The sequence below is a fragment of the Quercus robur genome, chromosome 7 (assembly GCF_932294415.1).
Source record: "Quercus robur chromosome 7, dhQueRobu3.1, whole genome shotgun sequence".
Taxonomy (NCBI): domain Eukaryota; kingdom Viridiplantae; phylum Streptophyta; class Magnoliopsida; order Fagales; family Fagaceae; genus Quercus; species Quercus robur.
In genome coordinates this window covers 44,787,922-44,848,917 of record NC_065540.1, presented here as the reverse complement: position 1 = coordinate 44,848,917, position 60,996 = coordinate 44,787,922, and the positions used below count along the sequence as shown (strand labels likewise).

Here is a 60,996-nt window from a genome sequence, read left to right as displayed (position 1 = left end):
GTACATTTGGTAGACTATAATGACGATTACATCGGAATAGAAATAGGTATTATAAGGAATACAAGATGTTGTAATGTAATACTTATTACTTCATTTGTTTGGTGACAACACAAGAATATGACCCTGAAGATAATGGAATGATTATTTATTTATTTATTATATAAAAATATGATTTTGTTTGTTCATTATTTGGATTTAAGTGGTTGGTGTTTAGGTTAGCCTTAAATAATAGTATAGAATAACTTTAGGGTACATTTGGTAGACTATAATGGCGATTACATCGGAATAGAAATAGGTATTATAAGGAATATAAGATGTTATAATGTAATACTTATTACTTCATTTGTTTGGTGACAACACAAGAATATAACCCTGAAGATAATGGAATGATTATTTATTTATTTATTATATAAAAATATGATTTTGTTTGTTCATTATTTGGATTTAAGTGGTTGGTGTTTAGGTCAGATGATAAAAGTAATTATCATGAGTGAACGTCATAGGTTCAAACTTTATAATTAAAAAAATATAACTTATATATATATATATATATATACATACAATCTTCATAATTACTCTCACTAAAACAAATTAATACTCATTTTTCATTTGTTTTGTTTAAATTAAAAATGGCAGTTTTGAAAAATAATGATATTTTATTTCAAAGATAATACATCAAAGATAAAATTGAATTTTTGAAGTAGATTAATAATTTGGAATGATAGAGAATTGATGTAGTTTCTGAATCTTTAGGATAGAGTATTATTTTTTATAAAGCCATTTTTGCATTTTTTTTATAAATGTTTTTATGCATAGTAACCATTGTACTAATTTTTTTTAAAGAAATGTTGTACTAATTTGTCCTTTTTTAATTAAATTATTGCTCATCAGATAATTTTCTTTTTTTTAATAATTATTTTTTAAACTAAACCTATATATTTTGATTCCTATAATAAAGAACATAACTTAAACTGAAAAATAAGGATTTCCATAATCATTTTGTTTTCAAATGGCTTTTTTAGCTTGAATCAGGGCGGCTTCACGTTGTGTCCAGGGTAGTCACAAGACCACTCTGACTTAGAAAAAAATTATTATTATATATAAATTTTATGATTTTTTTATTCTTAAAAAAAAAATTGTGGCAACCATAAATTTTTTTAGGCCCAACATAATTAAATTTTAGACAAAGTTTGACAACAAAGTTGATTGTACCCTTGTAGACTAAGGTTACAACTCCACTTAATATTTTTTTATTGGATGTGAATTTTAACAAATCTACTATTGAATTACATTTTTTTCTTATACTCTTCGTACTTGCAAAAAAGAAGATTAAAGATAAATGACTATGTCATCAATCTTAAATTTGGAGTTTTTGTAGTCTAAAATTATACATAAAAATAAGTTTATGGATTGAATAGTAAATAACATTAAAAAAACCTTTGATTTTACTGATATGAAATTTGACTTGTTTTTTAAGAACATAAATAACATATAATTTAATGGTTAGATTTTCAAAATATGTAGTCATATGAATTTGTTTAGTAAGAGTTGTAGTCTTATGCTATAACTAAATTTGTAGCTAAATTTTATCCTTAAACTTTGATCCCTTTAATAATATATTAGGCCTTCACAAACAAAGAGAAAAGGCCTAAGATTTTGAAAGGATGTAGCTTACAGCAGCAACGATTTCAAAATAAGAAAATTTGTAAAAAGAAATTATAAAATTTTATGTATTTGCATCTTTTTTTTTAGGTCAATATATGAAGTTAATTTTTTATTAGATTTTGAATAATTTAAGTTTTTTAATGATTACCCTAAAAAGATTTCCTAGAGTCACCACTACCCTGAATATCTTCTACAAATTACTTTAAATAAGTGTCTATATATATATATATATTATAATAACAAAATCGGGTTGTTCCTTAGTTTCTGGTTTTTGTGTGTAAATCAATTAAATTTTTTTAAAATAAGAACTTTCAACTATTGCATAAGAAGAAGTAATACATTGTTATAAGTATTAAATAAATAGTACTTGATTCTCTTTAGGTTGTTGTTATTAGGTTGCCTTTTCAGCACCAAATGAAGATGATTAACCACCATGATGTATGTCCCACTAAGATGGCCAATCATATCAAAATAAATCAAATGAAATAATAGTACTCTCTACCACATTTTACGAACAAGCTATAATATATAAATTCAATCTCAAAAAAATTGGAATTCTCTTTTTTCCTCGAAAGTGGCATGGAAGTGCAGACCAAACAGCACGAAAGAAAGAGAAGAAAGCTATTTATTGGTCAATAGAATTGGTCAATCCAATGTTTAATAATAATAATGTAATTATCATTTTATATATAATAATAAAAGAAAACATTGGAGAGTGTTACCTAGGGCTGGTAATGCTATTTATTTATTTATTTTATCTCAATTAGGATTTGTTTATTTAATTGCCCAATGGTTTTCTGACACAATTTATTGCTTTTAACGAAATTTGGTAATACAATAAGGCAACACGGTTTAATTGCCGTGAGATTTGTTCTTTATTCACATGCAACATGATGTTCAACTATGATTGGACCTTGTATCTGAGACCAAACGCTAATTAATAATTATTGTTGTACACATTAAATTATACATTGTTGTACATAATTATAATTGAAAGAATGAGTTTCTCAAAGAAAAATAAATAAATAAATAAAAGCACAATTTTAGTTGTGTCTTGTATACATAGTGTATCACCATTCTAGACCAAATAGGATAAATTTTTGTTTCTCCTAAATTCTATGAGTGAATTCCAATGTAATTATAGCTTGGCATTTGCTTCAGCATCCTAAATAAAATTACACGCACAAAATTGCAGCTCATCAAGTTACAAATACGTTCAACAAACGAGCTAAAAATTGAAGAACCTAAAGTCATGAAGCATTGACCAGTCCAGTCCTAGTCAAGGGTACTGACTTATAATTTGATCGTATACATAAGAAAACTTTAATTTGTGAGTGAAAAGCATTATATATATTGCCTATCAAATAAAAGGTATAAAGTTTCCAATTATTGGTTAAAAAGAATATGGGTTTGCATGTTGAGTTGTTTTCAGTGTTACTTTAGTTTAGCCTTTGTAGAAAAGAGTCTTCAATTTTTTATTAAGAAATAAGTGGCTTTTATGACCCTTAAAAGATAAGGTAACTACTAACTATGCATAATTGCATTACTCATATCTTATCTCTTATAGGATTTTTTTGTCTATCCTTAGTGGAATGCTCTTTTCCATTGATAATTATTTATATATATTAAAAATAAATATATAAATAAATAACCAGAATATCAGAAACATTTTTAGAGCTTAGAATCTCTCTCTTATCTTATCGTCTCTGCAATCATTTTAGGGGCAAATCTAGCCAAAGTTTGGTATCTTGTATTTTCCGCTGACTTGTTTGTTAAAAGATAGGATAAGAAGTGATTTTAAGCAACTAGTTTATTTGCTAAGTGGTAAGACAAAAACTAGAATTAAGCAAATAAGCTAGCTAAAAGCAGGGATGCCATCATCAAAAAATTATTTTTAGCATGATTCAAACTGTCAATTTTCCAGCCAAAAAACCAAGTTGTTAATCCATGCGATTAAATTCAATTCACTTTTTTTAATAAATAAGCTTGGTTCCTAAAGGAGATGGGGGTGATTGATGCTTTATAACTAACTGTGCTATGCTTTGGTTCTAATTAAGAAGCAGATTGGACTTAAAAATTCCACAGTATAATTACTTATGCTCTCTATGATGGCTGCAAATTACCACTAGGGCAAGATGATTATGATGCATATGACATAAAATTGAGGGATGGAATTTCAACTTAGTTGATAGGAAAAGGTAATAACTAACTCTAAAACGTTGATCTTTTTTATTGCTCCTAGCATTTTACCAGGAAAATCTAACTAAAAGATGAAGCTTATGGAAAATTGAATCTATAGACATGAAAAACAAAGGATCATTTTAGAGGTTTTCTAACCTTTAAAGGGCAGTAACCACTAAACATCATTTTTGGGGCCTTGGGTTCCATATTACTCAATGAGTTTATGTGTTCTATCCTAATGCATAAACACACTGAAATGACTACATTGGCAAGAAAGTCTAAATAAATTCTTACTGCATCAACTTATCAACTCAAAACCCAAATCAAAGTCTATTTCATAAAAGAAATTAAACTTTTCAGGTCTAACAATTAACAAATTATAAATCAATTTATTTTTTCTTAATGGTACATACATCAAGTACCTTATAACAAGCAATAATCATAATGTTACATACAAAAGAAGCATTAAGAACCTCAGCAGCTTTAACAATGTGGTATGAAAATGTAATGTTAGGCAAATGAGCAAAAGAATGTTTTGGATTATCTGTGTTGTTGGCACTTTGCACCGTCTTTAATTTATATCATCTTTTCAATAGTTTTAGGACATCTCCAACCAGATGCAATGATCCAGTGGCAAGAACCTGTAAATCAGCAAAAAGCACAGAAATCACCTAGTTAGCATAAGTGTTGGTCAGGACTCTGAAGTGGGGTGTACTATAACCATTATCATAACCATAACATGGCATATCATCATCACTATTATTCATGACAAATTTCATTTGGAGTTTTCTTCTTGAGATTAAGCCAGAGCCATGGGAATTTTCACAATTAATTTGCCCCAGTCTAAATCTCTATAACCCCATATGCAGACTAAGCCAATTCAACATCAAGTTAAAATAAGAACACACTGTAATTGCAGATAGTTATCTTACCTGAACTTTTAAGGATGGGTTTTGTTTCACACAATCCCGCAGCCACTTTATTGTCAATGGCAATGAAGGCATTACTGCACTGCAAGCAAAGTAATTATCTGCAGGACTGCAATGAGAAGCATCCTCATAAAGAAATTCATGAGGTAAAATCTTAGCATTGTCCATCTTGGCACCCTTGTCACGTAAAGTATCTACTTCTGCATGTGAAAAGAATAATAGCGTGCTGGTAAGTTCATCCTTTAAAAGATTTAATAAAATAGCAATTTTTCAAATCCATACAAAATGAAAAAAGAAAAATATAGAAAAGAAAAGAAAACATGGTCCTAATGCTCTGGGTGAGCGATCAAATTACACCATACTTCAGGTAAGGGGCACTGTCATGATTTCACCAATTAATGGGATTGGGTAAATTACTATTACTGCAATACTGAGAAATCCAAGCTTTCCCATCCTGTATCATGGTGGTTTGCTTTAAACATTCACCAAACATGGAACTAGAAACCTTAGAAGAGACTGGTTACAGGAACAAATCTTAAATATACAACACCAATCAACTATGCATGGAGCCCACAGTAAAATCAAACCCTCTAATGAGTTCTGCAAATATCATTTTCTTTTAAGTAAAAATTAGATAAAATAAAAACACGAATGCCAAAGCCTTAGTACGTGGAAGTTTCACTGTCTTTTTTATATTGGTTTGTTATTCTTATATTAGCTTAAAGGTATTTTGTAATCAAGTTACATCACTCTAAAATAAATACATGCTATGGTGAAGGAAAAATAATAATTTTGACCCCTAAACCTATTTTCTTAAACTCCTCTGCTCATTCTTCTCTCCCTCTTTCTTTGCCTACAACCCTAATCTTATCTGGTTTACAGCTAAACTAGAAGTATACAAAAAGCCTTTTTTTATATATAACAAAAAAAAAATCTTCAGGGAACCATCTGTGCTTTGGCAGACCTCTTTTCTAATTCCTTTTTTTTCTTTTTTTCTTTTTTCCTTTCCAGTTTCTAATTTGACAAAATAGGTAATTAGTCATTATGCTGAGCTTCTAGATGGAGTATCAAGACACCAACTGGCCTTATAAACTACCAATGGACATTTATGAACCATGTTTTGATACAATCAGCTTTACTCCTCACTGCTGCTTGGTTCAACTTAATACTGAACTACAGGTTTTTAAATTAGAGAACAAGTGAAACCTGGTAGAATCATTAAACCAACAGTTTCAGCTGGTGATTTGAAACAAAATTTATATAGTTGACACCTTTAAATGTTGGTTTAGCCCCAAATAACAAGTTCCTCCTTACAACAATCTTTTTATCTCAAATAACCAGAGTCTAGATCATTTCCAAAATATAAAAACTGTTAAGTTCCTCATGGAGCAAGTGCGAACTGTTCCAAGACTCATTGCTATAACCCCTTCAAGTCTCCCAATGAATCTTAATAAAAGGTCATACTCAGTGCATAAAGTTCTCAATTCTGTGGGAAGTTTGGGAGAGGTAATTGGCAGGAAAACTTACCCCTATTTATTTATTTTTTTTTTTTTTTTTGAGAAATTGATTCCCAAACTCAAACCACAACATGTCGCTTTGGGTGGAAGGCACTTGCCATCACACCAAAGCCCAGCCTCTCTCCCAATGAATCTTAATGTTCACAGATAAAGAAAAATTATATATGTTGACTTACAATGATATCTGATGGGGCATACCTTTCCCGTGGATAATCTTCTCCCAAAGCATCTGAAGGTTAAATTGCCAAGACAAATCCCTGCCACAGATATCTGAAGGAATGGTTGCTCAAGAAGTAACCTTGCTATAAGTTGACATACTTGTGACAAAAAAGGCTTTTGCGAAATGAGTTCCTGCACAGAACTTTATTAAATCAATCAATGCATACTCTTAAGTTTCATGACCATGCTGAATTCTTCTTGGGAAGAAAAATAAATAAGAGAAAAAATAAGACTATTTTTTTATGCAGTCATTTCTTAGGAGGAAAGATTCAAAAGGCCACCTCATTTATCAAAAGTAGATGCCATTGGCAGTACGGAAAATTGAAATTTAAAATTTTGTAAAAACTCTAATGACAAGATCAACCGGTATTTGTTTCCAATGTTATTCCCCAGTGTATAGATTACAGAATATGTCAGTCAATATTTTCTGGAGCGAAGTATCTGGATCATTGTAATTAATTGTTTCAAACTATTATGCCTCCGCTTTATTTATTTGTTTTGTTTTCAAAGAAATAAATAGAGCACTAATTAGGATAAAGAAGAATTTTGATTAAGATGATATGGCCATATGGAATAGAGTAAATGACAGGTGCACTGGAATGAAGTGACATGCTTTCAGGCTTTGTAAGAATGCTAGAAATACAAGAGGATGTAAATTGAAGTAGGTAAGAAGCATTTTGCATATGTTTAAGAAGTACATCTATAAATGGAGAAATCTTTCAAAACAAAACTCATGCATATAACTACCCTTTGATTGAGCTCAGCTTAGAGAACCAGATCTCTTTGGTACTTAATCGTGTAGTCTTGGATATGTAGGAGAAAATTAATTTCTTGAAAGAGAGAAAGAGAGAGAGAGAGGGGGGGGGGGGGGGGGGGACAATATGACTACTTATTCAACTTTGAAGCAGCAATACCTGAAGCACATGTACTCACAAGCCGTGGAAGCAAAATATGTGGGTGTCTCACGTCCATGCAATTGAACAAAAGAATCTATAATAAGGTATAAACACAGTTACAATCTATTTAAAATTGGAGAAAAGCATCCATCAATAAATATATAAGCTATCATAACTGGATCACCATAAGTTATCAAGAGACACCTCTAAACATAAACTCTGAAACTACACCTGGCTGTTTATCATGGATTTTTACCTGCTTTATTAGTTTGTTAGACTCCTCCATGCTCCCACTTCCATGTCGGATGTGACCATTTCCCCAAACTCCCTCTAGATTTTTTAGCTTAAATGAAGAAGCAGATGATATCTGGTTTCCTTTCACAGCACTAGAGAACCACTTGGCACAAGCCTCCATGCTTTCAGGACTGTGAGCTCCATCCAAGTAGAAGGTCAGATCTCCAAAAGAATTTTCAAACACTTCTAATGAATTATTGGATTCGGGATAGGTATCATAGACAATCTGAGCCCTCCCAGGAATATGTGCAGTTGAAAGACCTCTAACAAAAGACTCCGGCAAATCAGCCTCCTGGATATCCTGATTTTATATTTCACAATTTTTTTTTTCTTTGGATAAGTAATGTATTCCACAAGTTTAGACAATTAAGGTAGGAGAAAATGGAAACACCAAAGAAGGAAACGAAAAAACATGTTCTTGAGACCCAGTTCCAAGATGACCAATATTAAAGAGACTATTAATCTTTCAAGCATCCAAATAATTAAAAAATACCAACAAAAGGTTACATTACGTTTTATTGTCAGATAAATACAATTCACACACCTGAACAGGATCAAACCTTCCATTCCCCTTGTTCATGGGGGGACAGTAGAATCCCATTTAGCCCAGAGACACTTGGTTTACATGACATGGTTGAGACCATAAATATCCTTACTGAGCTTTTACGAAACTAGATATTTCTGGCTCCATCCAAACCCAAAAAAGCCCTGTGTGTGTGCGTGTACTGTGTACACATAAAAGATAAGCACATACCTACATTCAACCACAAACAGACTACAATGATTATAATTTCGTTATATGTTTAACCAATTTTATAACATTCCATTACCCTCTCATGATGAAAAACTTGGAAGGTTCTGTGAGTTTACAAGCCTGAGATATATTGAGATATAGTTTGCGTGTAAATCAAAAGGCAAAGGCCGATGAATTTCAACCAACATTATGGAATAGCTTTTCCCAATTTCCTGTTCCTTGGAGCCAACATTTGCAAAGGGAAACAGCAAGACAAGCATTAATGAACTGATGATCACCAGACAAGCCAAGCTTCAATCCATCAAACTTTTTGTTATCAAGAGGTGCAGCTACTTTCAATGGAACCTGCATTTGATAAGAATAGATCAATCAATTAGGTCACTATCAATTGGCTTACAATTCTGCTGTAACATTAAACAAATCCATATCTAAATGACTTATGAAAAAAAATTCCTTATCTAACTGTAGGTGCATGTGTGAGTATTAAATCTACACTAATTATTTTATTATTAACTTTGCTGTGAAGTATTCTAATAAAATAATGAAACAATGGAAAATGGATGATGGTCATTTCTTCTGATAATAAAAGTTTCAATTAATGCACTCTTCCATCTTTAATCTACCCATCCTGAACTTTCAAGAACATATAAGGACATAGCCCTGTTGGGTTAACTAAGCTTGTCAATATAATATTTTAATATAAAATACACCTATTCTTCTTAATCAAAAGTATTAGAAAGTTGGATGGCATTTTGGTACCTCAATATATATATAGGCTCTGGATTTTATTGTATATAATTCAATAAATATGTACCGGATTTATTATCATATGCATAATGAATGTATGTATGTGGTTATGAATTTATAATTTACAAATACATTTAAATCACACAAAGCATAGTCAAAGAAACAAGCATACAAAAACACATGAAATTACATATGTGAAAGTACTCATCAGATTATATTAACACACAAATTAGGGGAAAATATGTTAAAACAGGATTAGATTCAGATCTTCATCTAATCTGCCTAGCAAAATACGTTAGTTATCTGGTATATAGTGAATCCATTGTTAATGTGTTTGCCCATAAAAGTAACAAACATGAAACAACAGGTCTTTTTTTTTTTTTTTTGATAGGTCATGAAACAACAAGATATAACTAAAAAATGGCAGGCTCTTGAAAAGGAAAAACAAAATAATAATAAACCTCTTAACATGATTCATCCTATGTGATTGGCTGAGGAATATGATTACCTTCAGTTCATGGGCCCTCTCCAGAAGAACATCCATTGCTTCAGAAAGTTGGGGTACCATGAATGAAGGAATTTGAGGCTTCAGGAGGAGGGAAGACATCAACCCAATTCAGAAAATACTTGTAAATGAAAACTGCCCATATTAATAATCAAAAGAGAAATATTGCAATATATAACCAATTATTAAGGAAACCAGATACATTATAGTCTGAGTTGCTCAAAGGAGTTTTATACCTTGAAAATTCCAGCCTTGTGTGAAGCTATCTTTCCAAGCGTATCTCCTGCATATCGTACGGTCAATATCTAATTAGGCATCCAGATATCTCTTCCCCCCCGCGGGTATTTTTAACTTTAATTGCATAAGAAATATGGCAAACTAAAAAGTAAACTAGTTTGTAGTAAGAGTCAAACTGGATACAAGATAACAAGTGCATCACAAACAAGTCACTCAAATAGAAAGTTATAAATGTTTCATAAAATAAAATTTGCAACTCAAGTGTGCAAGCTCAGGTTCTTATTTTTTTAGAGATTTGTCATTTTTGGGCAAAATGGTAGCAGTCCAACCACCTAATTTTTATGGGTATAAAAATCAATACCCGTGGATTTTCAAATGTTGGATATTTACGGTGGAACAATCAACAATTCTTTGCACAAGTGCATTTATCAAATGACAAACAAAAGATGTGGTATGCCAAAACAAGAGTTGCTGGTAGAGCTTTAGAGTATTGAAATCATTATGAGAGCCTTCACTTTAGATGCCATTGGTCTCAAATTACTTGGGAAAGAATGAAAGAAGATCTTTGTATTGTATATTTTCCACAGTATTTTCACAAAGATCTACAACAACCTTCTCATGGCAATTTACAAGATCAAAGAACAAGTATGAGGCAGTGCAACAATGCAAAGCTCACTCATAAAGTATCTGTCATATGCCAAGACTTAGGAAATCTAATGAAAACTGTTGAAGACTTGGCTAATCAAATGAAGGTTGTTCAAGACTTGACTACTCAAATGAAGGAAAATCAAGTACCATCGGACCTTCATATTGAAAAAGAAGTGCAAGTGTCAACCGAAGTTTCAATGTTCATGCAACCAGAAGAGTCTATTATAGAGTTTAAACAACAAGAAGCCTCTATACTTGAAGAATCATCCATGGTGCATGCAGATCTACAGTTTGATAAAGTTGAAAAGGTTGATGTTCCAATTCCTCACATTGAGTTTGTGACCCCAAAAAAGTTTCCAGTAAAGTTTCATGAGGTGGAATACAAGGTTTATCTATTTTCAATGCTCCCAAAGTTGATTCCTCAACTGCAGCAAGTATTATGTGCTAGAGTTTTCATCACTCAATACCTTAAAACTTGAGGTCAAGTTTTCTCCAACCAAGGGAGTATAATGCAGGAGCAAAACCAAAATTATTTAGAATTTATATTTTCAGATTTTTGTATTTATCTTATAGGAAATTGAAGTTGTAGACTTTTATTTGGAAAGGGATTAGATTTGAGATTAGATAGGGATTAGTATGGATTAGTTTTGGTATGTTGTTATCTTTATCTCTTTATTTTCCAATTCTAGCTCTATATAAGAGTCTAGTTTATTTGTATTTGGAGAATAGATCTGATTAATGAAATTCAGATTGGAGATTTTTTCCAGTTGTTAGGTGCTTACTCCTAAGGGTCCTTAGGTGCTGATTCCTAAGGGTTTAGCTTGGTGCTGATTCCAAGCGACCTAAGTGCTGATTCTTAGGTTTATCCTTTACTTTTCTTGTTCTTTTATTTTTCTATTAATTGTCCTGCACCAATAGTATTCTGATAGCAATAAACTATTCAATTAGAGAATTTCCTAAGATAGGAAGACAAACACACACACTACTATATAATTTTAATGGAGAATGTACAAACCTTTTAGCTTGCTGCTCCTCTAATTCTCTCGTTCTGTATATAACTTTCACCCCCTGAACAAGATATGTCAAGTCCATAACAAGGAAAATTTTAGAAATTGAAAACAAGAAGGGAATTAAATTGACACAATGTGCAGCAACCAAAATACAAGGAGGTATTGAGTAGTAAAATGTAAAAGAAAAGTGAAGAACTTAAGACTCACTGGAATTGATTCTAAGACTTTAGTCACATTTGCAGAGGCAGCCTTCCCTTCCAAAAAAAGGAAAAAGTTTGAAACTCCAATAACTTTATGATAAAAGATCCATGGCAAAATCTGCTCTAGATTAGCAGAAGTGCTCGTTGTAATACATATCTGGCATACAGCAAATTGCGGAAGGAAGAGGTCACAAAGTGATTCATAATTCCCCATATCAAATATATGTCAAAATTAGCATTATTTCCTAACACCAATTATTCAAAATTAATCCAAAACAAGATTTCAAATTGCTAATATAGATTATGATCAAATGGAAGAATCCATGAAATAATTAAAATTGACCATCAAACAGACTAAAAGGCCACAACAAACCAAACGGAAGAATTAAAAGGGCTTATGGATCAATAACAATCAATATCTCAGTATATAAATGACCAACAAGCATCAAAGAGGTTCAATAGATAACTTCCATATCAATTCAGAAAATAATCAAAGTCAACCTGAATGTCAAAACACCAAGCACCTTCTCCATCAGAGCTTGTATTTATAGCTAATCTTTTCAAGATTAATCAAGCAAACAACAACAATAACAATCAAGCCTTATTAGTCCCAAATTTTATGGGGTTAGCTATGGTTTCCTCAACATATTAGTCATGGTTGGCCACATGTATGTATTCTTTTGCGCTATTCTATTCTATTATATTACAAGTCAAAACCTTTGTTACTTCCTGATATGTTTAAGATTAATCAAACAAAATTAAAAATAAATAAATCACATTGATGAAAACCTTAAATAGAAATGATCAAACAAAAACTAAAGCTCTAATGGGTTTGAATCAAAACACAACAACACTAATCTCCTACATGAAATTTTTTTTTTTTAAATTTGATCATCAATGAACAATATCCCACATAAGTCATATCCAAAATCCATTCTCATTCCAATAAAAATCACACATTTATCTCTCAAACCATCACAGATCCAAAAACCAAAACACACCCACCAAAAAACAAACCCCAAGAACCAAAACCCATGAACCAATATCGAACCTTTGGCTTTAGATCCGACCCGAGCCCGAAATTCCAATCCCTGTAATAAGGAAACGCCGGCGAGCGACTCTGACCGAGAAGATCAACACAATCAGAGCGAGAGGGGTGGGAGGGTCCGGACCCGGAAATGGCTAATCCGGGGAACTCATGGATCATAGTGGTCCGGGACCAACGGGTAATGGGGTCGTTGAGTTTGGGGTTGTGAATGTGTCGGGTTGAATCGAGTTACCCATAATGGTGGGTTAAAAAAAATTCAGCCCAATCTAACCTATCACATAAATCCAATTTGACTCAACCCAATTTAACCCACATGGGTCGGATTGAACCAATGAGTTGGACAAATTTTTATTATTATTATTAAATTGAATAGAAAAAAATATAAATATATTAAAAAAATCTAAAGATTAATATCAATATAATTTCTTAAAACCAAACATTAAAGACAAACAACACTAATAACTAAACAAAAATAGTAATATATTAGGGTTTATGTAAATTAATTGGCTTTGAGATAAGATAGGAAGAGCCTGTTATTTTAAAATTTTTATTAATTATATAATATTATATATATATATATATATATGTGGGGTCAGAGAATTTATGACCCCGGCCTATTTTATATTAAGGCCCAAGGCCTGCGCCGAGGAGAGACGTTGCCGAGGACGCACCATGGAAGTCCAGAACGGCCTTAGGAAATGGCCGAGGACGACCTTATGCTCAACATCCCATAATGCCTCTAAAAGGAAGAGCGAGCACAGTGCAGGAACAACCCAAGTAAAAGGCTACCAGTACTGCAGTAAAGCATTCTGCACCTGACAGGACTATACTCTTTAGCTTTTGCAAACACCCCCCAACCACTCTAGGTATGGGCTGACAAGACAAGTCTTAAGCCCTAGAAAATTGAGCTTACACGTGGACGCTGGAGAGAGGGTAAACGCTAGTATAAAAAGAAAAGAAAGGCAGTGCAAGAAGGGGGGGACAACTCGTCTCCCAAGCCATGGAGTCCTAGAAAAAAGGAGGATAACAAGAGCACAAAGCTCCATAGACTCCTCGGACGAGATTCATTGACCGGAGCCATCCAAACCACTGTCCGGTGACCAAGGCCTAGCCTTTCAAAGTCACGCTCTACAAATTATATTGTCTGGGCCTTTTACGTACGAGCCCAATACTATTTTGGGACCGTCACGAATTGAGTCCTTACAATATATATTAAATATATGGGTGGGTTGGGTCGGATTTGGTGAATTTGGAATTTTATGACCTAAACCCAACCCAACCCGCTACCAAAAAAATTTTTGTAACCCAACTTAACCCACCAAGCCCTAAAAACCGACCAGGTCAGGTCGGTTTTGGCGGGTTGGCTATACACCCCTAGTAAAGTATGCCCCACCATTGAAAAATGAAAGTGAAGCCAGCGAGGGTGAAGAAGAGAAGTGTGAGGATCAAGACGAGGTGAGAAGTGAAGGACTATGAAGAAGAAGAAGATAATGATAAAGATGAAGAAGAAGAGGTGGGTCTGAGAGTAGAGTGGAGCCCCACCATGAAAGCTTGCTCTGTAGAGAGAGAGAAAGCTTGGTGCATATATATATATATATATACACATGTTTGTTTACATGATATATGTAGACATTGTGGGTTGTTTTGGATGAGAGAGAGAGAGAGAGAGAGATTTGGAATTTGGAAGTGAAAGAAGAGAAAGAAAAGTTTGAAACTGGGCAAAATTTGCCAAATAGTATAATTCTAGAAACATTTAAGGCGGATGGCATGCGTTCAAAGTATTTTTTTTAGAAACAAACACACATACACATAAGGGAGAGGGAAAGAAGTTCTAACACAAAAACATACCACAACTTCACTCAAAAGTCATGGTAACTTTTAAGGGAGGGTGGGGTCAATTATACTACACACAACACACTCTCTTAAGCAATGTGAGACAATTACCCATTCTTTTTTTTTTTTTTTTAGAAACAAACACACACACACACACACACACAAAGAATAGGGAAAATGGTACATGTGTTCAAAGTTAATTAGTTAGTTGAACTCTTTTTTGAAGTCGAGTATACCAAAATTGACTTTCAGTGAAAGTTGAGTTTACTATACTTGACTTCCTACCGAAAATGAATTAAAAAAAGAGAGGAAAAAATGATTTTGGTTGAAAGACGAGTTTACTATAATCGATTTTGGCTGGAAGTCGAGTTTCTTAAAATCGATTTCCAAAAAATAGTCCAACTAACTAATTAACATTGAACACGTCATTCGCTTAAAATTTTTCCAGAATTATACTATTTGGCAAATTTTGCCTTTGAAACTGAAAGCAACTCCTAAATGAAATGAAAATATGAGCCGTTTTTTGTCGTTAGCTCTCTTTCTTTCTTTCTTTATATTTTTTTTTGGTTAAAATATAATTGGGATTCTTTTTTTCATTTTTTGGTTTTAAATATTTTATTCAAAAACAAATTCAAAACTCCGTTCAAATATTTAATACTTACTTTGTTTTTTGGTAAAATACTATTTTGGTCTCTAAATTTTATCAAATGTTTGTTTTACTTCCTTAAACTATTAGAAAAAGTTACTTTTTCATTCCTATTTTTGTCTCTACAGTCTAAATTACTAAAAAAAAAAAAAACTTTGGATAAATTTTAAGGATCAAAATAACATTTTACCTTTTTTTGGACTGATTTTTTTTTTTGTATTGTTTACATGACAAACTAGAATTCTATAATAATAATAATAATAATAATAATAATAATAATAATAATAATAATGATGATGATGATGATGATGATGACATGCTCGAAAGTGGAGAAAGAAAAAATTAAATTGAACTTCATTGAATTGGAAACATTAGGTTAAATTACTTTCTTTTTTTTGGTTGAGAAACACTAAATAAGTAAATTATTGGTTTAATCCTTCAACTATGTGATGAATTTTAATTTGATCTCTCAACTATTAATTATGTCAATTTAGTTCATCAACTTTCAAAATTAAGTACATTTTATGTATATAAACCTCCACTTTATTTAAAATTTGAAAAAATTAAGAGCATATGTTAAAAGCTTAAAATATAATGTAAAGTGAAGTCAATTTAAATTATTAATTTTTATTAAAATTTAAATGGAAGTGTACACAAAATTTGTATGAAATAAATCATATGGTCACAAAGTAGTGTAACAAATTATAAAATTTTGATGTCTACAGGAAGGACTAGCAAAAAGCCTTACCTAATTTTATTTATAAAAAGAATTATAGTTCAAATCCTCCATTCTTGTTTTTATTATAACAATTGAATTATCAGTATAAAAAAGGGGAAAAAAAAGAGGTCGTAGGACTAAATGGCACAATTAATAGTTAGACTAAAAACAATTGGAGGACTAAATTAGCAATTTAACCAAAAATATTATTATAAGGAGTCAATTCGTAACGACCCCAAACGGGTATTGGGTTCGTACGTCAAAGGCCCGAACAATATAATTTGTAGAGCGTGGGTATTTGAGAACTAGATTAACTCTTCGAAAGAAAAACGATTCACTTTCACGTTTATAGATGGATTAAAACCGATGTCATTATGGGTCTCTCTTTGAAACAAGTAAAGTTCTAAGGTTTCTCAGTCTTTTCTCTCTGTATCCTTTTCGTCTCCTCCTTTTTTTTTTATGTTCCGTCCCCCCTTTGGCAAGTTATTCTCTCATGTTATATACTGTCCCTTTCGTACCATCTTCACCACACACGTGTAGGTTGGGTTTGGGGGATTTCTTTCTGTCCCATCTAACACCTCCTGGAACCTCCTATGAGTAGCTGTAAGGCTGCTTCGTCACTGTTCAGGTATCACCTCCACATTAATGCGGCCAGAGAGTTGGTTGAAAAACAATTAATGTGGAGGCAGCTGTGATTATAGATATTTGTTTGCCTTCTCTTTCTTACCCTTGGTCCCTTATCTCACTTTTAGTGGTGACATAGTTCCGAGGTACGATTGTAACAAGACGGCGTCCTGATCATCCTCGGACTCACGTTGCCGAGGAGGACTGTGTCCTCGGACGAATACTGAACTCACTTTTCGTGATATTCACTATTCCTTTCGTGCGGTTACCCTTACGATCTGACTTGGGCCTCCTCGGACAAATTTGCATCCTCGGATGGTCTACAGGCCCAATTAAATTGACTTTAATAGTTCTGGTGACTGACTAGCCCCCACAATTATTATATGGTCATAATATGATTTTTATTTTATTTTTGAAATAAAGACAGAACTTATCATTTAAGGGAGGCCATTAAGATCGGCCTAAAGTACATGAATAATATCTTGTGATACATCTTCCATACATACTTGCATTTGAGAAATAGAAATTGCTTATCTTGCTAAAGAGTGAGCTACAGTGTTACAATGCCTACGAACATGAGATTAATGTATTTTTGGAAAACAAGAGGCAAAGTACTATATGTCTTTCACAATGTGGCCGAAGTGTGACAATGAGTGAGACTTGTTCCAAAGTGCCGGGATGAGTATCTATGAGTCGACATCCAATATCACCTGATCAAAACTTGTCTCCAAAGCCAACTCTAGAGCCATCTTTGCTGCTATAGCTTCCACTTCAATGGCTGTGAATGGGAGAGAAGTTTTTTGCGAGAGAGAAACCGTGATTTATCCCATATCATTGCGAATAACCACACCCATACTAGCACTGTTTTTTGAATCAAATAGCATGCCATTGAAGTTCACCTTAAATAGATTTCTATTCAGAGATTGCCAGCAAGTGGGTGATCATCCCACTGGTGTTATGGTCGAGGAATTATGGAGGCTAAAATCGCGTAGCCTTTCCTTTGCTTGAGGCAGCAACTGGCCAAGAGGAACTGCAAGTTTTTCAAGTTGAAAATAATTTCTCCGAGTCCATATCGCCTAGATTGCCATGGAGAAGAGAGTGGAGTCCCTATTTTCTGCAAAAACACAACCCATTAAATCAATAAATGATATCACTTGGCTTAGGCTGTTGTGATTCCAGAGAAGGACTTTGTTCCAAAGCTCCAATAGCTTCGGACAGTGATATAAAGCATGGCCTATATGTTCTTTTTGGTCTTTCGCGATGCTCACAGCAGTCATTTGTGATAATTTGTCGCTTCACCAAGTTCATCTTTGTAGGTAAAGAATTTTTTGTCGCTCGCCAAACCCAATTTTTTACCTTACTTGGAACTTGTAAACTCCGTATCGCTTTTCACAGAGGCTTTAGGCACTCTGGATCGAACTGACCAGGCTGTGAATTCTGGAATTCTTGATGCGAGAATTTGTAACCCGACTTAATTGATTATTCCCCCGTGGGGTTGAATGCCTAGGTGAGTGTATTGGGCTGATCTGTGTGGCATAATGGATTTTATTTTATTTTTCGAAACTTAGCAGGTTGGCATCTATAACTTCTTCTTTCTAGGTTTTGTGCTCTTGGTCAATTAAAGCACTCACCTTGGCCTTGGCTAGACCTCCTATACATGGTGATAAAATTTTTGGAGAGTGTCTCTCTAGAAGCCAACGCTCCCCCTAGATTGCAGTTGATCATCGATCACCCATCCACCAAACTGCTCCTCTTTTGATGACTTCTCTACCCCTAAGAATACTCTTCCACACATAAGAGGTTGAACTTGGGTTTGTGGCTTCCATGATTGTGTAGTTAGGGAAAATTTTCGCCTTAAAAATTCAATAGAACAACAAGTTTTTATTATGCAAGAGACGCCATGTTTGTTTTGCCAAGAGTGCATTGTTAATCCTTGAAAGATCTTTGAACCCCATTCCACCTTGTGTCTTTGGTTTGCATAAATCCTCCCACTTGGTCCAGTGTATCTTTTGGCCTTCCCCTCTTTGCCCCCGAAAAAATTCTCAAATTAGAGCTTCTATGTTACACCCCGGTTATTAAGTGTAATTTGGAGGAAGCTTGAAGGGCAAATGGGTAATTTACTCACAAGATATTTTTGGGGCAAATCAGTAATTAAGCTTTTCAACTTAAGTCACCCCCCCCCTTTCTTCCTCATTTTCATGTTGATATCTCTCTCCCTCTTGACCACTGCCCCTTCTCTCTATTTCTCTATTCTTCTATCTCACCCACCCACTGAAACACACACAAACACACTCTAGCTCCCATCTCCTTCATCATTTCTTTCTCCTCTCTAGTCGAAATCTCCCTATTAAGGAGGATTATGTCTCCATTGATTCTCCTAGTAGAGCCAAAACTCTATGACATTTTGAAGTGCAAGAGACCCAAGGTAAAAATCTAAGTTTTCTCTCAATTTCTTCTATGAAATCCCTTGGGTTTTGTTAGTTTATGATTTTTATGGTATATACTTGATGGGTTTGCTGAGTATTGGAAGTTTAGAGGGTTATGAGGATTTGGGCAGCATGAGTTTTTATTAAATCTGAAAATTTCAAACTATTTAGGTGTGTTTGCTTTGATGGGGTGTTTTGGTTGTCTATTTTTACTAGTGCGTATTTGAAGTTTGGTTTCCTAGAGCAGCTATATAGGTTTTCTTGTTGCATTAGTTGATTCCAAAGTGTTTCCTTTGCATTTAAATGGCTTTGGCAAGTGTGAGTGTGAGTGAAGTGTTAACTTTGAATTTATGAAAGTGGAGTGTGAGCATGTGCTTTTGCATACCTAGTGTTTGATAAGTTGTTTATATGAGATTTTGGGTTTGATTCCTTGTTTTTAATATGCTTTAAATCTGGTGGTTTTAATGTTAGTAAATTCTCAAATAATTTGGGCTAGTCTTACAACTATAGCAATTTTCTAAAGCTGTCATGACAGATTTGAGTCAGCCACAATGCATGATTTTTAAAATTATAGAAAAATCTTTTTAGGCTGAATTTTCTGTGGTACATTGTATACATATAGGGGAATGTTCCCTTATAGTTTTGAATTAATCGGATAACTTTTCATTGGCCAAACAATTTTTACAAAATGGCTGCCCGGCTATGTACTAAATCTAAAAACAAGACTAAAACGCTGAGAAATTGTGGAATTAATCCCAAACCTTGGTTGATCTTATATTAGCTTAAATATATTATTTAGTACCAAAAGAGATTCTTGAGTATGCTATATTATCTTATGATGCACATTATTGCGGTAATGAATTTAAAATGTTTTGGTTGTTGGCACTATGAGTTTCTTGGATGCTTGTTTGGTTCCTAATTGGGAAGGGAATTTGTCTTAGGATGGGCAAGCTAGACTTTAAGGTATCGTTATGATTTATGGAGATAAGCGTGATGGTACTTTGTGAAAGGCCTTGTTATTGATAGGTTTGATCATTGTGTTTCTAGGTTTCGATATTCTTGGTCATGGACCTAGTGACTAGATTAGTTGATTTTGTGATGCCTGGTTGAGGTAAAACTGGTTGGCTTTCCGAGGTAAGTAGCTTTTTAATGAGATTTTTGAAAAATAACCATGTTGCATAAATGTTGTTTTTGGGTTAGACACGCTTTTGGAAACTACCCATGGAAACTATATTTTCCTAAAAAACTATTGTGTCGTAACCTTAATATATATATATATATATATATGATTATATATGAAAATGCATTATATTTGGTATTGTATTTGGGGAAATGCATGAATTGTTGATATAGAAAAATTAGCATTTTTTATTTAATCTTTGATAAGGAAATCATGGATTTTATGGTATATTGAAAAATTTAAAGATGCTTATCTTGTCTTATTATCTGGGAAATTGATAGAGAATTTCTTGACAAGAATGAAGTTGAAAACCTTACAAACTTTGTAGAAGTTAGATTATTTAAGGTTTTTCTAAAACTACCTGGATATGAACTATGCGTTCCAAAGTAATGTAACCTGTGAGTTTATGTGGTTTTAACACCATGCCATGTGTGATTTCCCGGTGATCACTTGATTTAGTTTTTGTAGCCTTTGTGACAACATAATTAAATCTAGGTCAGTGCCCTTTCACTTTGGATGATGCGTTCTTCCCTACTGCTCATGGGGGGAAGAGGTTCCTTGATTGTGTGTGGGTGAGGCTGCTACCCATGGGGCCGAGAGACTACATGCAAGGGAGGTCCTATTTGATGCACTCTCTTTACTGCCCATGGGGGGAGAGAAAAACCTTGAGGGTATGGGTGAGGCTGCTGTCCATGGGGCTAAGAGTCTACATACCAAAGAGGACAATATCATGCCAGTTGTGAATGGGTGGATCCCTTGATTGGTCTATGTGGTAGTGTGGTATTTTTGTGATAATTTACATTATGTTAGATATTATAGTTTTGGAAATTATATTGTTGGTGTTCACAGATTATATAGTTTCAAGATATCTACCTTGAGAAACTTTGTGTTTCGTTAATCAATCATTCTTGTCAGATCATATTATTATTATTGAAAATGAAACTTGCATTTCTACCACCCCCATTAATTATGCTACTTACTAGGCTTTAGCTTATTCCACTCTCCAACAGTTTTACAGATAAATTAGTTATACGTCAAGTACGAAGCTTAGTTTTTGGTGGTGATGGGAGTACTATGCTAAGTGCGAGATTTGTCCATAAATTGTTTGCTTAGTTTACTAAATTATTCGAGGCCATAGTTAATTCCACTGAAGGTTGGGCTCTTGAGGTTTGTTAGCCTTGGGCATATTAGGTTTAGATTCTGTTGTGATTATGTATCTTAGAGAGGATTGTGATTTTGTGTTTATTTATTTGGAGCTTTGGATTTTCATGTATATTTGGAGACACATGATTTGTAGTTTGTATTGTTTGTAAGTGTGATTATAGAGCTTTGATTCATATTGTGGAGAGATCAATATATTTATTTATTTTTATCAAATGGAAAGAAAAAAAAATCACTACAATACATCTTGAAGGCTCGGTCTTTCATGCTTTGGACCCTTTTGGCTTTGGGGCGTGACATTCTATATCATGGCACAAACCGCTAGGCAATTTGAATCATGACATCATATAAAAAGGTAACACTTGGGCCACTACTTTTATTAGAATCTCTTGGCGTGCTTGAGATAATAATTTGCCCTCCCATCCTTGCAGCTTCTTCCACACCCTCTATTTAAAGTTGTCAAAACTCTCTTTCATTTTTTGGCCAATAAATGATGGTAGACTTAAATATTTTTCATATTGTTGGACCAACCTCACCCCACGAGCTAATTTGATTGTATCCTGCAAATCCTATGAGGTTGACTTGCTAAAAATGAGAGTGGTTTTCGTTCTATTTATCTACTGACCTGATGCACTTTCATACATGGCTAAGATCTCCAAAAGCTTCTAGCACTCATTTTCTTTTACTTTGCAAAAAATAAGTCTATCATCTGCATTAGTCTAGGACCATTCTGGCAAATAGAAGCCCCCCTTATGTCACCCATTGTTTCAACTTTTTTCAACAGCCCATGAAAACTTTTACTTGCATAGATTACTAACTAATTTCTTATACTATTATTAATTATTATTCAGATATGGGCTTCCAATCAGCCCTATTGCTTAGGCATAATTTAATCTCAATCACTCAAATCATAATGGTGCTATTGATAGTTTACTAGTGGATATCTTGAGCGATGCGCGGTACATTTTGATAAATTTAGTAAAAAATTACTTATGATCCTTTGATTTTTAAGTCCAAAGGAAATGAGGATTTATATTTGACAAATGTTGAGGCAAATAACCATATTACTCAATATTCATTGAATCTAACTCTTGCAATTTTGCATTAAATTTAGTCTTATGCATAAAATTAAAAACCTTTCTTACTTCCTATCTTTCTCATAACTTTTTGGATCCATCCATATCTATCCAAAGCATTTCAAATATAAATGTATACAAATTCTTTAAATTTTATTAATGCATCAAAATAAATGCATATGTCATTACTTAATAGTTTGATATAAATGCTAAATTTAGATAAGATGGAAGCCCAAATGGAAAAAATATCAAACAATGCGTCACTTGATAGAGCCTCATGCTCTCGCACATAAGGTATCTGTTTTTATATATATACTTAATTAATACTTTGATATAAATGCTAAATTTAGATAAGGTGGAAGCCTAAATGGAAAAAATATTATACAATGTACCACTTGGCAAAACCTCATACTCTCGCACATAAGGTCTCTGCTTTTATATATATACTAATATTATGCTCGTGCAATGCACGGTTTAATAAAAAATATTTTGATAATATAATTGTAGGGTCTCAATTTACATTCCAAGCCTAAAACGTATGGGATGTTGGCCCAATGAGTCCAGTACAATAAATTTGTAGAGAGTGGGTTAAAGAACTAGGCCTTAATGAATTGAACAACGGATAGATTTAATTTAAATGACTGTCAAACACAAATAAGAGATTTGGTCTTCAGATATTTTTAGTACGAGGAGGTCCTCCTTGTATAATTTAATCACAAATGAATGCAAAGATAGTTTAGATTGCTACAATCTTTCTTCTCTCTCTTTCACCTCCTCTTTTTCATGAAGAGCCTTTCACATTATATATCCTCCTTTGGACCATTTTCATCCTACACTTGTTGATTATCCGATCTCTTACTTGAGTACCTGTTCCATCAGAAACCCCCTCTGGTTCTCTGTGAGTTGTGGTAGCCAAGGTAGCTTTGTTCAGAGGTCTTCTCCACATAAATGCGATTAGAAAAGTAGCTACAATACATTTAATGCGGTGGTGGCAACTTCCCTTAGATATTTTTAGGTTTCCTTTTTTTTTTTTTTTTTTTTTTTGTATATTCATGAGGCATGTCCCCATCATTGGAGCTTCTTGGAGGATCACTCTAATAGCTGGAGTACGTACTTTGAACTATATTCATCATATCCGAGGAGGAGTTTCTCCTCGGACCACCTTTTATTCGTTTCCTACTTATGAGATTTTAACGGGGAACATGTAACAACTATTTGCTCTTTCTCGGACCTATCAATGTCTTTGGACAAAGCCCAAGGCCCAACATATGGTTTTGGGCCCTTTATCCCTACAATAATTAAATTTAATAACAAATAAAATGAAAAAAGAATTAATTTAAAATTTAAGATTAAAAAATAATTTGTACTTGTACACTTAAATAAATTTAATTTTTATTTCTTATTTTAATATTTAAATAATTTTTTTTTAGTGTTGATTTCATTCAAATGGTTATAAGTTATATCAATCCTAAACCAACATATGTATCCATATGTAACATTCTAAATTAATAATAAATAAAAACATAATACTCTTAACTTAATGTATTATTCTAACTTACTAATAAATAAATATAACACCCTAACTTAAAGTAATATTTTGTGATTGTATTGTGTTTTAGCCTTTAAGAACACATATATTATTTTTTTTATCATAAAAAAAAAAACACAGATATTAATATTACACATGAAAAAATAATGAATTCAATAATCGAAACGGTTAAAAACAAAATTAAGCCAAAACTTCAATTCATTAATGAAAAAATATCCAAATTTTTGAGCTTAAAAAAAAACAGAGTTAAATAAAGATAAACTTATATAGAAATTTGGACGGATGGATTCTTTTGTATCCAATTTCATGTTTGATAACAAATTTTGCTTTTAATTAATGAATATAGATTACATGGAACAAAGCACCAAAAAAAAGTCATAACAAATTAAATCCATTATAAAATATTGATGTCAACAACAAATAATCATGTAATAAGAAATTAAAAAATACAAATATATTGCTTGCTATATTGACTTCTAAAAAAAAACAATTAAAGGTGTAATGAAACATAGAATTTCATATTATATAATAATAAAAAGGCAACAAATACACAAAATCTATTCAATATGATGAAAGAAAAAAAAAATTACCTGCAAGGTTGTAGGTAGGGCAAAGAGGAGAAACGTAGCACTTTTCAATTACAAAAGTTGCAACATCAAAAATAAGTACTCATGAAAAAGCATTACTACACCAACATTGTTAGAGGTAACACTATTTACATGCGGACAGGCCCCCCCCACCCCCCAAAAAAAAAAAAAAAAAAGAAGTAAAGAGACAAACACAGCTAAGCAAAATAACACTTGTATTGTATTTTAGAGTAAGATAAGATTTTAAATCTTTGTTTTTGATACTAACTTCTTAATCCGATAAAGTTTGAATTTAGATGATTTATACTTAAACTAAATGTCCTTCGATTATTTTTTATTGGATAAATATGGATAGAATTTCATATTAGTATAAAGAAAGAAAGTACTAATAAGGATAGACGTTTTTTTTAATGAATTAAAGTACAAAACTACAAATGAATGGTGCTTTAAATAAAATTGATAAGCATTCAATGATTGATTAAGATTTTGTGTACATCCTAAAAATTGATTAAGTATTACAATTTAAGTTGATAATAATAACTAAACTTCTATTTTATCAAAAATATTCCAATTTTTAAAATCTAAACAAAATTCTTCAATTTTTTTTTACATATAGTAAGAATTTATGAAAGTGTGAAGTTGAAATTAAAAAAAAAAATAGAAATTATAGGAGAAGAAGATAAGAACAAAAAAAAAATATCTATTTTTTTAAAATATATAAAAAAAAAATCCTGCAATTTAAGAAGATAAGAACAAAAAAAAATATATATATATAAATTTATGAAAGTGTGAAGCTTAAGAATATATATTTTTTTTCTTAATGGATGAGAAGAAGTTAAGTTGATATTAAATTATTGAGTTTTTGTGTCTATCAAACTTTATCTAAAGAAGTGATTTCAAATTAAAATTTTTATCAACTTAGAAATTATAGGAGAAAAAGATAAGAACAAAACAAAAATATATTTATTTTTCAAAAATCTATTAAAATTTCTGCAATTTGGTAAAGTCACATGACGCAAAAAAAGAAATGTAGGAAAAAAAAATGCAAGTTCTATCTCTTTTTCCTTTTACGTTTTTTAAAGAAACGTAGGGAAAAAAATGAAAATTCTTTTTTTTTTCTTTTACGTTTTTTTATCTCTCTATTTTATTTAAATTCTATTCTTAGGTAATTCTATTCTATTGATTTTAGGATTTGTTGATAACATTTTATAAAGTCGCTGCTTTTATATATATACTTAATTAATACTTTGATATATATGCTAAATTTAGATAAGATGGAAGCCCAAATGGAAAAAATATTATACAATGCGCCACTTGGTAGAACCTCCTGCTCTTGCACATAAGGAATCTGCTTTTATATATATACTTAATTAATATTTTGATATAAATGTTAAATTTAAATGATATAAATGCTAAATTTAGATAAGATAAAAGCTCAAATGGAAAAAATATCATACAATGCGCCACTTGGCAGAACCTTCTACTCTTGCACGTAAGGAATCTGCTTTTATATATATATATTGATTGATGATTGATTGATTGATTGAGTATTGTTACATTTATATTTAAATATATCAACATATATTATTGATTCATGCATAGCACATGTTTTTGAAGTTCAAAACAAGCCTCTAGATAGGGTCTGGCTGTCAAATCTCCTTTCTTCAGCTTTTATATATATCTTTCTGATCACCTTCAACTTAAAGGAATTAGATTTACAATACAATAACCAAGAATGGGCTGCTTTCCATTATTCTCTACTGTTACTCTGTTTGTAGCATCTCTTTCTCTTCTCATCTCTTGCTCTTATGGTGTCAACCCTGATGTCCTGGCCACCATTTGCTCCCAAACTCAAAACCAAGAAATCTGTGAGAGTATATTAACAAGCGATCCGCGTACTAGCTCGGCAGACCTCCCCACACTCTCATTAATATCACTTGAGCTAACAATGAAACAAGCTAGTGACAATAACCAGAGTTTTACACAATTTCGTGACAACACTACCAATCCGTCTCTCAAAAATGATTTTTCCAATTGTGTGACGCTTTACAAGGATATGCAAGACAAGCTCAATGCGGCTCACCTGTTGTCAAAGCAGAGAAAGTACAAGGACATCACTGATTTAGGCCAGTTGACTACTCTAGCTTACAATTGCGAAAATGGCCTCCCTTCTGATTCACCTACTGCTGCTATAACCGAAGATATGCTCTTGACTAGCCAGACTGCAATAAGTGTCAATGCATACATTGCTACATAATTTGCATACATATTTGACGGAAAAATATGTGCCTTTCTTTTAATGAAATCATTGTCTTGATTCACATTTATTTATAATAAATTAAGGGGAGAGGGCTCAAACACGGAGATCAATGCTATTGTGATCAATATATGGAGTCCTTTCTACTTTATTGAGTGACATTTTCACTTTCTATGCTTAATTCGTTATGTTTTAGCAATATATTTAGCTCAACTAGTAAAATCTTTAATAGTTGAATAGAAATCTGAGTTTTAATCCTTGCATACACCAAAAACCAATTAATATTTTAGTTTAATGATAAATAGCTATCATCAGAAATGAACGCCATATATTAAAATTTTCTATCTAAAAAAAAGCAATAAAACAAATAAAATATGTTATTCTTTTATATTAACATATCTTTTTTTTTCACCACCCCCTCCCCTTCCTCTCAAGTTAAGGAAGTGCCATTAGACCAAGTGGGGTATTGCAAATGTATCCTTTTTCTTCGATAATAACATTGAGTATATGACTCATAAAATAAATCACAAAGAATGTATCCTTTTTTCACTACCCTGAATATTTTCTACAAATTACTTTAAATAAGTGTCTATATATATATATATATATATATATTATAATAACAAAAACGGGTTGTTCCTTAGTTTCTGGTTTTTGTGTGTAAATCAATTAATTTATTAAAAAATAAATACTTTCAAACTATTGCATAAGAAGAAGAAACACATTGTTATAAGTATTAAATAAATAGTACTTGATTATCTTTAGGTTGTTGTTATTAGGTTGCCTTTTCAGCACCAAATGAAGATGATTAACCACCATGATGTATGTCCCACTAAGATGGCCAATCATATCAAAATAAATCAAATGAAATAATAGTACTCTCTACCACATTTTATGAACAAGCTCTAATATATAAAGGATTTTACTAATGTGTGCCCTTAATTTCCACTTTTGAAAAAAAATTTCTCGAGAATTGAAAAAGTAATGATAGCTTTTTCAATTTTCAAAAAAATGTTTCCAAAAACAGAAAACTTAATGTGTGCCCTAAGGGCACACATTAACCGGACCCATATATAAATAATCTCTAAAAAATTGGAATTCTCTTTTTTCCTCGAAAGTGGCATAGAAGTGCAGACCAAACAGCACGAAAGAAAGAGAAGAAAGCTATTTATTGATCAATAGAATTGGTCAATCCAATGTTTAATAATAATAATGTAATTGTCATTTTATATATAATAATAAAAGAAAACATTGGAGAGTGTTACCTAGGGCCGGTAATGCTATTTATTTATTTATTTTATCTCAATTAGTATTTGTTTATTTAATTGCCCAACGGTTTACTGACACAATTTATTGCTTTTTAACGAAATTTGGTAATAAAATAAGGCAACACGGTTTAATTGCTCAATTAGTATTTGTTTATTTAATTGCCCAATGGTTTTCTGACACAATTTATTGCTTTTAACGAAATTTGGTAATACAGTAAGGCAACACGGTTTAATTGCCGTGAGATTTGGTCTTTTTTCATATGCAACATGATGTTCAACTATGATTGGAACTTGTATCTTAGACCAAACGCTAATTAATAATTATTGTTGTACACATTAAATTATACATTCTCGTACATAATTAATTGATGTCAAAACTTGTTAGGATCATGCTAACGAGTGTTCTTAGGGTATTTGTTAATAATCAATTTTAAGAAAGTCTTAACATTACTTTTATGGGAAATGAAAAAAGTTGTCAAAATATTATTATTATTTTTTTTTCATAGAAACTTTCTTTAACTGGATTCTTAACTAATGCTCTAAGGGCACTCATTAGCATTTCCCTAATTATAATTGAAAGCATGAGTTCCTCAAAAAAAAAAAAAAAAAAAAAAGTACAATTTTAGTTGTCTTGTATACATAGTGTATCACCATTCTGGACCAAATAGGATAAAATTTTGTTTCTCTTAAATTCTATGAGTGAATTCCAATGGAATTATGGCTTGGCATTTGTATAAGATTACACGCACAAAATTGCAGCTCATCAAGTTACAAATATGCTCAACAAACGAGCTAAAAATTGAAGAAAGTAAAGTCATGAAGCATTGACCAGTCCAGTCCTAGTCAAGGGTACTGACTTTTTATATATTTTGATCTTATACACAAGAAAATTTAAATTTGTAAGTGAAAAGCATTACATATATTGCCTATCAAATAAAAGGTATAAGTTTTCAATTATTGGTTAAAAAGAATACGGGTTTGAATGTCGAGTTGTTTTCAGTGTTACTTTAGTTTAGCTTTTGTAGAAGTGAGTCTTCAATTTTTTTATTAAGAAATAAGTGGGTTTTATGACCCTTAAAATATAAGGTAACTACTAACTATGCATAATTGCATTACTCATGTCTTATCTCTTATAGGATCTTTTTTGTCTATCCTTAGTGGAATGCTCTTTTCCCTTGATAATTATTTATATATAATAAAAATAAATATATAAATAAATAACCAGAACATCAGAAACATTTTTAGTGCTTAGAATCTCTCTCTTATCTTATCGTCTCTGCAATTTTATGGGCAAATCTAGCCAAAGTTTGGTATCTTGTATTTTCCGCTGACTTGTTTGTTAAAAGATAGGATAAGAAGTGATTTTAAGCAACTAGTTTATTTGCTAAGAGGTAAGACAAAAACTAGAATTAAGCAAATAAGCTAGCTAAAAGCAGGGATGCCATCATCAAAAAATTATTTTTAGCATGATTCAAACTGTCAATTTTCCAGCCAAAAAACCAAGTTGTTCATCCGCGCGATTAAATTCAATTCACTTTTTTTAATAAATAAGCTTGGTTCCTAAAGGAGATGGGGGTGATTGATGCTTTATAACTAATTGTGCTATGCTTTGGTTCCTATTAAGAAGCAGATTGGACTTAAAAATTCCACAGTATAATTACTCTAGAAATCCCCTGCTAAATTAAACTTTTGCTTATGCTCTATGATGGCTCCAAAAATTCGAAGAAAGGGGATTTTAACATCCGCTCGTTCTACGATAGGCTTCGAAGTCCCTTGCCTATTTTCTTTACTTGGAAAGGTATTTGGAAGGTTAAGGCTCCTACGTACGTCTCTTTCTTTGTTTGGACGGCAACTTGGGAGAAGATTCTTACAGGGGACATTCTGTGATGTAGAGGCTTTGATTTTGTTGACTGGTGCATTATGTGTCATTGTAATGGGGAGACGGTGAATCATTTGCTTCTCTACTGTGAAAAAGCTTATAAGTTGTGGAGTTTGGTTTTTAGATCTTTTGGGATTTCTTGGGTTTTGACAAGATCGGTTGCAGATACGCTTTTCGGTTGGTGGAATTGGTTGGAAAAGCACTCTTCTAGCATCTGGAATCTAGCTCCGCTGTGCCTAATGTGGTGTATTTGGAGGGAGCGAAATTGGCGAACTTTTGAGGGCAGGGACAAATCCGATGACTAGTTGCTTGCTTATTTTAGTGGCTCTCTCTTTGATTGGTCTAGGGCTTGGGGACTCACCTCTAGTGATTCTCTCCCTTTGTTTCTGTGTTCTCTCCTTTGTAATTAGCTCTTTGCTGTTTTCTGTTTGTTTTTGTGTTTCTTTTCTTTTTTTCTGTTTGTTTCTTCCTCTGTAATCTTTGCTCTGCCTTGTGTTTTCATGAGGTAGTTCTTGAATATACTTCTTTCTTATTTATCAAAAAAAAAAAAACTTAGGCTGCATTTGACAAGATGTAAAATGTTTTCCGAGTATAAAATATTTTACGGAAAGGAGAACATTTTTTTTTTCCGTTTGGTTGTGTACTGTAAAATACACCTGAAAAAGTATTTCCAGTGTTTGGTTTTGCATGTAAAACATTTTCTAGAAAATTGTCAAAAACCTTACCCTTTTTTTTTTTTTTTTTTGAGAATCCCCCCAATCTGGGGAAAAGTCAAAAACCTTACCTTAAATACAAGCAAATCCTAGCAAAAACAAATCAATTGCAACCAAGAAAAAACTATTGTTACTACCTCAACCAAATCATGTAAACAAAATAAAAACACACTATATAAACCCCATAAAATCCCAGATCTTGAGGGAAAAGAAAGGAGGTGGGTCTTGAGGGAAAAGAATGGAGGTAGATGGGTCGATGAGGATGAGGGATGGGTTGGCGAGGACGAGGGATGGGTCGATGGAGATAGGTTGCCGGAGTACCCTGTGAACGAAGGATGGATCGGCAGAGGACAAGGACAAGGGATGGGTTGGTGAGGATGAGGGATGGGTCGGTGGAGTACCCTTTCCTTGCTCGGCTTAAGGGATGGGTCTTCTTTCTCTCTTTCTCTGGGTGTGAGTCCGACGAGAGGAGGCAGGTGGACACGGGCTTGATCGGCGGTGGACGCGGGCTTGACTGGCAGTGGACACGGGCTTGATCGGCGGTGGACACAGGCTTGACCTTGGGTAGCTCTCTCCCTAGTTCCTTTGGCTTGGTGTGAGTCTGTGAGGAGAGTGGAAATTGTTTGAAGGTAAAGTCAATGTGTAAAACAATTTCTGGCTCTAAGGGCTTAATTTACGGTCAACTGAAATATATTTTCAGTTTGACCGTATTTTCATGTGCACCCAAACATAGTCAAGAGTGTAAAATATTTTCCAAATTTTGTTTTCATCCAAAACAAACGCAGCCTTAGTTGATAGGAAAAGGTAATAACTAACTCTAAAACGTCGATCTTTTTTATTGATCCTAGCATTTTACTAGGAAAATCTAACTACCAAATGAAGCTTATGGAAAATTGAATCTATAGACATGAAAAACAAAGGATCATTTTAAAGGTTTTCTAACCTTTAAAGGGCAGTAACCACTAAACATCATTTTTGGGGCCTTGGGTTCCATATTACTCAACGAGTTTGTGTTCTATCCTAATGCATAAACACACTGAAATGACTGCATTAGCAAGATAGTCTAAATAAATTCTTACTGCATCAACTCATCAACTCAAAACCCAAATCAAAGTCTATTTCATAAAAGAAATTAAACTTTTCAGGTTTAACAATTAACAAATTATAAATCAATTTATTTTTTCTTAATGGTACATACATCAAGTACCTTATAACAAGCAATAATCATAATGTTACATACAAGAAGCATTAAGAACCTCCGCAGCTTCAACAATGTGGTATGAAAATCTAATGTTAGGCAAATGAGCAAAAGAATGTTTTGGATTATCTGTGTTGTTGGCACTTGGCACCGTCTTTAATTTTTTTGATAAGTACTTGGCACCGTCTTTAATTTACATCACCTTTTCAATAGTTTTAGTACATCTCCAACCAGATGCAATGATCCGGTGACAAGAACCTGTAAATCAGCAAAAAGCACAGTAATCACCTAGTTAGCATAAGTGTTGGTCAGGACTCTGAAGTGGGGTGTACTATAACCATTATCATAACGTGGCATATCATTATCACTATCATTCATGACAAATTTCATTTGGAGTTTTCTTCTTGAGATTAAGCCAGAGCCATGGGAATTTTCACAATTAATTTGCCCAGTCTAAATCTCTATAACCCCATACGCAGACTAAGCCATTTCAACATCAAGTTAAAATAAGAACACACTGTCATTGCAGATAGTTATCTTACCTGAACTTTTAAGGATGGGTTTTGTTTCACACAATCCCGCAGCCACTTTATTGTCAGTGGCAATGAAGGCATTACAGCACTGCAAGCAAAGTAATTATCTGCAGGACTGCAACGAGAAGCATCCTCATAAAGAAATTCATGAGGTAAAATCTTAGCATTGTCCATCTTGGCACCCTTGTCACGTAAAATATCTACTTCTGCATGTGAAAAGAATAATAGCGTGCTGGTTAGTTCATCCTTCAAAAGATTTAATAAAATAGCAATATTTCAAATCCATACAAAATGAAAAAAGAAAAATATAGAAAAGAGAAGAAAATATGGTCCTAATGCTCCGAGTGAGCAATCAAATTACACCATACTTCGGGTAAGCAGCACTGTCATGATTTCACCAATTAATGAGATTGGGTAAATTACTATTACTGCAATACTGAGAAATCCAAGCTTTCCCATCCTGTATCATGGTGGTTTGCTTTAAACGTTCACCAAACCTTTGAAGAGACTAGTTACAGGAACAAATCTTAAATATACAACACCAATCAACCATGCATTGAGCCCACAGTAAAATCAAACCCTCTAATGAGTTCTGCAAATATCATTTTCTTTTAAGTAAAAATTAGATTAAATAAAAATATGAATGCCAAAGCCTTAGTACCTGGAAGTTTCACTGCCTTTTTTATATTGGTTTGTTATTCTTATATTAGCTTAAAGGTATATTGTAATCAAGTTACATCACTCTAAAATAAATACATGCTATGGTGAAGGAAAAATAATAATTTTGACCCCTAAACCTATTTTCTTAAACTCCTCTGCTCATTCTTCTCACCCTCTTTCTTTGCCTCCAACCCTAATCTTACATGGTTTACAGCTCAACTAGAAGTATACAAAAAGCCTTTTTTTATAAATAACAAAAAAAAATCTTCAGGGAACCATCTGTGCTTTGGCAGACCTCTTTTCTAATTCCTTTTTTTTTTTTTTTTTTTTTCTCTTTTTTCCTTTCCAGTTTCTAATTTGATAAAATAGGTAATTAGTCATTATGCTGAGATTCTAGATGGGGGATTAAGACACCAACTGTCCTTATAAACTACCAATGGACATGTATGAACCATTTTTTGATACAATCAGCTTTACTCCTCACTGCTGCTTGGTTCAACTTAATACTGAACTACAGGTTTTTAAATTAGAGAACAAGTGGAACCTCATAGAATCATTAAACCAACAGTTTCAGCTGGTGATTTGAAACAAAATTTATATAGTTGCCACCTTTAAATATTGGTTTAGCCCCTAATAACAAGTTCCTCCTTACAACAAGCTTTTTATCTAAAATAACCAGTGTAGATCATTTCCAAAATATAGAAACTGTTAAGTTCCTCATGGAGCAAGTGCGAACTGTTCCAAGACTCATTGCTATAACCCCTTCAAGTCTCCCAATGAATCTTAATAAAAGGTCATACTTAGTGCATAAAGTTCCCAATTCTGCAGGGAGTTTGGGAGAGGTTATTGGCAGGAAAACTTAACCCCCATTTTTTTTTTTTTTTTTTTTTTTGAGAAATTGATTCCCAGACTCAAACCATGACATGTCGCTTTGGGTGGAAGGCACTTGCCATCACACCAAAGCCCAGCCTCTCTCCCAATGAATCTTAATGTTCACAGATAAAGAAAAATTATATATGTTGACTTACAATGATATCTGATGGGGCATACCTTTCCCGTGGATAACCTTCTCCCAAAGCATCTGAAGGTTAAATTGCCAAGACAAATCCCTGCCACAGATATCTGAAGGAATGGTTGCTCCAGAAGTAACCTTGCTATAAGTTGACATACTTGGGACAAAAAAGGCTTTTGCGAAATGAGTTCCTGCACAGAATTTTATTAAGTCATTCAATGCATGCTCTTAAGTTTCATGACCATGCTGAATTCTTCTTGGGAAGAAAAATAAATAAGAGAAAAAGTAAGACTATTTTTTTATGCAGTCATTTCTTAGGAGGAAAGATTCAAAAGGCCACCTCATTTATCAAAAGTAGATGCCATTGGCAGTACAGAAAATTGAAATTTAAAATTTTGTAAAAACTATGATGACAAAATCAACCGTTATTTGTTTCCAATGTTATTCCCCAGTATATAGATTACAGAATATGTCAGTCAATATTTTCTGGAGCGAAGTATCTGGATCATTGTAATTAATTGTTTCAAACTATTATGCCTCCGCTTTATTTATTTACTTTGTTTTCAAAGAAATAAATAGAGCACTAATTAGGATAAAGAAGAATTTTGATTAAGATGATAAGGCCATATGGAATAGGGTAAATGACAGGTGCACGGAATGAAGTGACATGCTTTCAGGCTTTGTAAGAATGCTAGAAATACAAGAGGATGTAGATTGAGGTAGGTAAGAAGCATTTTGCATATGTTTAAGAAAGTACGTCTAAAAATGGATAAATCTAATAAAACAAAACTCATGCAGATAACTACCCTTTGATTGAGCTCAGCTTAGAGAACCAGATCTCTTTGGTACTTAATTGTGTAGTCTTGGATATGTAGGAGAAAATTAATTTATTGAAAGAGAGAGAGAGAGAGAGGGGGGGGGGGGGGTGGAGGACTATATGACTACTTATCCAACTTTGAAGCAGCAATACCTGAGGAAGCACATGTACTCACAAGCCGTGGAAGCAAAATATGTGGGTGTCTCACGTCCATGCAATTGAACAAAAGAATCTATAATAAGGTATAAACACAGTTACAATCTATTTAAAATTGGAGAAAAGCATCCATCAATAAATATATAAGCTATCATAACTGGATCACCACAAGTTATCAAGAGACTGCTCTAAACATAAACTCTGAAACTACACCTGGCTGTTTATCATGGATTTTTACCTGCTTTATTAGTTTGTTAGACTCCTCCACGCTCCCACGTCCATGTCGGATGTGACCATTTCCCCAAACTCCCTCTAGATTTTTTAGCTTAAATGAAGAAGAAGATGATATCTGGTTTCCTTTCACAGTACTAGAGAACCACTTGGCACAAGCCTCCATGCTCTCAGGACTGTGAGCTCCATCCAAGTAGAAGGTCAGATCTCCACAAGAATTTTCGAACACTTCTAATGAATTATTGGATTTGGGATAGGTATCATGGACAATCTGAGCCCTCCCAGGAATATGTGCAGTTGAAAGACCTCTAACAAAAGACTCCGGCAAATCAGCCTCCTGGATATCCTGATTTTATATTTTACAATTTTTTTTTTCTTTGGATAAGTAATGTATTCCACAAGTTTAGATAATTAAGGTAGGAGAAAATGGAAACACCAAAGAAGGAAACATGAAAAAACATGTTCTTGAGCCCCAGTCCCAAGATGACCAATATTAAAGAGCCTATTACTCTTTCAAGCATCCAAATAATTAAAAGAATACCAACAAAAGGTTACATTATGTTTTATTGTCAGACAAATACAATTCACACACCTGAACAGGATCAAACCTTCCATTCCCCTTGTTCATGGGGGGATAGTAGAATGCCATTTAGCCCAGAGGCACTTGGTTTACATGACATGGTTGAGACCATAAATATCCTTACTGAGCTTTTACGAAACTAGATATTTCTGGCTCCATCCTACCCCAAAAAGGCCCTGTGCGTGTGTGTGTACTGTGTACACATAAAAGATAAGCACATACCTACATTCAACCCCAAACAGACTACAATGATTATAATTTCGTTATATGTTTAACCAATTTCATAACATTCCATTACCCTCTCATGATGAAAAACTTAGAAGGTTCTGTGAGTTTACAAGCCTTAGATATATTGAGATATAGTTTGCATGTAAATCAAAAGGCAAAGGCAGATGAATTCAACCAACATTTTGGAATAGCTTTTCCCAATTTCCTGTTCTTTGGAGCCAACATTTGCAAAGGGAAACAGCAAGACCAGCATTAATGAACTGATGATCACCAGACAAGCCAAGCTTCAATCCGTCAAACTTTTTGTTATCAAGAGGTGCAGCTACTTTCAATGGAACCTGCATTTGATAAGAATAGATCAATCAATTACGTCACTATCAATTGAGCGGTCCATGTCTGAGTGTGTGTTTGGCTTACAATTCTGCTGTAACATTAAACAAATCCATATCTAAATGACTTATGAAAATAAATTCCTTATCTAATTGTAGGTGAATGTGTGAGTATTAAATCTACACTTATTATTTTATTATTAACTTTGGTGTGAAGTATTCTAATAAAATAATGAAACAATGGAAAATGGATGATAGTCATTTCTTCTGATAATAAAAGTTTCAATTAATGAGTTTACCAAAACAAAAAAAAAAGTTTCAATTAATGCAATCTTCCATCTTTAATCTACCCATCCTGAACTTTCAAGAACATATAAGGATATAGCCCTGTTGGGTTAACTAAGCTTGTCAATATAATATTTTAATATAAAATACACCTATTCTTCTTAATCAAAAGGATAATAAAGTTGGATGGCATTCTGATACCTCAATATATATATAGGCTCTGGATTATATTGTATATAATTCAATAAATATGTACCAGATTTATTATCATATGCATAATGAATGTATGTATGTGGTTATGAATTTATAATTTACAAATACATTTAAATAACACAAAGCACAGTCAAAGAAACAAGCATACAAAAACACATGAAATTACATATATGAAAGTACTCATCAGATTATATTAACGCACAAATTAGGGGAAAAATATGTTAAAACAGGATTAGATTCAGATCTTCATCTAATCTGCCTAGCAAAATACATTAGTTATCCGGTATATAGTGAATCCATTGTTAATGTGTTTGCCCATAAAAGTAACAAACATGAAAGAACAGGTCTTTTTTTTTTTTTTTTTTAATAGGTCATGAAACAAGAAGATATAGCTAAAAAATGGCAGGCACTTGAGTTGAAAAGGAAAAACAAAATAATAATAAGCCTCTTAACATGATTTATCCTATGTGATTGGCTGAGGAATATGATTACCTTCAGTTCATGGGCCCTCTCCAGAAGAACATCCATTGCTTCAGAAAGTTGGGGTACGGTGAATGAAGGAATTTGAGGCTTCAGGAGGAGGGAAGACATCAACCCAATTCAGAAAATACTTGTAAATGAAAACTGTCCATATTAATAATCAAAACAGAAATATTGCAATAAATAACCCATTATTAAGGAAACCAGATACATTATAGTCTGAGTTGCTCAAGGGAGTTTTATACCTTGAAAATTCCAGCCTTGTGTGAAGCTATCTTTCCCAGCGTATCTCCTGCATATCGTACAGTCAATTAGAGAAATATGGCAAACTGAAAGGTTACTAGTTTGTAGTAAGAGTCAAACTGGATACAAGATAACAAGTGCATCACAAACAAGTCATTCAAATAAAAAGTTATAAATGTTTGCATAAAATAAAATTGGAGATAGAACTGTAACTATACAAAACAAATTGCAGCAAACTTTGTTGAGCCAGAAAAGCACGCACCCAATATTTCTGTATGATCCAACCCCAGAGAAGTAATGCCACAGGCAACAGGCTTTTCAATCTGCATGACTCATCACCAATCTTCATCACGATTATATTTACCTATGCTTAAAATATTTTCAAATAAAGGATGAAGAGAATGCTCAAGTTCTTCTTTACTTATGTCTTTCTTGAAGTAGTCAAAGTAAAACAAATAATATATACTTAAAACTTTAAAAAGTCTGCAAAATTCATCCTAGATAATTCAGTAAACAGATACATGCCACAATTGTTCCCAGCAAAAAGGAAAAGACAAAATAGCATACCACATTTGTTGAGTCATTTGTTCCCCCAAGACCAACTTCAATAATAGCAACATCAACCTAAAGACAGGAGTAATTTTCAGTGACAAAAATATTTCACAACAATTCCAGCAGTGTTACTTTTTAGTCAGGAGCCAGGACACAACGGCTGATCAATATAAATTACTTACAATGATAGAATATATTAGGAATGTACTTAATATTAAAATAGTGCCCCACTGCTTGAAAGCCATAAAAACGCACAATGAATCAAGAACAAATGATGTAAAAGGTTTAATTAATAAGCTGGCAGAGATGTATTTAAGAATATTAGAAACAAAAAATACTAGGACAAAGTTCAGAAACCATAGATACCATTATTGCCACAACATTCACAAAAACATAATTCACCATGCAAGATGAAAGTAGTATAGTGAAAGTGTAAAAAACCATATAGCCTTATCAAAGAGTGTAATTCTCACTTTAAATTCCAAACTGAGTATTCCACAATAGAGTCCTTTTGCAATCGGTCAAAGATGAACAACTAGAAAAATATTAAAGAAAAAACTCCTGGATCTCACTGGGGATTGTGGCAAATATTTGATATATGCAGTCCACATGTCTATATATACACTCCACAAGAGTTTCTTGCCATTTTTTTGTCTAGAGCACAATGTTTCCTATTTTATAAAGTCAAAAATTACAATTTTCTCCTTTTTATTTGCTTGTGACCAGAAATAAACTTTATTAGAAAAGAGTAACAAAGTTGCAACCCTAGTTCACCCATCGTATATAAGAGATATTAAGATCAAAAAATCAAAAACAACAGGAACAAAAAAAGATGAAGCAATTGAATCTGCCATCCTATCATAATAGAGCAATCTCAAGAACGTTCTTCAATTTTATTTTCTTGAAATAGATGCCTTCAACAGTTCAACCTTTCTATTCTCTCCAAGCGCACTACATAGGACATGATGGGACAACATTTCAATGTCGACCAAAGTGACCTTTGAAATAATCCAACACCTCCATAATTGTTATTGACAAACCCCACATAATCCTAAAAATGAGAAGACAAGTGAACAAAGTCTGTGGGCAACATAGGGATGTAGTTTTATTTTTTATTTTTTGGTTAAGTTGAACAAAACTCTGCCTATGCCTGTGCTTAGTGTCATATATTTTGTTCACAAGTCCCAAGCCCAGGAAAAGGAGGGTTGCAGTAGGTTGATGGCCATTATAAAATTTAGTCACTCTATTATGAAAAGTTACACACGCCTAGCAGGTCTTCAACCAACGGCCTCATCCTCCACCTAGTACTTGTAAAGGAAGAGGTGCTAATTGAGTTAGAGTTCTTGGCAATTACTAAAAATAATCTACAATACCAATCAACTAATCTTTTCTCACTAACCATTTTTTTAAAAGGCCACTTTATGTTTACTTTTTACCTGCCGAATGCTTGACAAAGGAAAGTTAATATCCATGCCTCCATTCAAAGCTCAATGGTAGGTTCTAACCTCAAACTCACACGTTGTTACTCATCGATAATAATCATCCCATACCAGCCTTGCAAACCTTGGGTAACAATAAAACTTACCAATGGACTAAATCCATACAATTACCATTTCCTCTTGGCTCATTAATTACAAGGTTAACTTTGGAAGAACACAAACCAAAGTTTTCAAAATAGACATTCTTTTTGGTATAGATAGGAAGCTTAAACATACATACATACATACATGGAACCATGGAGTCCTAATCAGAAAAGATCCAACTCTGACTGAAACCAGCAACCTTTCTGATGATTTTTTTTTTTTTAATACATTTTAAGAGGAGGGAAGGGGCATCCAAACCATGGCATCTCCATTGGAAATACCAGGAAATTCATTTGATCCAAGGTCATTGACAATCTTTCTGATGAAATATACCTTCTGTGGATTTGACTTTCATATAATAAGGGAAATAATGCTAAGCAATTTGCTAGGATACATAAGTATCCATGAAAAAAATAATGAAAGAAAGAAATTCAAAAGCACAGATTGCAGCTGCCTAGCCAAACTGAAAATAGGAACTGTGAAAACATCCAAGCCCCAATTGCAATTAAAGGATTCATGACTAACCTTTTCACTTATAAATATCTTGAAAGCCAATAGAGTGAGAAACTGAAATAATGGAGCCATCGGCAGATGCTCCGTAACCTTTTCCTGCAATTCAAACTTCCGGAATCAATAGATGCCAAGTGAGTTCTAAGTAGAAGAAGCATCAAGTACATGAGTTGCTATATATTTTCCAGAAGTGAACACATTAAGTAATAAAATGAGATGCATTATACAACACTGTATATCGTTCAAATTTGGATCTAAACATCAATTTTAAGTTTCTGAAAATCCCCCAATCCCTTCCAATAAAGATTCATGGACTTAATCTTTTCCAACACCATAATGCACATAATAAATTTTCAGTTACCATAAGCAACATCAATGGAAAATAACAAAATTTCAATACCAAGATAATGCTCCGAACCAAATTAATAGCCACCTAATCTCAAAGGCTAGCTTATTATTAACATGTCATCATTTTTTTTCTTGATAAATTCAATAGTTACAATAGGAGGGGAAATTTGAATCCTAGACATCTTTGTTGGAAACACCAGAAGGAGCCAATTGAGCTACAAGGCTCTTGGCTTAACATGTCATCATTAGAACATTCAAATTGTTCAAAAGGAAACACAGTCATGACTTTGTTATTAAAATTAGGATAAATACTTTTCTTATCAACAAGCATTTAAGCAACAATAAATTACTAGTGATTTAAAAAAAAAAAAAACAAAAAAAAAAAAATAACACAAGAAGATCAGAACTCTTATGTACAATGCTAGAAATGTCCAAGGAGATCCCATTCCAGCAGTTCCAAGACCATGACCAAAACGCCATGTCTCCTATTTCAATGGTGATTATGAACAACGTTTGGGATGCAAAATATTCTTATTGATCTTTGTAAAAAAAAATAATAATAATTAAACAAATAAAAACCCAATTGAGTTCAGCGCATCATCATCCATCTCTTTTATGAAATAGAAGAACTATAATTTAGAGAAAAAGCTAATGAATATGGTCTGTTTATAATCATCTAAAGCAAGAAATTATACCTTTAAGCGGTTCCAACAATCCCAAAAATACAGTAAAAATTTATCTTCAGATATCTCCAACCTACAAACAATCAAAGTCAGACATGAATATAAGTTATGCAGAGAATTTTCATATCAACCAAGAAAATGACTTTGAAATTGTTATAAAAACCTAAGAAAGCTAAGATTAATTTTTGTTCACAAAATGTTCTTAAATGTCCATATATTTACAAGGATTTGTTCCTCTACTATTTCCCCGATTCTCAATAAGAGGAGCTTCCATCGAAGTAAAATTATTGTGTTCACTTGCCACTGGAGATCACTTGGCAACCATATTCAGTCCCTTTATGCAAAGATGCTCAAGTGACCTGATGGAAGAACTGGTCAACATTATAATTCTATCAAACACCATTACATGTCAGTCAAGAGCCGAAAGAAACAAATGAGGTCATAAATAGCAGTGACAGATTCAGCCAAAGTATCAGTAAAGATGGTCAAAAGGAATCTCCTAGTGCTTTAATCACTTGCTAAAATTCAGAGAATGAAAATGAAATAACTAAATAATTATTTACATTTGCAATTGCAGGTCCAAATGTGCAATGGCAAGTACCTTCCACCAAAAGTGATAGATTGCAAGTTCCAATCCGAGAATTAGCCTCTCCAAAAAATATTAGAGGTAAGGCTACCTACCATGAGAGACCATGACCTCTACAACCACCTCTCCCAGACCACCCCCCCCCCCCCCAAAAAAAAAAAAGTAGGAGCTTTGAGATGGCCATAGTATGTTTAGAGAAACAATATCCTCTTTGTAAGCCCAAGAAATTAAGAGTTAAGGAAATAAGGGCTATGTAAGTTGTCTTATTGTACTCAATACAATAAAATATTGAGTGCTTTTCTAGTATTGAGGCCTATTTAATGAGTCAGGTGATGTATTTAAGCAATTCATGCGGATGGCTTTATGAGCCACCACATAATGGGTTGGAGGAGGTTCCTCCAAATCAATTTGGAGACAAAACTTTGTTCTTTTTTATTCATTTATACCGCTGATCCCATCCAGTCCACTCTTTCATTTAAGACTTGGAATTTGAATACCTTTTCATTTCTTCAATCATTGATAAGAACTGATAAATAACTCAAGTTTCATTCAAATGAAGCATTTTTACTTAAGTAAATCATCTTCTAGGATGGGACTTTTTAGGAGCATTAATATCATCATAACAACTGCCATGAAAAACACAGAGTGTACTAAACACAAAGTTGATATCATGTGATTCATTTGAACACTAACCCATCTATTCGAAATCGTTCCCTCACATCAATTAGGTGAGGAGAAGTGAAGAGTCCAGTTCGAAAACCGCACTCCCTTAAAATAGCCTCACTGAATGTGCATGTAGAACCCTGAAATGTGAATCCATTATGCCAACAGTTAAATTGAGCAAGAGAAAAACACATCAAATATCACCTACTCATTAATTTTGTAATTCTTTCATATAGAGGCATCAAATTACTTCAGTACAAATACAGATATTAGCAATGCATCGCCTAATATTTTTGTCACTTTTGTCATGTTAGTACTTGGATCCATGTCAAACAACCACATTTGTGCTTACATGAAGATGATGCATTTCAACAATGTGTATTCATAAAGATAGTGCATTTCAAACTTCAAGATGATTCAGTCTTTACAGAATGGATAACCATGCTAGCATATTAACAATAATAAAGCTTCAAAATAGTAAAATAAGATCAAATTAATATAAATGAAAGAGTACCTTCCCCTTAGTTCCTGCCACATGAATTATTTTGAGCCCATCAATCTGTTCTTCCAAGCCAAGAATCTGTAAAGAAAAACAAGCATTGTGTGTTAAAATCTAAACGAAATTATTTTTACAAAATATTTTCTCAGATTGGATGAGGTACTACATAATCAAACCTCAAGGAGCATTTTTTATGTTCCTAAAACCAAGGGAAAGGTTTGAGGAAAGATTTCAATTAAGTTGAGTGGTAGACCCTCATATATTTTTAAATGAATTTTCTACAAATTGAATTTAACACGTTGGAAACCATCAAACCCAAAAGCAGCTGTTGGAAGTATGCCAACAATGTATATCAAACATATTGCTGACAAGACAAATACATGTACAGAAAATTACTAGTATTAGTATACAGCACTCTTAACTATAAATATTTCAAACATGAAGGAGGAATTACATCAGTGTTACCTTAAGATACTCAGACATTCGTTCCAATTTTCTATATGTACCACCTACAGATGATTTGGCTCCTCGTTTCTGACTTGTAATGAGAGATGAAAGAGCTTCCATGGCAGTTTCATATGAAGATGGAACAGAAAAATCTTGCAAGTGCTCCTTCACAACCCCATTGCTTTCCAATTTTTCCATGACTTGTGATGACATCTTTGTATGTCTAACACCTAAAACAGTTGGCCAAAAATACGTTTGAAAACTCAAGTTTAATCTTTTGTACCACGCAGCAATATGAAGAGTTATTTAAAGAATTATATGATTCATACTTTCTAGTTCTACTTCAATCAATCTCTAATGAATGATGAAATTGAAGGTCTATGTTATTGGCCACCTGACAATGAAAACAAACTGAGAAGATGATAAAACCATAATGGAAACTTCTATGCTATCCTGGTGAGTTCATGTAGAGGAAGCAAAGCATAAAGGAGAAAACAGGAAAAGGGGAAAATATGAGATTATAGAACAATAGACAAGAGCCAGAGTGGAAAGTCGAGAAACCAGAATCTTTTATTTACTATACTACAAATCTATCAACAAAAATACAGTTTCTCCCCATCACTCATTTTCCTTCTTGAGATTCACAATAAAGTAGAGTACCATGGAAGTCAATTCCAGAAGGACCAGCATTTCCATTTCCCTAAAAGGGTTACAAACCCCATATATGTAATTATAAGGAGAATAAAGCTCTAAGTGCACTAGTTTTAGGTGTATTGCATACAGATATTTGAGTTAAAACAAAAATGGAAGTATGTAGCATGAAGATTGCAATGGTTGATAAAGTAAAATGTATATAGCAGTGACCAATTCATCTGCTTCTATTATAAAATTTCATAGTCTCTCCTGGATGTGCTAATTTTCCTCTTTGAATAGTTTAAAATTGCATCTGTAATAATGTTTCAGTTTGGGCAAGAATTTTGAAAAAGACCATTTTATATTAGTTGTTTGGTAGGAATTCTGGAGAATTCCCCAATCTACAACACTAGCACATTAGGAAATTGAAAATTCGGACAAGTAATTTCCTGAACTGTTGCCATGTTCTGTTAGAGGATTATAGTAGTATACATACTGAGGAAATAACACCTGACAAAAAAAAAAAATCCAAACCCCTCCCCCCCCCCCCCCCCCGCCCTCTTTTTTGTCTTATTTATCCCCCAATAACTCTCCCACAGAGGTAAAAACAATTATTTGTGTGATTTGGAAACTTTATATTACCCCAATTTCTTTTGGATGAGCAAGTTATCTAATTCCGTTTGGAAGTTACTGGAGTACAGTATTTCTTACTAATTTATTAAAAGCATGGATAAAAGCATATATGAGTTCTACATAACTCTTGACCCATAGCTTGTTTTAGAATAAGGCTTACAATGTCTAGTGAGATTACGTGCATCTAGGCAAGCTGGCAAACAAGTTAAGCTCCATGTTCTTTTACTGGAAAACTGACAATCTCTCCTATGTAAGTGAGAGACTCCAAATATCCCACACTTCAGGCCAGAGTTTGTATAAACGAGCATCAGAAGATATCAATCCTGTGGGACACAACAGCAGTCAGTCAAAAATACCAAGATAAATTATTAAAGGAAAGTAGAGCTCAATGCAAATTGACGGAAAGCTGCAATGACGGTATAATGCAAGGGCAACATCCCCACTCTGTCACCACATACCAGCCATATCCCACAATTTGTTCCAAATATGACATTTCAATGTGATTATGCAAATAAAATGTTTATTGAGACAGAATGCCCCATCTAATACATTGGAAAGTGACATGAACCATGTTACATGTTCATGCTTAGCAGCCAAAAAATGTGAAACAGAAACCAATGTGTCCTGCAAGGGCCAAATGCCACTCCAAACAATAGGTGAACCATAAAAAATGGAGGAAAAATTAAGAATAGAAAAAATGGGGAAAAAACATTCATATAGTTTGGATTCAGAAGTGAGGCACTGATATTCTGGCACATAAAAGTTTTGGGCTGCCAAGTGCAGGTGCACTGGTTCAGGATTTGAGAGCTGCTAATTCATACAAAAATGTGTCATGAAAGTCAAATTTCCAATTACCTATTCGGTGCTCATTACCTGGATATCATTGTTTTCACTATACCTATTGATAAAGTCACACAAGAATCTTTCTGAAACTTTCAATCTCCTTTTTTTTTTCCCAAACTGTTTATCTATATCAGCAAAATCAGATTTTATGGGAAAAAGATTCCACATTCGATTACATCAAATTTTCTAAAATAAACATATCCAACATTTTTCATAGGAGATGGCACCTAAAATCCACATCTAAACCAACTAAATCCAACAAAGCAACATATTTTATCAGTATCGCTTAGAAGAATTAATAAATGACAAATAAAACACCCCTCATCTAATTTCTCAAATTTTCTCAGTAACCATTTTATTTCTTATTCCACTGCTCCTCTTTGTCCCAGTTCAATACAGAGTAACTTGTGGCTCACCAAAGTAAAGATTAATGTGACAAACAAAATACCCAGAACCCAATTTCATTCATTTTTCTCATACTTTCTCACCCACCAACCCACCAACACATACTCAGTTATAACTTCACTTTTTTTCTTTTCCTACTCCTTCAACTCTACAGAAGATTCTGAACCAAACCCGTCTCTTTTTTTCTCATCTCTACACAACAAAAATCAATCAAACAGTTCCAAAGTACCCAACAGACACCAAATCTCATAAGCAAGAATGAATAAAAAGTCCAAAACAAAAAGATATATATGAGGCATATGCATATATATATTTGAGAGACAGAGAAAGAGAAGTGGCTGACCGAGGAACCATGGAGAACAGAGAGAGTCTTTGTCTAGTTTGGATGGTGGGTCTGTGGTTGAAGGTAGAGAGATATTGGTGGCAGGCACTTGTTTGTTTTGTTTCTGTGTCAATCTCCGTGCATTATGAACCAGTGTCTGCGTTTAAGGTCTACGGGCTTACAAGTACACCCTCTCTTTTCTTTTAAACTATGTTGTGTTTTGATGGCTGCTGTGTAGTCCACATGAGATAGATATATCTATCTATCAGATTCATATATGGTAAGAAATAAGAATGTGGGAACCACATTGCAATTTGCCACAATTTTTGTTCCAATTCATGCCCATTCAATGCGGTCTTTTCCCTAGATTTATGGTGGGAATATATCCTCTCTAAAGTTACCACTTGTCTAGATTCCCAAAAAAGAAAAAGAAAAAAAAAAAACAAAGTACCACTTATCTAAATTTATAGTATGTTCATACAATTTTTCTTCTTAAAAAAAAAAAATTTGTGTCCATAATATTTTCATAACAAATTTTAAGTGGCAAATTATTACTGGTTGTTATTTTAAAAATTATAATAAGTCCATATAATTTTTTGTAGGGATAATTTGATAGTTGGAAAAATAATTTAATTCTCAACATCTTTGTTAAAAGAGAAATGCTAACGAGTGCTCTTAGGGCACTGGCTAAGAATTCAATTAAAGAAAATTTTTATGGGAAAAGAAAAAAAAAACAATTAATGTTTTGACAGTTTTTTTCATTCTCCATAAAAATGATATCAAAACTTTCCTAAAATAGATTCTTAACCAGTGTCCTTAGGGTATTCGTTAGCATGACCTTTGTTAAAAACACCATGAGACACTAGTTAAGCTAAAAATGTCTTAGCTTTTTCAAATCAATTTGATGGAATCTCATTCAACTCGTTAGGGGTTTTTAACTCAATTGAGTATGGTAGAGAAATCTTTCTTTAAACCAATTCAAATGTCCCAAAAAAAAAGATATAAATGAAAATTCTGTTTTTGGCAACTTACAAATACCATCAATTTGATGTAGTTTTGATTCTTTTGAAATTTGGAGCTACCTAATACAGTATCATATTTTTATGACATTTATCTTCTTATATGATTAGTTGTGTGAGGCATTTCAATTAACTTCAATGGAATATAGTTTCATAAATTTTTTCTGTTAACTTTAATAAATGGAGTTTTTATGACAGGCCAAGTGCCAACATCAACGATTGCTAAAGAATAAAGAAAAAATATCATTTCACCTAATACTTATATTATACAAGTAATTGTAATAAGACTATAATGATAAATTTGTCATCTTAGACACTTGACGTTCTCTCCTAACCCTGGATTATAAATTATAATAGTCTTTTTCTTCAAGATTTTATTAACAAGTAATGCTACACATTTTTCTTCAAGCTTTTCATTTTTTAAAATAGTGGCCCCTCTCTCTCACTTGTATATTTGAAGGAAAAGACCCTCTTCAAGTCCACCAGTAAACTTATTTGGAGTTCATAGACCTTAAGGTATATTCTAGTGAATCAATGGAAATTTTTTAACTTTTTTTTCTTAGTTCTAACGTTGTACACAGTACACACTACTTATTGAAATGTGCAAGTGGAAATTTTAAAACAATCAATTTTGTTTATTCTTTCTTTCAAAGGAAACTTGATCCTGGAATATTCTGGTTGATTAGTCAAGATCTTTAGTTGACTATTCTTAGTTTAAATGTTGTCACACTACATGATAGTGTGTGGAATTGGAATTAAAGAAGAAAAGCCAGAAAATTTGCATTTTTTTTCTCTGCCATACTAAAAGAGAACTCTAATTGGCCACAAATCCAAATCTCAACTTGGCCTGATGTTCAAATCAATATTATCATGGAGCAAATGCATTCAAACCATTTGAATTTTGAAGTAGGCATGGCACCCTTCTCTGAAAAATGGACAGCCAGCTTAATTACTTGCATCAAACCCAACATGTAACACACATTACATTTAACATGCCATATAGGCTATATGTGTTATGGACAATTGTTGAAGCAACTGCCATTGACATCTCCCTTTCATAGTTGTTATGATCGTAGTTGCATTAATACAAATTGACATTGAGTACACTTTTAAATGTTAAATCTCTATCACCGTGCATCTTTAGCGCGATAGTCATTCCACAAGTATAAATGTTTATAGAGTGTGGGGGGCAAGGGTCGGAGTTTAAGTCTCCAAGAGGGAGCTGTACACACATATACACTTAGATTAAGACTAGAGTAGAATTTTTATCTTGTATATATAAAAATAAATAAATAAATAAATCTCTCTCTCTCTTGGAGAATCAATTACACTTAAATCATAATATTTCTGTAGAAGACGTTAGTATTAATAGCATATACCATGGGGATCGATTCCTTTACTTGATTACATATGTAGATGATATGTGATTCAATCTTTATTTTATAAATAAAGATGCTCTTTTTATTTCTTAGAAAATTAGCTAAATCTTAAAGAAGGCCGTCACTTTTCTCATCTTGGTAATCAAGATGCTTGCCAAAGTATACAATCAATCATAACCACCACTTTCCACTGGGCCTACTCCCACCAAACCAAGGTTTACCAAGTACCATTGCAAAGAGACGAAGTTGTCTTTCACACTATCAAAAGAAAGATGTGTAAAGAGTCAAGGCCACACCAAAAAAAAAAAAAAAGAGAGAGAGAGAGAAGAAATATAATGTATATGTGAAAAGAAAGAGAAGGAAGACAACAAATTTTAAAAACAAAACACAACATTTTTGCAATCATATATAATTTGTTTTGAGTATATTATTTTAAATTTTTCAAAGGAGATCTTGCTCCATTAGGCAAGTCAGTAAAGTGTAATGATGTATTGAAACCTTGTTTTATGATTTTGTAGTGGTAAATGATGAAACCAATATGGTTGGGTATATATCATGCCAGTTATTGATGCAGATGACCAAAATTAGTGTTTTTAATTATACTTGGTTCCAAAGCTTCCTTCAATTCGGTTAGGTGTTATGGTTCCTTGCACAAATTGTGCAGAATATGTTTATTTCATCATTTGTTAACTACCCAATAAAATAATCTCACAGAAGCTGTAGGGATGATCATTTTTTAAATTCATTTGCAAACCTATCATAAAATAATTCTATACATATGCCTACGCATTCATTTATTCAAAATTATTAACATAAAAACTATGATGGTATGACCCAATCTTTTTCTTAAAGTAAAGAAAAAGAAATGATTTTTTTCATCTGCACTTTAATTAGGATAGACACTGTCATACTTGACTTAATGTATTTGAACAAATCAATTAGCATGGAGTTATAATCATCAACAATGTCATTCTTCAATGACCTAAAATTCTTTGAAGATTCTATTTAAGTAACTAAGATAATGAAAGAAACAACCTACTTGACCTGACCACCACGGCACCAACTACATTAATCAGTGACCAAGTCGTGTAAAATTTGGATACCTGCAATCCATGAAACATGAAAGGAACCTAGTATGCAGCTTTTGAAGACTGATTAGACAACCTAGTATGCACATAATTTGAAATTCTTAATTACATCTAGAAAATCGAGGAATGATCCTGTAATTGCCTCTTTTGTTAAAGCATGTGTTTTCCTAGCAGGTTTCAAAAGCTTAATTCTCTATTTACTATGGACCACTCAATTATAATAGGATTCAATTTCTCAATTTTGGTGCTTTATTTTAGATAGATAAGACACTTAACATTTCAGCCAGCCCCAAACCAGAACATTCAACAACAGATACAGAGACTTGAGCATCCATCATTAGCCCCAAAATTTAACAATCTGGGCAATAGGTTGCTAGAGCCCTTTGCTTGGAAGAAAAAGCTATAAATGGAGAACCATCTTAAGGGTTCCCTACTGATACACTGTCTGGAAGTCTGCATATGACTCTTGCTAGAACCCTTTCAGCTCACTTTTTCTTGTATCTATTGGTAATGTGAGATATCTTACAGGTTGCAGGATGTTCATTGAGATTTTTTATGTTCACAGAGATAACTATATGTAACCAAGTCCATGTCCGTTTGGATATCGCTTATTTTTGCTGAAACTGAAAATACTGTAGTGAAATAATTTTTAAATGTTCAAATAGTGCTGTGAGACTCATTTTAATGAAAAAGTTGCTGAAAAATGTAATTTGTAAGACCCGTGAACAGTGCACGGGTGTACTATTCACAGTTGACTTGTCAACCATTGCGGGCTTAAAAAAAAAAAAAAAAAAAAAAACGCGTGAAACACGAAACGCAGCCATGGACATGGAATTCAAACACATACATAATCAATCTTTCAGGTATACACTGAATTTGGCACCCTTGTACTTTGTCAGACTCAAACGTTTTAAAGCTTAACAATCGATACATTATCGCCTACATGATTAAAGATTAAGAAGGTTGATACAATACCTGGGTGATGTCCCTTTTGCCAAACGTTTACAGGCAGATTTATATAACAGGAGAACTCAGATCTTAAAGAATATGTAAGGCGCATATGCAAAAAATAAATAGAGGCACATAGCACAAAAAATAAGTATAACGTTAGTTTATGTAACTTTTAAAATATTGTATGTAACAAAACACTAATTAGACCTCTTTGAGGATGTAAATAGTATGCCAAGAGCCTTGTAGCTTTGGGTTGGCACCTCATTCTCCTTGTGTTTCCAAAGGAGATATCTATGGTTCAAATCCCCCTTTCTCCTATTGTAACTATCGAATTATCAACCAAAAATAAATAAATAAATAAAGAGAGGAAGGTGTAAATAGTATAATCTATTATCATTAAAAAAAAGTACAATCTCTCTCTCTCTCTCTGCTGATGAAGACTCTGGATTAGTGCTCTTATTATATATAGAAGTCCTCAAATACGTTGTTCTACCTTTTCAAGACAAACTTCTGAAATCCAAAAGATAATCATTCTGGGATTCCTTTCTAATTTAAATAAGAATTTGTTCTTGGAAATCTAAGTGTGAAGAGTTTAATTACAAATTTACAAGGCTAAAAAAGACATGTCAATAAGACTCTTTACAAATCATGAATTTACTGCTAATTGTTGAAGCACTTTCAATGGTTCCAAGCACATAATCATGGCTAATTAGTAAATTATGCTGATTAAAATCTGCCATTGGATTCTTCTTTGCAAGAAGGCTAGTGTTTCAAAGTAAGGAGTATAAAGGCAAAAACACCGCAGCTCTCTTTTGTCAAAAATTACTTTTAATGATCCAAGAGTGCAACTGAGATTAGTACAAATGACATTGAAGCCAAAATTTGAACAATTGTAAGACAAGGTCAGAATACTTTTTAAAGACCTCAAAACCAAGAAAGCCAACTTAACAAAGAAACGTTAATAGAAATAACTTATGAATGATAACACCTATAGTGACTGTAATTCTGTTCTGCTCGCACCAAACAAAAGAACAAGACAACTTCCAAACTTTTGAAAACACCTTGCTCAAGGTTAAAATGGACAATCATTTGTTCTGGGGAAAAGGAAAAATGAAAAGAGAGGTAAGAAATCTAATTTTTTTTTGTAGCTTTTTTGACAATAAGGAGAAAAGTTTGAAGCAACTTGTAGTAGCTACCATGTAAATGTGGCTTACATAATGAGTGAGCCAGATGAAAGATGAGTACTTCACAACTTTAAATAAATGCTAATCCTTTTTCAATTTGAATGAAGGCCTAATCTGCACTTAGAGAGCTTACATACAACAACATAATTCTTACAGTACGCACCCCTTCAGTCACTTGAATCTGTTCTCTAATAACAACTACCAGTCATCACTCTTGTATATTACACTCATCATGAATCCTATAGGACATGGTAAAGTGAAGTAAATCAACGTTATGATCCAAAGATTACTCTGCATTGGGCTGTTGTTTTCTCCTTGACCTGCTGCAAAAGGGAGTGCTAGATGGAATAAATACATAAAGTAGAGGATTGAGATGAATATTACCATGGAAGCTGAGATGGTGAGGGTCAAGAACAAGACCCTGGTTTTGGGGAAGAAATATAATAATTCAACATAACCTAAATAAAACATATTCCACTGACCCCTCAATAGAAAACCCCCATCAATCACGTTCTCACAATGCAAAATCTCAAACACCAATTAAACTTCACCACGCCACACACACAAAATAAGCAAACAAAAGCAACTGCAAATTAGATGGTAATCCAAGATCATAACAAGAACAAATGAAACAATTTTAGCAAAAATAAAAAAAAGATCAAATGACACAAATTCTTATAATAGAAAACTAAACTCATATTCATCATAGTACAGACACAAATTCTTAAAGAAGCCTTACCTCATCAACACATGAAGAATCCAGAATTGGTTCTGTATGTCGTCAAGATAATCATATTCTTAGTTATTACCTTTAGTATTTCAAAGTCCACCTCGTTCCCTTCTTAATTTTTTTTATATTCCTACCCAAAGATGCTAAATGAATCCCTATATAATTCTTTTCTTGCAATTACAAATTCACCAATGCAACTAAATACTAAAACTTATGCTGTTGTTTTCCTTGGTAATGCAATCCACAACAGGATCAAAACCAAATGCTACCCAACAAACACTATTGAGGCATAGCTTTGTAGCTCACTGATATTTCTTGGTGTCCTTACCTTATGATGAGAAATAAGGTTCAATCCTCCATTTCCTACTTGTTGAAACAATTAAAAAAGGAAGAAAAAAAAATCAAAAAATGAATTCGGAAAAAAGAAGAAGAAATTAAATAGCTCAATTAATTTTTTTTTTTGACAAAACTACAACTAGATAATTTAGTATAGGGAAATGTGAAAATATGCATGCCTTGCCTTTCCATTATTATCAAAGAGTGATGATAGTAACACACTCACCGTACACATACTACCACATAACTTGAAATCGTGTTTTAAACTCAATTTCAGCTAAAATTATGAAATCATGAAAATACAATTTCGCAATTTTAATTGAAATATTGTTTTAAAAACATGATTTCAAAATGGAGTGGGTACGGAGGTGTAATAGCAAACGTGCAATAAGATTTTTCTGATTATCAAATAAATATCAACTTAGCTACATAATTCGATCAGAAAGCGAAGGAAGCCTCCTGAAAAAATTCAAAGCTGGTGATGGCATCCGATCACGAAATATGGGATGGCGCAAATAATAGAACCCAAACGCCATTGCCACCATCTTCGACGGCACCATATACATTATCATGGCCACCACAAAACACAACCCAACAAATATCCCAGTTGCACGAGGGTCCCTCCATGTCACCAACGCTTGCACACGTTCACCTTGCGAAGCTATATCTCCCAATATCCTCTGTACACGTGCCCCAACCGTGCGTAGCTTATCATACCTGCCACCAATAAGTCTATAGTTACAATTTTTTTTTCCCATAAAAATGAGGTAGCTTGAGTGGTAAATGATAGACAATTAACTTTAGAAATGAATACAAATAAGAATCATTAACAACTCGGCAAATATAATTATGAATTTGTTATGAAAATATTGTGCATATAGCAATGTTGTACCTCACACGCACGACCTCATTTGGCCTATTACTTGGCACCATATCGAACTCCTCGTCTAGCTCATCGCGGTCCACACCATCAACCAGTGAAATCTTAGGATCAAAATGTGGAAGTGGCTCCCTTGACTTAAACCTATAGTTCCAAGCCCCAATTACAAACACATAAAATGCTAATGTGGGCACAATTAGATCAGGGAACCACACCAACATCACAAACAATGCATGTACAAGAATTGTGGCCATCGGACTCCTCCATGTACGAATCTCCTCCACCCATTTGATAATATCCATGAAACCAACAATCACATTGATGATCCTAAAATAGTTTACACGTACTTTTCTCATGCTGAAACCTTGTGAGTCTGCATCCAACATGTAAAGCACAACCTCGCGTTTAACTGGCGGTTCTGATCGTGACAAGTGTACTGCTATGGTCTTAGCTGCAATGTTCCTCAACATCTCTTGCTGAACAATCCCAAGTGGCTTTATATGATGCATCAATGGCAACAAAGGCTGAGAGTACACGTGAAGAATATCCAAATTTGAAGCTGCACGTGTGAACCGAATTGCTATCTCCAACTCTCCCATTTTCTTCATTCCAGAATTGGACAAAACCAGCAATGGATACAAGTTTCTGTACACTTTACCAGTCTGCAATGTAGAAATACGCACTCGAACTTTTCCAATACGAGAATCCGGTTTAGAAGTACTGTCTGTCTCGAATAATATTCCTGAGCTATCATCAAAAACTCCAACACTCAACACAGTGCATGGATCATATACCTTCCATGTGTACTGCTCATTCCACTTGGGTTCCAAGCTGTCAGAAATGGTACGCGTACGTATCCATTTTGATCCGTATTTAGCAACACAATATGCATCTGTAAAGCCTTTACCTTTTCCCATCGTCTTCATCGGTATCAAACTCCTGCATCCAATGATACCAAGCTCGATTGTACCTACAGGGGGCTTCCATAGTTGCCTTGCAGTAGGACGGTAATCGCTGCATAGGTGCGCAGCCTCATCCATCACATGATAGCCACCATCGAAGCACAAGCGGAGATGGATTCTACCTTTGTACATCACCCTCTTCTCATCGTTGTTTGGGGCCTCTAAGTTGAACCTAATAGTTTGCATAAGCAATATCAGCATCAACATGTTTTTTCTACATAGGTAACATTACATGCAACATTTCAATAATGAAAATAGAAATTTTTTGTCACACACTTATATAGTGTACATCATATCCAAAATTGAATGCTTGATAAGACAATAAACATTAATAAGTGTGTGATAATCACTTGTCGATGAAAATATCCATAACAATAATGTATGTGAAAATAAAAATTCATAAAACTAGTTTATGAGAGCACATAATTCTAACAGTACCAGTGGGACGCCACCTTTCGATCGTCCACTCGCCTTTCGATGGCCGCATTTGGAATCCTCACAATGCCAATGGTTACCGGTGGTGCTTTACTAGATTGTCGCATTTCGAGGAAAAAGACTAAGTAATCGCTGAATGGCTCAGCGGCTATAAATAGTAAGTCTTCGTTCCACAACGGTGAGCCATCGCGTGTGACAGAGACTTTGGTTTTCAACACTTGGAAAATTCCCAACTGTGCTTTGATTTGGAATGACAAATCTTTCAATGGCAGATCAAGAATGTCTCGAGCTTCTACAACAGTAGCTCTGAGGTACCACAGCTTTGGAGATTGGTACACTTTTGCTCTTGAGTTCACATTGTTACGACAGTCAGTACTCTTTGTTGCATCAGGGAATGCCTCGTCAGCCTGCGTGCCAATCCAAGTGGCAAGCATGAGCTCACCTGGATAGTGGGTCTCATTCCCATCCAACCTGTACCACTGTGGAGCCAAGGGACTATCTGGTGGGTCCCGCAGTGGGATTTCCGTCACATCAAAGCAAATCCCACCTAAGAAAGTATTGTGTACTGAGTCCCACACGGAGACTTCTAAGGTGGAGGAAGAATCCGGGGAGTTGCGGCCGAAAGCAAATGTCTGGTCCCACTCGAAGAAGAAATTAGGACTTTTACGAGCAGGGTTGGACTGAGCATTGTGTCCTCCCGAGACCCCAATTCTGACAATTGGATTCACGATGCTGGGGAGTTTTCTTGCCTTCACCACTTGAACGAATAAGTAGTGCATTTTCTCGACGAGATCGAACGAGGACTTCTCTATTGTCATACTTTCTGTTGGATCCAATGGAGTGAAGTTGCTTCCATGTCCTGTAAATGGCCTCTTAATTGGTTGCGGACCTGCGATTCTCACTTCAGGCATTGATTTAGAAACAGATGCTTGCATCATTTCGATGACGGGATCATCTGGATGCGTGGGCTCTTCCACGCCTCCAACAGTGGAAGAGTCCACCTCTGGAGGCGTGGACTCTTCCACTGTTGGTTGATGAGGAGGCTGAGATGATTCTGTTGGCTTCTCAGGTTCAGCTTCCGCATTCTCTGGTGGTGGCGCGGCTGCAGCTTCAGCTTCAGCTGCAGCAGCAGCAGGTGGCTCTTCATTAGGCTTCTCTCCATCAGCACCAGGTGGCGCAGGAGCTGGTTCTGGTGGTGGTGGGGCTGCCGCAGCTGGCGGTTCTTCTTGCTTTTTTTCAGGCTCTGGAGGTGGCGGTGGTGGGACGACCTCGTTCTCATCATGATCGATATAATAAATCTTGAGACCAATGTCACCTTGAATCCAAGAAAACAAGCTCTTCTTCTGTAAAGGGAAATATATCAAGGCCTCCTCGCCTTTCTTAACGAAAAGCTGTGTGGAATCCAAGCGTATCCAACCGAGAAAGTTGTTCCTCGTTGTTGGTCCATGGTTCTTGTCATGGTAAATGACAACCTCCAACAGGTCTCCCAACACTTGGGCGTCGGAGGGCTTGGCCACGTTAAACTCCAGAACCTCATTCCATGTTGGGTTCAATTCGCAAATTGCTGTTTTTGTTCGCTTCCGCTGCCCGTAGTAGTCGACCTGGACGTAGGGACTAGACGTGCCGTGACCGTCTTTTGGCGTCAGATTCCGGGCATCCACCACTTCAACTATCAGCTTTCGAACCATCTTGATTGAGAGATGTAGTAATATGTGGGAGCTTCAAAGCAAGCCCTGTTGTTGTGTTGTTCTTTGTGTTATTGTGCTACCATTACTCTCGCATGGCATGATCTGGTATGTGAGTTTTGAGAGACTATGAAAAAGAAAAACACAGGGGGTGTGTCCTGGTAGTGTTCAATATTGGAATTCTTTTCTTGGTTTTGGGGTAAGAAATAGTGCAAAAGGTGTGTATAGAATAGATGAGAAAAGAAACAATTAAAGGTGCTAAACTTGGTGTGGAAACAGCTTTAGTCTTTGCTTATTGATTAGGATATTACTTCCTTTTGACACTGAAGATTCTCTCTCACCTCTCAATTTTTACCTTTTTCTTTTGGCCATCTCTTATAGATATAACCGGTTGGCATCAATTGGTAACTTCAATTCCACCGAGAGATGGACAAATCTGCAAAGCTTTTTTCCAAAGAATGACTAGATTTTGTGTCACCGACTATGGTTTTTGTTATCCAAGACAACATTGCTTTTTAATTTGACAAAAGTTGTCAAGACCCTAGTCAGTAGCCACTAGCTATTTACCACTCTTTTCTCATACTTTAAGAAGAAGAATGCCACCAGAGATGGACAATGTATGAACATGCAAGCTTTTTCCAAAGATAACTTAAGTGTGTCACCGACTATGAGTGCTTTTTAATTTGACAAAAGATCACCCCTTGGTCAGTAGGCACTAGCTACCCGCTTTCACATACTTCAAGAAATCTTGGCCTGATAAGAACAGTAGTGTGTATGCATGTGGGGTTGGCTGCATAAACACTATTTTATTACCAAGTAAAATGGTTGGACTCACGAATAAAACAGAGCATTTTTGCAATCATATTAAGTTTGTTTTGAATTTTATTTTTAATTTTTCAGAAGACATCTTGCTCTATTATGCTACTGTATTGATGTATTGAATTTTTTTTTTTTTTTTTTTTATGATTTTGTAGTGGTAAATGATAAAACCCATGCAGGTTTTGTCGTAAAATATAAATATTAGGATGAATGTATAAATTTCTTAGTAATAAATTGTTAATATTAATCACATGTGTACACATTGAAAGATTTTTTATTGTGTTTGTTTTTTCACTTTAGGCCCTCATCATAATAAAATACCAATAAAGACTTATGTCTAACCCTGTCCTCTCCACAATTTGCATTTTCTAGTATGCAAATTTGGGTGTTAGGCTGAAAGCAATAATGGTTGTGTATATATATGCCATGCCAGTTATTGATGCAGATGGCCAAAATTAGTAGTAATCTAAATCATACTCGGTTCCAAAGCCTCCTTCAATTCATTTATAATTAGTTGACTACCTACTTAAATAATCTCACAGATGTTGTAGAGATGATCCTTTATAAAATTCATTTGCTAGCCTATCATAAAATAATTCTATACATATACCTACACATAAGTATTCAAAATTATCAATATAAAATTATGGTGGTTATGACCTAAAGGAAAGAAAAGGAGATGTTCTTTTTCTTCTTAAAGCTGCACTTTAGGACACTGTCATGCTTGACTTAATGTATTTGAACTAATAAATTAGCATGGAGTTTGATGCATCAACAATGTCATCCTTCATGGACCTTCACTCTTTGAGGATTCTTTTTTTTTTTTTTTTTTTGAGAAAAACAAATACAAACCAGATGCATCAGAGGCAATGACAGTTTCTAAGAAACTGGGGGTTTCCTCAACCCATACCTCATAACTAGAAACAAATTTAGCATGCTGTGCCAATAGATGGGCAGGCTTGTTACCTGCCCTTTTTACATGTGAAAAAGCATAACTGCGAAAGAATTGAAGATGGAAACGAATGCCTTCCAGAACATTAGCCACAGCAGGTGGTACTACTGTGCTCCCAGCCAAGAAGTTGCAGACTTGCAGCGAGTCCCCCTCAAATGTAATGTCCTGAACACCTAAGTCCCTTGCAAACAGTACAGCAGCCTCCATGGCCTTTGCTTCGGCTTCCAGAGTTCCAAGTGGAGCATGAAAATTCTGGCTCAGAGCTCCAACCACTCGGCCCTTGTCATCCCGAATTAGCACTCCCATGCCAGCGGTAGAAAGAGCATTGAAGACAGCTCCATCTACATTTGCTCTATTCATCTAAAAACGCATGCAGACCAGCAAGTAATCAAGATAAATAGATAATGGAAGTCCAAAGACACAGATCATGCCCTACTTCCTCACAAAAGAAAGAAACAGCAACCTACTAACTAGACCACGAACTACATTTGGATACATGAAACGTAGTGAAACAGAGAAGGAACCTAGTATGCAGCTATGCACATACAAACATATAAAAGTCCTTATGCCTACATACACATAGGACAATTAGGTTGGTCAGACTGGGTCTAGATTTTACCTCGAATGACCCCATTTTCAACTGGATTGATTGATTACTAATACCAAATCAAATGGGCAGATTGGAATTTCTTGATAATCAACCAGGCCAGGCTTTCCCATGTCTTAATATGTATGACTTAGCTTTTATGACCCAGACTGGCCAATTTTCCTGTTATTGCTCCATTTAACTAACAATAATTACTTAATAAAAGAATAAAATTTGCAATCTTCTGGAATGTTTGCTGATATGGGCAGAATATTTACAGCTGCTGCACTTAGAAAAGGTTCAGGAGAACCCCATTCTCCATGATCAAATGAGCCGCAGTTAAACTATCTTGGCAAAGTGAAAGCAGCTTCAACCATTCTGCCCATTAATTAAGTGCCTATCTAAAGAAACAAGATCACTAAGTTCAACTCTGGCATCAATTGATTAACATAGCCATGAAGGCAATCACCATCAAATTCTCAACCCAATAGAGATGGAAGGTTTAACAATTAGCCAGGAGCATAGTGATCCACAAAAACACTTACTAAAACACAGGAAGAAATCAAGGCTTTGCAGATTAACTTGGAAAATTTAAGGCGGTCCAGAACACAAGAACTCAACTCATTAGCTACTCCTCTAAAACAACCACTTCCTTGTAGGTCCTGATCTGTTCATCCTACATCAATTAATCATGTAGAATTAGAAAATAAGATAAGAAAACCAGAGGAAATAAATTAAATGTTCCATAAGAAAAATCGTAAAATAGCACAAAAAATTAGGGGAGAAAAAGTGAAAACAGATTATTTTTGGGATTGTTATAAGTGCATGTATGATGCAGAAATGGCATAAATTTTGAAAACTCCAGCTAATTTGAAAGAAATTTCATAAACTAAATTCTATCTACCATCTAACTTGTCATCATCTTGTGATAGGCCATTATTCACTAACACTTAAGGTGGAATGTCTTCAGTTCCATAGGTCATTCCATATAAGTTTCTTTGGAGTATGATAACCCTCTCTAGAAACTCCATGTTGTTGAACTCCAATAGCAGCAGATGATGGCGACTTTTCATGAGGTTTCCTGAGTTCCATACGGGAGTTCTAAGGGAAAAATACAAGTTAAGACTCTTCTCCCTTCTTTCTCTTGTTCTTCCTACAATTTTTTTGGATCCCTCTCTTGTTGTCCTCCTTTGCCTTTTATAGCCATCTTCCTCCTCCTCCAACTGTCTTGCTCTTAGTTGGATTTAGTAGGATACTTGTCTCATCAGTACCTTCTCTTGCCATTTCTTAATTATGAAGATAGACTTTTAGAAGTGCTTCTACTATTCAGGCCAATCATCAAGCATTTAATGTGGTCGACATTAGGTAGGGAGAGTTCATTAAGGTGACTGTTACGTTGGGCTCTGCGTTTTCTCCTACGTGTTTCTTGAGAAAGGTAGGCAAAAGGATATCATCATCATCTAAGCACACGACCACTTCTCGATTGAGTTATGTTTTAAGGCGGATTTCTTGAATTACCTTAGTAGTGGGCCTAGATGGTCTCTTCTCGAC

General features: G+C 33.9%; 3 protein-coding genes and 1 pseudogene across 6 annotated transcripts; 1 reads left to right on the top strand and 3 right to left on the bottom strand.

The window, feature by feature from the left end:
• Positions 1–4,149: 4,149 nt before the first annotated feature.
• Positions 4,150–12,770, bottom strand: LOC126693608 (folylpolyglutamate synthase-like; annotated as a pseudogene).
• A 13,599-nt stretch (positions 12,771–26,369) lies between these two features.
• Positions 26,370–27,029, top strand: LOC126693609 (pectinesterase inhibitor 2-like). The gene has a single exon (XM_050389649.1). It carries the CDS (start codon positions 26,386–26,388, stop codon positions 26,905–26,907), a length of 522 nt encoding a protein of 173 aa, XP_050245606.1. The 5' UTR covers positions 26,370–26,385; the 3' UTR covers positions 26,908–27,029.
• A 4,834-nt stretch (positions 27,030–31,863) lies between these two features.
• Positions 31,864–46,681, bottom strand: LOC126693606 (folylpolyglutamate synthase). 4 transcript variants are annotated; one of them, XM_050389643.1, is made up of 17 exons: positions 46,461–46,678; positions 45,030–45,192; positions 43,622–43,833; positions 43,172–43,237; positions 42,688–42,797; positions 41,421–41,481; positions 40,393–40,488; positions 38,300–38,356; positions 37,995–38,055; positions 37,735–37,781; positions 37,502–37,579; positions 36,362–36,520; positions 35,382–35,720; positions 35,141–35,219; positions 34,209–34,361; positions 32,508–32,704; positions 31,864–32,223 (listed from the first exon to the last, which is right to left on the bottom strand). In XM_050389643.1, exons 2-17 carry the CDS (start codon positions 45,175–45,177, stop codon positions 32,164–32,166), a joined length of 1,923 nt encoding a protein of 640 aa, XP_050245600.1. In that variant the 5' UTR covers positions 45,178–45,192; positions 46,461–46,678; the 3' UTR covers positions 31,864–32,163. The 4 variants fall into 4 exon arrangements, with proteins under 4 accessions (XP_050245600.1, XP_050245601.1, XP_050245603.1 ...); XM_050389644.1 differs by having other exon boundaries at positions 40,393–40,476; positions 46,461–46,677; XM_050389646.1 differs by lacking the exon at positions 46,461–46,678 and adding an exon at positions 43,933–43,997 and having other exon boundaries at positions 45,030–45,193.
• Positions 46,682–53,288: 6,607 nt separating this feature from the next.
• Positions 53,289–57,487, bottom strand: LOC126693605 (protein QUIRKY). The gene is made up of 3 exons (XM_050389642.1): positions 55,407–57,487; positions 54,019–55,140; positions 53,289–53,843 (listed from the first exon to the last, which is right to left on the bottom strand). The coding sequence occupies exons 1-3, from the start codon at positions 57,089–57,091 to the stop codon at positions 53,552–53,554; spliced, it is 3,099 nt and encodes a 1,032-aa protein (XP_050245599.1). The 5' UTR covers positions 57,092–57,487; the 3' UTR covers positions 53,289–53,551.
• Positions 57,488–60,996: the final 3,509 nt, after the last annotated feature.

Excerpts from the sequence above, each read along its gene's own strand:
- LOC126693606 (XM_050389643.1), bottom strand. The coding sequence starts at position 45,177 with ATGCTCGTTTATACAAACTCTGGCCTGAAGTGTGGGATATTTGGAGTC. Across the intron at positions 41,482-42,687 it reads GAACGATTTCGAATAGATGG|GTTGGAGATATCTGAAGATA; the intron begins GTTAGTGTTCAA and ends GATTGTTTGTAG. Across the intron at positions 38,357-40,392 it reads AGATATTTATAAGTGAAAAG|GTTGATGTTGCTATTATTGA; the intron begins GTTAGTCATGAA and ends TCCTGTCTTTAG.
- LOC126693605 (XM_050389642.1), bottom strand. The coding sequence starts at position 57,091 with ATGGTTCGAAAGCTGATAGTTGAAGTGGTGGATGCCCGGAATCTGACG. Across the intron at positions 55,141-55,406 it reads CGAAAGGTGGCGTCCCACTG|GTTCAACTTAGAGGCCCCAA; the intron begins GTACTGTTAGAA and ends GCAAACTATTAG. Across the intron at positions 53,844-54,018 it reads AATGAGGTCGTGCGTGTGAG|GTATGATAAGCTACGCACGG; the intron begins GTACAACATTGC and ends TATTGGTGGCAG.
- LOC126693609 (XM_050389649.1), top strand. The coding sequence starts at position 26,386 with ATGGGCTGCTTTCCATTATTCTCTACTGTTACTCTGTTTGTAGCATCT.